At 33.2% G+C, this 60948-nt stretch overlaps 8 protein-coding genes, 1 long non-coding RNA gene, 5 other non-coding genes and 1 pseudogene across 18 annotated transcripts; 3 read left to right on the top strand and 12 right to left on the bottom strand.

The window, feature by feature from the left end:
* Positions 1-258: 258 nt before the first annotated feature.
* LOC100794121 (IAA-amino acid hydrolase ILR1-like 4) lies at positions 259-4232 on the bottom strand. The gene is made up of 5 exons (XM_003543564.5): positions 3751-4232; positions 3160-3285; positions 2140-2454; positions 1403-1531; positions 259-871 (listed from the first exon to the last, which is right to left on the bottom strand). The coding sequence occupies exons 1-5, from the start codon at positions 4105-4107 to the stop codon at positions 464-466; spliced, it is 1335 nt and encodes a 444-aa protein (XP_003543612.1). The 5' UTR covers positions 4108-4232; the 3' UTR covers positions 259-463.
* A 3094-nt stretch (positions 4233-7326) lies between these two features.
* LOC100306436 (jacalin-related lectin 19) lies at positions 7327-11611 on the top strand. Of its 3 annotated transcripts, XM_041008556.1 has the most exons (5): positions 8159-8267; positions 9092-9265; positions 9378-10391; positions 10609-10818; positions 10898-11611. In XM_041008556.1, exons 3-5 carry the CDS (start codon positions 10389-10391, stop codon positions 11228-11230), a joined length of 546 nt encoding a protein of 181 aa, XP_040864490.1. In that variant the 5' UTR covers positions 8159-8267; positions 9092-9265; positions 9378-10388; the 3' UTR covers positions 11231-11611. The 3 variants fall into 3 exon arrangements, 2 of the variants coding, with proteins under 2 accessions (XP_040864490.1, XP_006595102.1); XM_006595039.4 differs by lacking the exon at positions 8159-8267 and having other exon boundaries at positions 8994-9265; XR_005888035.1 differs by lacking the exons at positions 10609-10818; positions 10898-11611 and having other exon boundaries at positions 7327-8623; positions 9378-10015.
* A 5298-nt stretch (positions 11612-16909) lies between these two features.
* LOC100792384 (ESCRT-related protein CHMP1B) lies at positions 16910-17904 on the bottom strand. The gene has a single exon (XM_003543561.5). It carries the CDS (start codon positions 17761-17763, stop codon positions 17152-17154), a length of 612 nt encoding a protein of 203 aa, XP_003543609.1. The 5' UTR covers positions 17764-17904; the 3' UTR covers positions 16910-17151.
* An 826-nt stretch (positions 17905-18730) lies between these two features.
* Positions 18731-22248, bottom strand: LOC100499963 (60S ribosomal protein L28-2). Its single transcript, XM_003543563.5, has 3 exons — positions 21983-22248; positions 21712-21875; positions 18731-19032 (listed from the first exon to the last, which is right to left on the bottom strand). The coding sequence occupies exons 1-3, from the start codon at positions 22128-22130 to the stop codon at positions 18892-18894; spliced, it is 453 nt and encodes a 150-aa protein (XP_003543611.1). The 5' UTR covers positions 22131-22248; the 3' UTR covers positions 18731-18891.
* LOC112998938 (small nucleolar RNA R24) lies at positions 19470-19560 on the bottom strand. The gene has a single exon (XR_003264117.1). It is a non-coding gene; the product is annotated as a small nucleolar RNA R24 (small nucleolar RNA).
* On the bottom strand, positions 20185-20275 carry LOC112998940 (small nucleolar RNA R24). Its single transcript, XR_003264119.1, has one exon. It is a non-coding gene; the product is annotated as a small nucleolar RNA R24 (small nucleolar RNA).
* Positions 20475-20565, bottom strand: LOC112998939 (small nucleolar RNA R24). Its single transcript, XR_003264118.1, has one exon. It is a non-coding gene; the product is annotated as a small nucleolar RNA R24 (small nucleolar RNA).
* LOC112998936 (small nucleolar RNA R24) lies at positions 20747-20837 on the bottom strand. Its single transcript, XR_003264115.1, has one exon. It is a non-coding gene; the product is annotated as a small nucleolar RNA R24 (small nucleolar RNA).
* On the bottom strand, positions 21004-21094 carry LOC112998937 (small nucleolar RNA R24). The gene has a single exon (XR_003264116.1). It is a non-coding gene; the product is annotated as a small nucleolar RNA R24 (small nucleolar RNA).
* Positions 22249-25905: 3657 nt separating the features above from the next.
* LOC778096 (dof zinc finger protein DOF3.1) lies at positions 25906-27510 on the bottom strand. The gene has a single exon (XM_003543559.5). The coding sequence runs from the start codon at positions 26933-26935 to the stop codon at positions 26297-26299; it is 639 nt and encodes a 212-aa protein (XP_003543607.1). The 5' UTR covers positions 26936-27510; the 3' UTR covers positions 25906-26296.
* Positions 27511-30282: 2772 nt separating this feature from the next.
* On the bottom strand, positions 30283-33668 carry LOC100791332 (uncharacterized). Of its 2 annotated transcripts, none has more exons than XM_041008568.1 (3): positions 33635-33668; positions 31695-31883; positions 30283-30616 (listed from the first exon to the last, which is right to left on the bottom strand). In XM_041008568.1, exons 2-3 carry the CDS (start codon positions 31874-31876, stop codon positions 30430-30432), a joined length of 369 nt encoding a protein of 122 aa, XP_040864502.1. In that variant the 5' UTR covers positions 31877-31883; positions 33635-33668; the 3' UTR covers positions 30283-30429. The 2 variants fall into 2 exon arrangements, with proteins under 2 accessions (XP_040864502.1, XP_003543606.1); XM_003543558.5 differs by lacking the exon at positions 33635-33668 and adding an exon at positions 32485-32624.
* An 88-nt stretch (positions 33669-33756) lies between these two features.
* Positions 33757-42139, bottom strand: LOC100790801 (serine/threonine protein phosphatase 2A 55 kDa regulatory subunit B beta isoform). Of its 2 annotated transcripts, none has more exons than XM_006595038.4 (14): positions 41617-42139; positions 40746-40849; positions 40538-40636; positions 40333-40452; positions 39235-39441; positions 37902-37993; positions 37520-37638; positions 36340-36463; positions 35960-36083; positions 35053-35121; positions 34864-34955; positions 34700-34777; positions 34544-34614; positions 33757-34438 (listed from the first exon to the last, which is right to left on the bottom strand). In XM_006595038.4, the coding sequence occupies exons 1-14, from the start codon at positions 41726-41728 to the stop codon at positions 34302-34304; spliced, it is 1548 nt and encodes a 515-aa protein (XP_006595101.1). In that variant the 5' UTR covers positions 41729-42139; the 3' UTR covers positions 33757-34301. The 2 variants fall into 2 exon arrangements, with proteins under 2 accessions (XP_006595101.1, XP_003543605.1); XM_003543557.5 differs by having other exon boundaries at positions 39238-39441.
* A 4437-nt stretch (positions 42140-46576) lies between these two features.
* On the bottom strand, positions 46577-47992 carry LOC121173358 (uncharacterized). The gene is made up of 3 exons (XR_005888057.1): positions 47843-47992; positions 47617-47764; positions 46577-47196 (listed from the first exon to the last, which is right to left on the bottom strand). It is a non-coding gene; the product is annotated as an uncharacterized lncRNA (long non-coding RNA).
* Positions 47993-51187: 3195 nt separating this feature from the next.
* On the top strand, positions 51188-53096 carry LOC100776404 (inorganic pyrophosphatase 2-like; annotated as a pseudogene).
* Positions 53097-54491: 1395 nt separating this feature from the next.
* Positions 54492-56885, top strand: LOC100789743 (inorganic pyrophosphatase 2-like). The gene is made up of 4 exons (NM_001255903.3): positions 54492-54679; positions 54784-54905; positions 55331-55532; positions 56304-56885. Exons 1-4 carry the CDS (start codon positions 54542-54544, stop codon positions 56673-56675), a joined length of 834 nt encoding a protein of 277 aa, NP_001242832.2. The 5' UTR covers positions 54492-54541; the 3' UTR covers positions 56676-56885.
* The last annotated feature ends 4063 nt before the right edge of the window (positions 56886-60948 follow it).

Here is a 60948-nt window from a genome sequence, read left to right as displayed (position 1 = left end):
AGCTAAGTCGCCGTTTTCAGAAACTGCCTTGCTCACGTGTCTAGGACATTGAACATAAACCACATTTTATTCGACTAGCAGGCAAATTTAGGCATAGCTGAACAGGTGTTTCAATGTTTTGGGATTCCCATCATCAGACTATCCCCCACAGTTCTTGCAAAGGAATCATCTCATTGTACTGTGTCTTTCTGTTCTATTTCAACTTAGAGTAGAATTCTATAATAGTTGAGTGACTTTGAAATTGTAGAAAATACTATCAAAATAAAAAGTTGTCTGTTCTTTCCCATTTGATTTGTACCCTAGATAAACAGGGTTAATGATTATAATGTGGAAGCACTATGGATTTATTTTAATTTGAATGCAATACATTTAGCACTAAGGATGTAACCAACCAATGCCTCACTACGTCGTGATTGCACCTACAAATAACCCAACAAGGGCTTTCAACAATCTGCGTTGTAAACTATAATTCATCGTGATGTTTCCCCTCCACTACTGGTATGTCCTGATTTAATTTGAGAAGATAGCTGCTAGCTAATGATGCATGAAGTGCAGCTCCATAAGGAAGTGCGTCCTCATTGATTTTGAAATATGGAGAGTGTGGAGATTCAAGATGTTCAATAGAGACATTCTCCATTCCAAGGAGGAAGAAGTATCCCGGAAAAACCTCTTGATAGAATGCAAAGTCCTCAGATCCCATCAATGGTTGCATGTCCTTAACATTATTGACGCCAAGCAAACTCCCAGCAACACTTTTAAAGTACTCATGCAAGTCACCATTGTTTACTGTAGGAGGGAAGAAAGGTTTCTCGTCGTCAAGAAAGTTGACCGTTGCATTGCATCTCTGCACTGCAGCTTGCCCAGTGATAACCTACATAAATGAATCAGCCTTAGCCCCTAATAGGATTGCAGTGAAAACTACAACAAGAGTACAATCATTTCTTGGTTGCAACACAAACCAAATAAGTTTGACAACAAAAGAAAAAAAGTCTGCAAGATTTTGACCCTATTTACCTGGCAGTAATTTATGAATCGTTTTATTCAGACAGTAATTTATTAATCTGCTTGCACAGTAGCAATTTAAAAAAAATAAAAAACACCCCACAAGAATTTAGGTCCCTGAATTTCAGTAATCCATTATTTGAATCCTCTAGTGCAACTTTTTCACCATACAAGTACACATTAAGAGAGATAAACGCAAAGACTTTGCAAACTGCCCAACAAATTTTGTTATATGCGGAATCTCTACCATGATCCATGCATCTATTTTGGGGTTTGTCAATTAACAGTTTGCACAGCAACAAATAAGAATAAAACACATTGTTGCAACAAATAAATAATTGTGAGTTAACAAAGAAAAAAAAATGGTTTTCAAGTGTATAAATGAATCCTCACAACAGACCTGTTCAATCCTCTGTCTCAGTTGCATGAAGCTTTCTTTTGAAAAAGCTCGGAAGGTGCCACCAATTGCAACAGAGTCTGGAATAACATTGAAAGCACCACCTCCCTGAAATTTTCCTACAGTGACGACCTGTGGGGATATTCTTTATGTTAGGAAGACAACCAAGATTATCTCCTTAAAAAATGAATTATTTATGGAAACAAGGCTTTATCATATTCAATAATCATTTAAAGAGATAATACTGTAGTATGTTTAACCAATCTACATGGTAGGCAAGGCAGTGTGCGTTGAACTAATTATTGTATAAGTTGTGAGAATCTCTATTCTCTGATAACATATCAATGTCCAAGACCCACAAGCATACAAAGAAGCTTTTAATGACTCATAATGATAAAAAAGTGTAAGGTCTCAAATTAAGTAAAGTCAAAAAGGTGGGAGTGGCACTGATACTTCCAAACCATGTGTAGATAACAAAAAAGAGTGAGTCGAAGAAAGCAAGAGAAACTAAGAATTGCTAATGATAGTGGTTTGATAGCTAACACTCAGCTTAACTTTCCTGCTTCCATTAGTTGTTTTTTATGCCCACTGAGCATATACAAGACAGGCTGGCCACTCTGGTAGTCATGGATTCAAAGTATGGTACAAACTGAATGGTCTTGGACCGTAAGGCAAGGATAAACCAAGAATAGATGAGTATCTAAGGCAGAAAGGGAAAGATTGAAATGAAATAAGTTTACCTGGGAGTCCAGAGGATCGGCCTCGCGAGAAACAATATGCTGTAAACTAACAATCACATTGGAAGCTGCCAATATTGGGTCTATAGAGTGCTGAGGGATAGCAGCATGGCCTCCCCTGCCATTTATTGTTGCTTCAAAGAAGCCGCTTCCTGCAAATATGGGACCCGACCTAGAGGCCACTTCACCTATAGGATAGGTAGGTGCAATATGCAATCCGAATATGGCAGAGATGTTTTCCAAGACTCCAGCATCTAAAATTTTCTTAGCCCCTCCACCTCCTTCTTCTGCTGGTTGAAAAACAAGAACAACAGTTCCCTATAGAGATAAATTAAGGAATGATATAAAGGATCCATAAGAGGACTAAAACAATAGGAAAACACAATTTAAAAAAAAGTAGTAAGCTGAAGTAACTGTCTTGCAATAGTAGATGATATAGTGGCCAACTATTTTCCTTTTCCAGTCTTCTTCTAGATTATGTTTTCGTTACAATTACACACAGATGCATTATGTTTTTAAGACTAAATTTGTAAGCCGGATGATAGGATGATTGAAAGTTTGTAACACACAAAGTTGGCCTAATGAGCAGTCATAACCGGTAGCAGTTTGCCAATGTCTGAATCAGAAGTCATGTTTGACTTTGACATGATTACAATAAAAATGAAAAGGCAGAAAAATTTTTAACAGCAAAACTACATAACCATCAGAAGAGTCACAACCTTGGATGGAAAAGTAAGGAATCTCAACTGCTAAACAAAAAAACCAACTGCCGGTATTACAATTTACAAGTGCATGCAAGACCAATTATAAATTTGTTAAAATTTATCTATTCTGTTGATTTTCTCATTAAAGGCTGAAATGTCTCACTTTTCTCCTTAAGGGAAACTAATCATTTTAGAGGAGTCAAATCTCATAGTATTGTCGAGATGGCAAAATGAAAGCAGTATAACATTTTTTTTTAAAAAAACAAAAAAGTAAAACAACAAGTTTTATATGTATAAACTATGAAGCAAAGGACCATACTCGTATCTCATTTTCATGCTCTTTGAGGATCTTTGCAGCACCAAGAAGCATGGCAACATGAGCATCATGACCGCATGCATGCATCTTTCCAGGTACTTTACTCTTGTGCTCCCACTCCACCATTTCCTAAGGTTAAAGAAGCAAAATAAATCAACAAAATATAGCCGAAACAGTGTAGCTCTTAGAAATATAACCCATAAACTGGAAAAGGGTAGGAGGGCTAATAATGAAAATTTGATTAGAGGCAAAGCATTAGTTTTTAATCAAACTCAAATGGATGGATTTCATAACAATAATAAGTTTTTTGGTATAGACTACAGGTATCCTCCATGGAAGGAAATCATGTTCGAGTTGTGCAGAATCACTGCATGCACATGTAGGAAAGTTCTTCCTTCAAGTATTTATCACAGTCAAGGGACTCGAATCCGAGACCTACTAATAATTAAGTTAGAACAACTTCAAATCAGTTGATCCAGCACTCGGATAACGATAAATAATAATAATAATTGAAAAGCTAGAACCCTGACACAATTACAAGCACATGGTAACAGTAAATGGAAAGAAAGAAGAATATATAGAAATCATATAGACCTGCATAGGAAGAGCATCCATGTCAGCTCTTAATGCAACAAAAGGAGGAAGTCCAGTCCCTATGAAGCCAACAACACCCGTGACTGCAACTGGGTGTTTATATGAGATGCCCAGTTTATCCAATTCAGCTCTAATCAGCTTACTGGTCTCAAATTCCTCATAACCCAGTTCTGGATTCTCATGAATCTTCCTCCTGATACCAACCATCCAATCAAAAACCCGAGGATCCTTGGCTAAATCAAGGAACTTGGTGGTGGCGATTGCATTTGAGCTGGAGGAGGAATCTGAGAAGATGGGTGTTGCAGCAAGGAAATGAAAAAAGACAAACAAGTTGACCCATTTCAAGAAAAAACCCATGGCTGCTTTCAACTTTGAGGTGGGTCTGGGAAAGAACAGTGAACAACACAAGATGAACAAACAAAATTACACAACTCACCAAACTTTGCAGTAGGAGTAGTGTTGTTGTTCTTATTCTACAACATATATTATATTATAATATATATTATTAAGTATGATAACATTTTAGCCATTTTTATAGAATTTTGTTAGGAAATTTTTTTAAAAGTACTTTGTTTTTTTCAGGATCGACTTTACTTTATATGTACTGCGACTTTGTCAGTGTAAATGTAATAAAGATTTAGTAGTATTTAATTATTTAGAATTTATCCTTTCTTTATATTTATTTTTTTGTAAAGCACCTTTTTTTGTTAAAGAATTTTTCTTTATATTATGTAGTAGTATCAATGAATAAAATGATATAATAAAAAAATAAAATCATACGGACAATTTAAATTTTCTCTTGTTACACGTGATATTTATTCATTTTTCCTCTAAAAAATCCTTAATTTTTAGAATATGTTATATTGGATATGAAAGTCTTTAAACTCACATAAGATTTAAACATTTAACAAAACCTATATCGGAAAAAATATTCAGGTTGAAGGGATACCTAATACATTTAAATCAAGTATCTCCTTCGGTCATGTATTCATCTAAATCATTTTTTTTATCATGTATCTACATATTTCGTACCATACGTCTCGATCTTTAACATATGTGGATGACATGTATCATTCGACCTGTGATTAGAAGTGTTTAAGCATGATTAAAAAATGTATTATTCACCTGATAATCAAGATATACAAGTCCATAGACCCTAAGTCCAGTAAGGTCAGTATAAAAAAGGTGAACTTTTCATGTAAGAGGACTAATTCATGTTAAAACATTCACAGATATCACTAACAACTTTAAGTCAAATCCTGACTTGAGCTTGGAGTGTCTTTTGCAGGAATCTCCCCTATTTTCAAATGCACGCATCAAAGGATTTGACAAGGAATCACGTTAGAAGATCCTTCAACATAAAGATAAATGTCCGATTCATTTGTAACAAAAACATTTTGACACTAAAAAGGACCCTTTACCATAGTAGGAAAACTTTGTGGGCAAAAGAGTAAATATTTGATCCATTTACGACACGATTAGAACCTATGCATCTGATGTGCATGCATATCACAATTCATGAAAAATAATTCCAAAATGAATGCGGGAAAATTTTGTATTCCCACGTTGGGATGAACAAAACAACTAAAATCAATCAACAAATAGTAACTGAGAAATACAAGTCATGCGGTAGTCACATTGCATAACAAGGAAGAGAATCAAAAAATAAATGAGACTGAGAATCAGCAATGACCAAGGTGTGTAGCTGTTAAAAGTCTTCAACCAGTCCATAGGCACACTTGATCTTCTTCTAATGGCACCGAGGCACTTATTAAAGTAAATATGGACTCTTTCGGCTACCAAATAACATCACAATTAACAATCCTAAATGTGGGAACAATAACCTTAATGATAAACTGAAACAGAGGCCGCACAATAAATAGACACATGTATGAGGAACAATTAACGAACTCGATCCGGCTCATGAACTCAATCTCATGTCTTCTTTTGTGAGGTTTTGGATTCGCAAATTTAGGAGAATCAAAACATATTAATATCAAGAACTTATTCACTTTCTAAAGTATTGCAAAAAAAAATTAAAAGTTGCAATCTATAATAATATTAAAATTTCATATATATCTTGTAATGTAAATTAAAATCTTTAACTTGGATGGTAAAACTTTTTTGACTGCAGATAGTAAAAGTTTTACTCTCATGTTCTCTTAATTAGATAATTATAACACTCTTTCTTCTAATTTTGGGAGGTGTGTGCTTTGCATATTATCCTCATAATTAGCCAAGAAAATATATTTCTTTTAATCATCTCAAATTATTCTTCTTTTATTTTATTTTTATATTTGATTTTCAATTGTGTATTCATTACAATTAAAAATATTCTTGTATAAAAACTAAATTCATTTATTATAAAGTCAAAAACTAATTTATATTTTAAAAGTATGTATTTATTACAATTTGTAGTAATAATATAATTTTTAAATTTAAACATTTATTTATCATAAATTATAATTATATATAAATAAATACTTATCTTGTATAATTTATAAACTAAAATATTAGTAACATTTAATTTATGCAAGTACAAAAATTTTAAAAAAATTCTAACTTGATATCTAAAATCAAACCGACCTAATTTAAATTGGCTTGGTTTAGTTCAGTTTATACTAATCGAATTTTTCAAATAAAATTAATCTATTAAAATTTGATGGGTTTAATTTTTTTTATATCTTAAATTCCAGTCAAAACAACCCTTTATATTTTATAAATATTTTTTCTGTAATTATTTCAATAAATTACTATGTATACTATGGACGGTATGGTATGGTTGTGTAGAAAACAATTTAGGAGTACTACTACATTCTTTTACCTCGAAAATAAACAAATTAAAATGTATGGACGGTACGATATGGTTTTCTAAAAAGCAATTTAGAAAATGATAAACATGTCGATTTGAAAGGGCGGCCAATGACGTCCAATCGGGTGGTCTAAGTCACAGCACTTGACTATTTTAATTTATTCACTTTTTTTTTTTCAGTGGTAAAGAAATCGATGTTATTTTCAGAATTATGTTAATTGAGATAGGTTCAATTGTCATTATGCATAGTTCAACAATATATATATATATATATATATATATATATATATATATATATATATATCATTACGCATCACACACTCCATAAAGTGTGTTTTTTAATAATTTTTTTATCATAAATATATTATATGAATAAATTTAAGAGAAAAAAGTTATTCATTACAATATAAAATAATTTTATTTTACTATTTAATTATAAATTAACATATATGATAAATACTTTTAAAAAAATAGATTCTGTTATCGAAAAAGTTATCAACAATAAATTTTTGTACACTATCGTTCAAAAGGAAAGTTGTATTGAACTACTTCATAATTCTCACAAATATGTTAATTAATATGATACGCAAGAGTTCAAAAGTTGATTGGATGACAAACAAACTCTAAATTTAATTAGCATATTTAAAATTCCTTCAACTTTTCTTTTAAACCTTGCTTCGGCCCATGTATGGGCCCATTAAGTAGCCCAATACAGAGCGCACTATGTTTTGCTGCTGCTGCTACTACGATTTCCTTAAAACCCCTTCGTTCGTTCTTTCTTTCTCTGTGACACCTCCGTTTTGAAAAATGAAAACCCTGCGATCACGTAATCTCTGCCATGGTCATGTTTAACGTTTCGCTTCGTTACCCGCAATCAAACTAATTTTCTCTGTTTAACGTTCCGCTTCGTTACCCTATGCCTATGCGTATGCCTAATAGCCTTCTTTCTTTCCCCATTTCCTAAATTTCATTTCATCTAATTCCTTCAATCCGGCACCTTTTTGTTTTATATATTGAATTCATTTTCATCTCATGGAATTTTTTATGTTAACCCTTATTCTTTAACTTTCTTTTTCTTAGAGTGTCTTGAGACGCGTTGATTTTTTGCCATCTCTTGTTCTTATGTGTCTTAAGTAGTGACTTGTTAGTGATTATCGTCTTAATCTCAATGAATTGCCTTTTCGTGTTTCTAGCTAGTCAAACAAAATGAACGTTAAATCGGTCATAATCTGTATTTTTTGGTATGAAAAGTATGAAGCTTGTTGGAAAAAGAAAACGAAAAAGAAAAAGATTCAGATCAAATGGACCCAATTGTTGATGAATCCATGGATCGTATTTCGCTGTTTCCTGATCACGTCATCCATCACATTCTATCTCACCTTCGTGAACATTGCAATCCGAACCAGTGTTTTGTCCAAGAGATGGAGAGAATTGTGGCATTCTTTTTCTGTTTTGATTTTCGATGAAAGAAAGTTTGCTGCAAAAATTGGACCTGAAGATAGCAGTAATAAGGAGATGATGTTTAGAAATTATGTATCTAATTCTCTACTTATCCGCAATGCAAAAAAAATGCAAATACGGAAATCGGTGTTGCACATGACCTCCTTTGACTTATTAGAAGATACCCCATGTCTGGAACTTTGGCTAACTATTGCTTTCTACAGAAACATCAAAGAACTAGATCTCCATGTTGGCATCAAGAATGGTGAGTGCTATACTTTACCACAAACTGTCTTGTCTTCCAAAACATTGACTGGCATAAGGTTAAGTGGTTGCAAACTGGGAACTTGCAATAATATAATGCTCCCTTATCTTCAGAAGCTTTATCTGCGCAAAATTCCCTTGGTTGAGAACTTTATTCAAAATCTTATTTCCAGATGTCATTCAATTGAGGATTTAAGAATCATAAAGTGCTCCGGTTTGAAGCATTTGCATGTTTCAAATCTCATTCGACTCAAAAGGGCAGAAATCCACTACTGCTATCAATTGAAGAAGGTTGAGATCAGTGCTCCAAATCTTGACACATTTTGGTATTGTGGCAAGAAAACAAGTCCCTGCAAGGTTAGTTTGGAGGGGTGCACGTCTCTGAAAAGGTTGACACTGGAGCATACCCAAGTGACTTGTGATTTTTGTGAAAATCAGTTCTCCAATTTTCCCTTACTTGAAAAAGTGGGTTTAAGTATGTCCAACAATAAGAGTAGAATCATTATTATTTCAAATCCTCATCTTGAGAAGTTCACTTTAAAAGGATGCAAGAAATTGAGTGTTTTTTAGTAGAGGCTCCTAATCACATAGCAATTATCTAATTTTTCTCTCTTTTATTGTTTCTTTTGTGTTAAAACATTAGGAATTTAACTTCTTTTGAGTTTTTGTTCAATAGATGCTAAAGTTAACTAATTTACAATGTTTTGGAGTGTATTTTTTTATAGAATTACACAGTAGGAGGCCTGGAATAGGCATTTTAATTACTACTTGGACGAATTGGTGTACTTGCCAATCGAGCTAACACTTGTGTCTTTTGTGTGCAAGGGTGAGACTATGCCCTGGGTTGAGATTCACCCTTTCCGATCGCCAAGCTTTCTTTTGTACCTAAATCTGAACATACAGTTGTTGGACATGGCGACAAGATTTGGATTAGGATGACACCATTCATTCAAAAGTTCAATCATCAAGGATTTTAAATTGGTTCTCTATTCTAATAAGGTACTTTTCTTTTAACATTCTAGTCATATTTGGTTGTCTTCTTTGATGGATTTCCATTTCTAAAGCACTCTGTAGCCTCATTTATTTTTCATTACCCGGTTGCTTGATCCAGAATATTGTTATTCATGAAGATTTGAACAATGTCACATTGCCTCAAGTGCCTGACCTCGGCCGTGAAATTATCAATTCATCAGCATGTATTGATGATGCTCTGAATAGTTTGTTATGGAAATTGCACCCAGTGACTCTATCTATAATTTCTCCCACCGAAAGTAAATTCCCAGAGATATGTTTGTTTGTTTGTTTTCTGTTTCCAATTCATACATACATTCATGTTGAATTTAAATATGTCATCAATGATGAAGCAAGATATTATCAACTGGAAAAATGACAATTGCAGCTAGTGTATGAAATGATAAAGAACAAAGGCGAGGACCCAATCTGTTGCATATATAGTTCTTCCAAAAATAAATGTTGGCGGCACTTTCTGAAGGATGTCAAGTTTGAAGACCTAAATGATGTGAAGTTTGAAGACATTGAAGTAAGTGAAGACCAAAGGACTTCTACGTGGTATAATTGGTTGAAGAGTGAGTATACAACATTGGAGTGTCAAATTACTAATCTTAGATTGTGCTGGAATTCTCATCAACATGAAATGGAGACATGAAGACTTATTTACAAATGATTGACAGAAAATTGTTTAAAGAAAGTTGTACTGTGGAATTTATTCGTTTTCTTTTTCCCCCTTTTGATTACTGTTATATCAAATTATGGTTCAGTGGATACTTTGTTTATAGGAACACAATATATTTTTAACTTGATCGAATATAACCCGTGAGAATCTGTCATGCTCACAATGGTGGCCAGCTAATATATTGCAAATTATAATCGGAAATGAGCGATTTGATATGTGTAGTTCTGATTCGTCTAGTATAATTCCTTAATATGCTTATTGAAAAGCAAAAGTGATATTCTTCTAAAATTGTTCAATTGTCACTAATTTGTTGCTTATATAAACATCATTTTGCATTCCAATCAGTAGCTGCGCTATCATAACGTATTGATGTTTCTTCCAATATCTTGTACACGCCCCCTTTGGTAGTTGCCCTTTGGAAGTTGCCTTATGGTAAAGAACACAATGAATCCCTGTCGTTTATAATTTTATAATATTTTTTGTTCTTTAATATTGGGCTGTAGAACTAGTCGTCCTGTCCAAATACATGATGTAGAAAATCGCCTGTTTAGCATATGCTGTTGTTAAATTTCCATCGTTGTGTAGGTATGCTTATGTTCTATATATGTTTCTTCATAGTTAAACCAATAGGGTAATAGATTTTTTGTAGGAAGGAAAAAGTAGGAAGAAGAATGTAATAGTGGGACCATGGGGAGGCAACGGTGGAAATAGCTGGGATGATGGAATCTTCACAGGGGTGAGAGAAATCAAACTTGTTTATGGCCATTGCATAGACTCAATTCAGGTGGTTTATGATAGGAATGGCAAGCCTTTCACAGCTGAAAAACATGGAGGAGTTGGAGGTAACAAAACAGCTGAGGTAAACTTCTCTTTGCTTCACCATTTCATCAAATTCCAAACAAATATAAAAAAGTGTTCGGTTTTTTCATGTATCCTAGATTAAGCTGCAATTCCCAGATGAGTTCTTGGTCAGTGTGAGCGGCCACTACTGTCCAGTTGTTCGCGGAGGCACCCCCGTGATTCGGTCATTGACATTCAAGAGCAACCACAGAACCTTTGGACCATATGGAGTTGAAGAAGGGACTCTATTCACTTTTTCGATAGATGGAGGCTGTGTTGTGGGTTTTAAGGGGCGAGGTGATTGGTATTTGGATGCAATTGCTTTCACTTTGTGTAATACACGATCAAAGTCGCTGTTTCAGAAAGTGCAGAGGAGCTTGCTGTGGTTAACAACCACTGCTCCAAAATCTACATCCTCCAAGGATGGCTAGAAGACCAACGAAATTGAGAGTTCTCTATGTATAATGTACTGAGAGTGTAGATTTCTGATACAGTTGTGCTTCTTCTGATCTTTCATTTCTGTTTACTAGCTTTATAAGGAAATGCATAGTTTTTGAGTGTGAACAATATTTTTATAATTGTAATGAGGAATTGTCTTCTTAGCAAACAAGCCATAAAAAATGTTATTGACTGTATATATACCAGGAGGTGGGTCTCATTTTCCTTCGGCAAATAAGGGAAGTGGAGACAGATTCCCCCACTTTGTCGCCCCTAATGTTTAATGTGCCGAGTAGTATACCATGTTTTCAGTTCAATCTTTTCCTACTGCAAACATGCTGTAAAAGGAAAAGAAGAAATTTTCAGCTTGTTCATCATGTTTGGGATGCATACACATTTGTGCAAATCTCTGTTTTCTTCCCCACTTTTGCATATCACTTGTATATATTGTTCTGATTTGTGTCTCCTTACTTAGCCCGTTGTGTATTGTTCTGATATGTATCTCAACTCTCACCGTGAAAAGAAGGGTGTTTAACCAGACAATTAAAAAAATGATAGTTATAAGGGTTTATGGCAGGTCTTCCTCTTTGGTTTGGTGTTTATATAAAACATTCAGTCCACATATTCCACCATATTTCTAGGATTTTCAATTCATCTGTTTCGATGTGCCTCTAATTTGCAGAACATGCAATGCTATCTAATATCCATAGTGAATCATCAAAGGGTTGTCCAAAAAAATATTTCCTAATTCCCTTTTTTTTTCGGATTCGAAACCAAACTTTGAGATGATGTGGGGTGTGTATCATATGAACAAGCATAGTATCACTATAACTAGAGCTCATTTCTATTCTATTTGGATGGTTTGAAAGCTCAAATTCTTTGCATGATTGCTGAGAGGATCATTCGTATTTCTAAAACTCTTCTCTTAACCATCTTGTGAAAACCCCAATCCTTTATTCCAAGACGGAGTCACAAGACAAATATAAGAGCATTTTACTAGTGTATTAAGTATTGATACACGAATGAAAGGCCATACATAAAACGCTCAAAAATATGTTGTTACTTTTTAGCAGAATTTATATGAAAAAGGTGGATCACGAGGGCGTAAGCCCCGTTCTGTTAGTCAGGAAAGACCATGTGAATGACTGTGACATTGGCCAATGTCTTCGGCGGGACTCGCAAAGGCTCCACACGTGTCTCAGCCCCTCGCTTCAAAGGAAACGAGACAAGTCCCAGCTCGAAGTTACCCGTTTCCGAGTCTGCATCTCTGCAGTCGTGGCCCGGGGACTTTCCTGAGTCTAGCAAATTGCGTAGACCCACTCACATCGCCTCATGATCCACTGTTATTTTTCAGTTGAACTACAACCCTTATAAACTCTTTCAAAACATCTCTATTTAGCGATGTGGGACTTATTCTCAACACATGATACAATTTTTAGCTGTCGCGAGATAAGTTAAAATCAAATTAGCCAATGTTAGCCTTGCACTCAACCGTTTAGCATGTTTGGATTAGATTTTCATAATTAATTCTAAAACCATGTTGAAAGTCAAAGCAATAAACAGTTGTTTCCACCTCAATTTTTCATCGTGGTTTGGGCCCTATAATCATTTTTAGTGGCTATCCAAACTTGCACTCAGACTACAAAATCAAATTAACAATACTACTAATTAGCATCCAAATCAACAGAGACAAAATGACCTTCCTATTGATTGATACAATACAATGCTCTGCCAATTCAGATTAGTTAAAAACTTAAAATGCATTTACTTTTTTGTTTAAAAAATTATGTTGACTTAATTTTTATTTGTTTAATTGTAGAATCATGAGCTGAAATAATATGTAAATTGTTTAATTAATCATGAGCTGAAACTGAAATTTTATTTGCCTAGTGCCAGTACTTCTGAAAATTGACGACAGTATACTGTTTGTATTTGTAGTGTCGTAAACTATGAAATAAAATATGCTTAACCTATTGGAGGTTGCTTTAACTGAACTTGCATAACTTATTTAACAATATATTTTTTGCAGTTTAGACTAATTATGAGTATAAGAAAACAAATGTTTCCAAAGAGTTGAATGTACATCGATTATGGATGTGAAATGTAGAGCCGGAACCTGGAAGTTTCTCATGGTATCAAGAAGGATGTTTAATCAGACAATAAAAAAGAATGTAATGCCCCAACTTCTAACAAGTTCCATGGAATTTGTTCCGCTAAACGACTAAAAGGTGTAATTATTTTTTTCTAAATTATTAAATAGGAGTAAATTTTAAATTAATATCCAAAAAAAAAAGTCTTTGCATACCATATGACTTATGAATACAAAATTGTAAATTTATATTACTTTTATTTATTTTTTATTTTCTAAATTTACGACTTCTATTTTTTTTTAGAAATTATAAATTATTTTGTGACTTTTAAATTCATAATAATTTTTTTAAAATTAATTATTAATGAAATTAGTTTGTTTTCATTTTTATTTTTATTTAATATTTTTTATATTATTTTATTTAATAATTTTATATTTTTTTTTAATTTTAAGGATTATTATTTATTTTATAAATTGGAAAATAATGTAAAAGATTTAAATTTAAATAAAAATATTAAAATATACAACGCATATTTGTTTTAAAATATTGTTTTTTTTATTAATATTAAAAAGTCATACACATATATATTATTATTTAAATTTAATTCTTTTACATTATTTTTTTAATTTTAAAAATAAATAATAATCTTTAACATTAGTAAAAAAATAAAAAAATATTTAAAAAATAATATAAAATATATAAAATAAAATGATATACAAAAATATAGAAAATATTAAATAAAAAATAATATAAAAAATATATAAAATATTAAGTAAAACAATATACAAAAATATAAAAAATATTGAATAAAAATAAAAGTGAAAACAAACTAAGTTTATTAATAATTAATTTAAAAAATTATTTATGACTTCTAAAACAAAAATTAAAATATTTACGACTTCAAATTCATATTTAAAAAAATAGAAATCGTAAACTTTTTTACGATATTAGTAGAAAAGAAAAGAAAAACTAAAAGTTGTAAAAAAATTATGACTATGTACTCAAAGTCGTAAGATACATACGACTTTTTCCTTTTTGGATGTTAATTTAAATTTTGTTCTCATTTGGTAATTTTAAAAGAAAAATACACCATTTTTGTCGTTTGGCCAATTCGTTCTGGCTAGCGATTTAAACTGATGATGCATTTTGTGTTTAGAGTAAGAAGTCTGTCATGGTTTGATGACTTGCTAATAAAAAGAGGATCTCATGTCTCAGCTTATATTTATCTAATTATTGAATTCAATCTTTTTGCCATTCAAGTCTAATATTTAGTATCTGTTATGGAAATTGTGCTTTAGCAAATAGAAGCATCGTTGGGGGAGACAAATACTAATAGCATTGTCTTAACGATCAATTGATATTGTCATATATCTACGCTTTTTTTTTGTTAAAAAATAACGTGTCCCTTCTTTTCGTTAATGGTAAGCATGTGGTACATTCGTTTTGTATGAATTTTGTAGGTCTTTGTTGACAATCAAGATTTTCGGAAGGGACCACTGAAGCGAGATTTATAGCTTTTCACGAAATTGAAACAATGTAGTAGTCTTTAATATGATTTCTCTTTTGTGGCTTTGTAATTGATTCGTAATGCAGTGAAAACTTCCATTTGCAATTATAAAAGAAACAACTTGAAGCAATTTTTACATTGGATTAAAATATTCATATTAAATTTTACTTGTACTTGTTTTTAGAATATAATTATTGAAACATAAGTCATTTTACTTGGAAAATAATTTTAATCATCAATTTCATTGAGCACTAATTATTTATCTTGCTCGCATTTTATATTTCAACATTGCACTTCCGACTTATACAAATGCTTTGCCAATACAACTCTTACGCACGACAAAGTAAAGGAGTCAGTTGAAACAAAGCTTAAAATTAATCAAGACAAAGGGTGAATTGGAGTTCATTGCAGCGTAAAAGTATTTGTTTTGCCCAGCAAAACAATTCCGCTTCAAAGAAAACTATACACGTCTGAACACTCTAGCTGCATTCTTGATTTTTTCCTTTTTTATTATATATATTTTCTGTTTTGCGCTAGTCTTGATTTTCACAAGAAACATTGATAACCACAGGAGACTAAGGAACGTGAAAATCTACAAATTGCTCAAACGGTGGAAAGTTCTGAACAAAAAATGTACCCATCATTTTTTATCCTGAAAAACTGTTGGCTTACTCCTGCAACTCCTAGATCAGATAATTCAGATAATTGTATTTTGCGAGGGTAAACGTAGTTATAAACAGAAGCTGTGCTTCCCAAAATATCTTTCCTACAATAAGATTGATATGGCATATGGATCTATACTGTGTAAGAAGGTAAGTTTATTGATAAATGAATTTATGGTTTCTAAATAGATCTAGCAGGCTCCAGAGTAATTTGAAAATAAATGGAAGGGGACAACAGAAGCTCAAAAAGTCCCAAGGTTGTGAAAACTGACTCCAAAATCATGGGAACACCACATCACTGATGCTACCAACAAAGGCTGCCCTGTGTGTCTCAACTGTTTTCAGGAGATTCATTTAGTTACAAATCGATTTAAATTTATAGTCATACAATTGTTTAAGTAAGGACTCAGTTTCAAATAGCATTAAGAATGAATGTGGTCATGAGCAGCATAGGTATATTCATAGCTCTCATATAGTACCCAAAAAAAATTTCCAGGTCCTGGTTCATTTCTGCAGTTATTGGTGCGCACCTTCTTTAGCTATTCTTCAAACTGGTCTCCACCTGTCAAGATGTTATCTTTCTGAATGTGGATGTAGATGAGGTTAAAGTAATTTATGTGTATAACCTATGGTGGGGAAGGACTTCATTTTTGGTTTGGTGTTCACATTAAACTATCTAGTCCATATACCACCACCTCTCCAAGATTCTCAAATTCATTCATTTCTAACTCGGTGCCTCTAATTTGCAACATATGAAATGCTATCTAATGTCCATAGGTAAAGGGTTCAAAAAATATTTCCTAATTATTTATTTTCAGATTCCAAATCAAATTGAGGTCATGTAGGCAGTGTTTATATCAACATGCATAATATCAACAGAGTTAATTTCTAATATATTTGAATGGTTTAAAAATACAAATTATATGCATGATTATTGAGTACCACTTGTAATTCACTCAAGTCTTAACCAACTTTTGTTCTACATTTTATGTTCTATCTAAGAAGCTGCCCCCAAGTTGGAAACTAAAGGGTCTCATAGCCAGAGGGAAAGCAGGAAAAATATTAAGTGCAACTTGGGAAGGGCTAGTTGATAAAAAAAAAATTAAAAAAAACTTCACCAGCTACCAGTGCTTACTTAAAGAAAGTATCCTTCCTTTACTTTCTTCAAAGGACTCTGAAATCTGAAAATGGCTTAGAAATGTCTCTGGTTCTGCCCCATCTTTTATGCCAAGAAGCCCACATGACATCCTCTATCATTCTTCTGAGGAGAAACCAAACCTCACAAGACATTTTCAATCAACCATTCAGAGATTAACCATGTGTAAAATACTGAAATGCATTTTTCTTATGCACCACAGCCTCTAACACGCGCGGGATGCAAGCCAAACCCCAATCCATTGTTCCAAAACATAGTGAAAAGACAAATATAAGCATTCAATTAATGTATTAAGTATTCACACAATGACACTAACACTAACACGAAGAGAAGGCCATAAACCCCTAAAAGGGGAGAGCCCATATAACAAGTGCCAACTGAATTCAGTTAAATATACACAATATATATATATATATATATATATATATATAATATTCCACTGCATCAGCGACGAGAATCGAGAAACAACGATAATGATGATAGTATTATTACTGATAAATTAACCTCGGGCCTTGAGTTCAGCAAGGCGGCGAGACAAGTCATCCTCGTCGACCTTGTCGGCTTCCTTGGCCGGAACGGCGTGAGCGGCGGGCTGGGGGAGGCCGACGGAGACCTCGAGGCCGTAGTCGTCGGCGACCTGCTGCATGAGGCTGTTGACCTCTCCTTCGGGAGTGGAGAGGGAGGTGGATCCCGCCATGGCGCTCTCCATGAACTCGGCCTGGACCTCCATGTTCACGAACTGCTTCTCGAACGAGTCCATGGTCTCCGACATCTTCTGGAGGTTCCCCGTGGCCAGCGACGACTCCAGCGATTTGACGATGTTGCCCATCGACTTGCTGATCGTCGTCATCTTCGCCTGCGTGTCGAGGCGGGCCACGACGGCGTCCAGGCGCGAGGCAAGCCGGAGGTAGTTCATCTGCTCCGTGCGCTTACGGATCGCGTTCTCCGCGTAGATCCGCGCTCCGTCCATGTTGCCTTTCTCGATCGCCTTCTTCACCTTCAGCTTCTCCGATTTCTCCTCCTTCTCGCACTTACGCGATTGCCGCTGCAGCGATTTCGACGTGAACTTCAATTCCATGATCTGGTTCATCAGCTTCTCCGTGTTCCCCATCTTTGCTTAGGGTTTTTCGTTGAGACCTTTCTTACGTTCCCTTATTTTTATTCATTGATTGGGTTGGGCTGCTTCCACGAACCATCCAACTACTTTCTCTCTCCGCGCTTTGTTCTCACATGGCCCAGACTCCGTGACTCCTAATTAACATGTTTTCATAAATAAGCTAAATAAATATCTTAAAATTCTATTATTAATTTAATTTATATTCAAATAAACCGTTGATCAATCTAAACGAAATTACAATCTCAATCATTCATTTTCTAATTAATAACTATCATTGTTTTTCATCTTTTAAACAATTTCCTCATTTAAGGGGATCCAAATAATTGTTTTTAGATTATATTTGATAAAATTAAAAATGATAAAAACTAATTAAAGTAACTGAAAAATATAAAATAATTAAAAAATAATAAAATTATGACAAATTAAGGGTTAAAAAATGTATTAGGAATAAAAATAAATAAAAAATGTAACTAGACAACTTAATGTTAAATATGTCATGCATTAGTATTATTCATCGGTGGTTGACTAATAAATATATAGACTTCATACTTTGCTATAATTTTAAAATAATATTTGATTAAGGAAGAAACATTTTCCAACATCAATAGTTCAATAATAAGTCAACTCATAACTCATTTGCAGCCGGAAAAAAAACTAAATTCTTTTCTCTTTTTAATCTTCAAGGCAGTTTTTTAAGGAGCACTATCGTACACAGCATTCATCTGTTACTGCTCTAACTATGGCGCCCTCATGGCTTATGAGACCCAGGGAAATATAGTTATAATTGTTCAAAATTGCTTTAAAAATGTTTAGAGCCCGGGCTTGTTCGACCCTTCTCTGTTCAAGGAATAAAAAAATTGTGCAGTTAACGAGATTCCGCCTTTCTTTTCAGATGATATATGTTAATATGAACTTCCGTCCTTCTTAAATCATCTCTTGAAAAAAAAAACCAAACCAGTTGTTGAAAGCTATAACATAGTAGTTCCGGTTGTTGTATATTGAAAACACAATAAATTGCCTCTCCAAACAAAACTAGAAAATCTAGAATTGAGTTCTGGAACACAAACTACAAAATGGGGAAAGGATGGAAGAAATTTAGAATGCAATTTAACTCTTCTAAATTCACTTCCTGCTGGGGACCTTCACAGCCTGTCTGTTCCTCTTCTTCACACCAGACTTAGCTACTCTGAGGCTCCTATTGACAGCGCTCAATCTTGCCAGAGCTGCCCTTTTGAGATCAGGCCTGTAGTAGTTATCTGCTACCTGCAACACAAATCACAAGGGTAGGAGGAAAAGGCACTAAATTAGCAACATGGATTTTAAGAATTAATAGACAGTAGTACAGGATACAAAGCAGCAAGCATTCAACGAGTAGAGAAAGATCCAGTAACAAGCTAGCAAAATTATGAAATAAAATAGAAGAATACAAAACTATCGTTAAAAGAAACTTAGAAATTGCATGAGCAAAAGCAAATTATGTTTATTCACAGCAAAAAAATTATAAGAACAAGTAAAATGTTTGTGGCAGCCAAACAAATAATTTCATATTAACACCAAATTCAGACTGAAAAGAAGGTATTGATTGCCATGGAATTGGAAGGGAACTACATAAAATTATAATTTGTATGGCAGGCTTTAGGAGATAATAGTTAATTAGCAAAGGAAAGAGAGGGCACAATCTTTCTGTTAACAAAATGATTAAAACTCAGAAGCCAAGCGTAACAAGTAAATTTCATTGAAGGAACCCAACTAGAGATTTCTTCTTACATGTTAGAGGCTCATCACCGCTGGGTAAAACTCACTTCTACCAGAGGTTCACAAAAAGGTATCCATTTGAGAACTTGATGAACAAAAACCACATTTCCAACAGTCATATTTCTCAACAAGCCAATCCATTCATTTAATTTTAAAAGAATATGAGGAAATGTACAACATGTCACAGAAATTCCACTTATGTTGTACAAATGCCTAAGGATCTTCAGCATGTTAAGTAAGCAACAAATATAAATTACACCAACTACTAAAAACTAGAGAGACAAGAAGATATGTTTAACTACTAAAAATAACTCGTACAAAACAAGGTTCGATGCATCAAATTATTTTAAATTCAAGTGCAATATAAATTTTTCCCATCCACTTGGGGGCAGTTTCTGGGGGGGAAAGGAAGTTAAACCCAAAAAGCATTATTGTCAAAAGATGAGAAGCTGATGCTGAGTTTCAAAGCATATTTAGCTACTGGAATTGACAGCAAATATAAATGCAGCTAGCCTGCTACCAAGGAAAACAAATTATTGTCACATAAGAATAGAAATAGCTTTCGGAAATTACACATCTTTTATTCCATCCCATTGACAAATAACAGGGAAGTCCCCCTACAAAAAGGAAAAGAATTCATGACACAACTTCAGAATTTTAAGAGCTCAGAAGCCAAGCGTAACAAGCAAATTTCATTAAAGAAACCCAACTGGGGATTTCTCCTTACATGTTAGAGGCTCATCACCGCTATTGGAAACTTGTTTGTGTTGGCAGAGGTTCAAAATTGTTTCCATTTAAAACTTGATGTACCAGACCGCATTTCCAACAGTCATATTTATCAACAAACCAACTCAACATTTAAAATTAAAAAACATGCGAGAAAATGTGCAAAAACATGCGAGAAAATGTGCAAAAAGGAAAAGAATTCATGACACAACTTCAGAATTTTAAGAGCTCAGAAGCCAAGCGTAACAAGCAAATTTCATTAAAGAAACCCAACTGGGGATTTCTCCTTACATGTTAGAGGCTCATCACCGCTATTGGAAACTTGTTTGTGTTGGCAGAGGTTCAAAATTGTTTCCATCTAAAACTTGATGTACCAGACCGCATTTCCAACAGTCATATTTATCAACAAACCAACTCAACATTTAAAATTAAAAAACATGCGAGAAAATGTGCAAAAACATGTCAGAATTTCATGACACACAATTTCAGAATTTTAAAAGCTCAGAAGCCAAGCGTAACAAGCAAATTTCAATGAAGAAATCCAACTAAGGATTTCTTCTTACATGTTAGAGGCTCATCACCGCTGGTGGAAACTTGTTCATGTTTGCAGAGGTTCAAAAATGATTTCCATTTAAAACTTGATGTACCAGACTGCATATTTCCAACAGTCATTTTTATCAACAAACATACTCATTCATTAAAAATTTTAAAAAAAAAAACATGTCAGAATTTCATGACAACTTCAGAATTTTAAAAGCTCAGAAGCCAAGCGTAACAAGCAAATTTCATTGAAGAGATCCAACTAAGAACTTCTTCTTACATGTTAAAGGCTCATCACTGCTGTTGGAAATTTGTTCATGTTGGCAGTGGTTCAAAATGGTTTCCATTTAAAACTTGATGAACCAGACCCTATTTCCAACAGTTACATTTATCAACAAACCAACTCTACATTGGACAAAATGTGCAAAAATACATCACAGAATTTCTCCATATGATGCACAAAAATGCATTCAAGTGCAATATGTTTATTTTGATAAGCACTAAAGTGCAGCATGTTAAGCTAGACCTATCAGCCCAAAACAAAAAATAAAACAACCACCAAAAGCATACAGGACAGCTTTAAAAGCTAACAATCACTTGTTCATAACAAAGTTTGATGCACAAATTCTTTTTCAATTGAACTGCCTAACACAAATTTTCACACCCGTGAAAACAACACCAAAATATCTACTTTAGGAAGTTGATGGGGAAAAATAAAATTAGTTAACCCAGCACACACTGCTAAATGTGAAAAAAGACAGAACAATTTTTAAACATTTTTTCAGGAACAAAAAGCAGAACCGAAAAACATATTTAGGTACTGGATTTAACAGCAACTATAAATGTAGCTACCAAAAGAAAACAAATATTGTCCAATAGAAATAGAATCATATTTTAGGAATAATAGAGCATCAAGATTACCTGATTTTGCACAGCCTTTGCCATCCTACGGAACTCCTTTTTCATGACAGATTTGTGAAGCAAAGCAGCAGGCTTGTTTTGCTTCTTTGTCTTGGTTGTTGCGAGCAACACGGACTGGTCTTTACCAGCAGGTTGAACAGTGACAGTTTTCTGGTTCGCCAAACCTATCAATACCATACGCCCCACAAGCATAAAATGAGCTTTATTCACATACGATTAATCACACATTTGAGAATAAGTCTCACTTGGTTAAAGATACGATGATTATTACCGGAGTACTTGAAAGTGTTGAGGTTGTAGAGATTGTTGGGCTCTCTGCTGAACTGCACGCTCTGAGTGCCCCTTCCGAACTCTTTCACCAAAAAGGAGTTGTTCTTCTTCACGATCTCCCAGATGAGCTGTCCTGGTACGGTCGACATCTTCTCTTCTACTACTTTTCCCTCACCGGAGACGCCACGCAGAAATGTAGATTGAGATCAATATGCCACAATATATATGTATATGGAAAACCCTAATTGCTTTGGAATAGACCTGGCCCGGTTACCTGTTCTTACTGGGCTTGCAGCCCATCTAATAAACATTAACGGAAGGCAATTACTATTTACACTCTTCTTTATACTAATGCACTTCACTTCTCATCTTTTATCTCCAAATTACCCTGCTAAATCATGCATGCCTATGTTTGAATTTGTTGAATTTGACAGAAAGCCCAGGTTCCGATGTTGCTACCACAATGGGTTCATCAGTGATAGTTTTTCGGCCACAACAGCTTGTCGAAGGGGAGTGTGTTGTTCTAGATGAGTTACACGAAAGAGGAGGGTGAGAATGCTTTTTCTGGAAAATAATTAATTGGGGAGAAAGAGACAAGGGGAGTGCATTTTGTAGGGTAGTTTGGGTAAAAAAACAGAAACAAGGGAAGTCTACTAGTATAAAAGCATCGTGTAAATAGCAAGTGCTTAAATGAACTAAAGGGCTTAAAGCTCAAAAGTGAAAAGACACACACAAAAGATCCCACTGTTGAAGACAAAAATAAATCCCACAGTTAAACTGAAAATAATGAGAAAAAATTCATTCGTTTGGAAAAATTAATTGAAAAAACCAAGAAATGTGATAAAATAAATAGTTTTTTTTTTATGTTTATACCTGTGTCAGCTTGTCATTTTAGTTCCTATATCTAAATTTTTTAGGTCTTAATTCTTATATGAGCAAGTTGTTTTTTATATTTTAGTCTTTATGTCTCTATTTTATGATGATTTTTCAATATCAGAAAACTAACAACATGGATTGATGTATAAAAATAAATTGTATGGAAACTAATATGTAGAGTTTTTAGATAGAGACTAAAACCAAAAAGTTCCCTAGTTACTTGAACATTTTAATAAATTCCCTCTTCATGAGCATTTGGAATTGCTTATTAAAATATATTGGAGAAAATAAAGATGTCAAATTAGCAGTTGATGGTCTTGAAGACTTTTGTTCTATTGCCATGTAACATGAAAAATTCCAATTTGAATCTTATGAGTTATATTAATGTTTAACTATGTTTTTAATTTTTGTAAATATGACTATTTTATTTAAACGTATGTTACGTTATTAGTACATAAAGATTAATAAAAAAAAAATGTTTTTAAAATTTAATAAATGTTGCGGAGATATCGGTGTAATGTCGCCCACTATAGATTTTTTAAATTGTTTGAGTCAACAAGAAACTAATTTTATGCTTCGTCTTCAATGTTCTCCACGACGATAACTAGAAAGTATAGTTTTTCAATACTAACAAATTTTTCTTTAAAAACAATAATTTTCTTTTATAAACTTTGAACCCAGCAACAGTTATATTTGGAAATAGATGTAGGTGTATGTTTAGACTTTCAACTTCATCAATCTTTCTTTGTTTTCCTTTCTAAAACTCGTCATCATTTTATGCGTAATTAATGCTTTGACTTTTACAAGCTCGACGACGAGGGTGGAGGGATGAAATTTTGAAATATAACAATGTACTGAATTTTCATAAAATATAGAAGGATGCAAACAATGACCATTATAAGTTTTATTCAATATTCAGGCATCTCATACTTTTTACACTTACTATACCTAATTTTTCACTTACTCGTCATCTTAAAGCTGGATAAAAAAAATGACGAAGGCAATGAATCAATGAGAATGAAAAGAATAAGAGCTCTCACATAGTGAGGAGAAATATATTTTCATTGTATTGAATTGAACGAATGATACAAGAGAAAGAGAGCTTGTCATGTATTCATAGTTGCATAATATGCATGAGTTTGAAAGCTACGAGAGACATATTTGTATCGGATTAAAAACGTGTATCGATAATCAGCTACACTAGGAACATTTACAATGAAAATTGTTTAATGGGTTACTTATAAAAAAAATTAATGTGTCACATGTGATTTTGAGTTATTTAAAATTTGGGAAAATTACTTATATAAATAACTATTGTTTAGTTGCTTGATTTTGTATTCAATATGGGAGTGAGAGAGAAATATTTTTTGAGTTAAATAATTTGTTAATAGAAATTTTTATGGGAAAAAAAATTAATTGAATTGTTTAACATTGAAGTGACATAAATTAAATTACTTATAAAAAGACAATTGAAGATGTTCTGAGTGGATGACCATTGTATGCAGCCGAGATGAATGTCTTCTTGATTATTATGTTTTTTTTTTTACAAAATGCATTATTAAAAAACAAACTTCTTCAAAACAAATTGGAGTAATTATTCTCAGTATAATAGGCACAAAAACGAAAGGTAACAAATCTATTTTTTTTTTCCCTTACAAAAGCAACAAAAAGGATGGAACTTAAGCCTTCATGGATCTATTTCAACTTCACCATTAGGCAAAAACTAACGAGTTTAAAAAATCTGTAATTAGCTAAAAGTGAGTTTGACATCTAAAACTCGAGATGAGAGAAGTCATAATGGTATAGGCATAACATCCATCCCCACCTCACGAACCAAAGTTATCCAAAAGTTGACATCGACTACATTAATTAATTAGATGAATGAAATAAATACGAATATTTTCTTTCTTCTTTTGGTATAAAAGATGCATATACTCTTTTCCTTGATCATTTTGGATGGCAAATAACTAGTCAGCTGTCCACAGTGAAGACTAAAATCACAAAGCAGTTTCCTTGAATGCAGATTTGTAATTCACCAATACTTTGCTTCTTCTCATTCGACGATAGCTTGGCTAACAATCACAAATCTCCTCAGCTGCAATTAATATACGTTCATTTGATTCAAGATATAGACTTGTTTCTAAAAGTTAATCAAACCCCTCTCGAGTCTTGAGTAATGCAACTCACAACAGGAAACCATAAATTACAAGTAGCTTGAAAATATAACGCGGGGGGAAATGAGTATCAGAACTTAAATTCAATTATATGCAGATTCATAAGTACTTCGAATAATATTCTCTAATTAGAATTGAAATTTCACATACATTAAGTTAAGGAAATACAACCCTAAATCACTAATTCTCATTGAAGATCAACACCGAAAGCAATTAAGAACTTGCATCCAAATCTTTACTTTTTCAAACTGACCCAGCAACCCAACTTATGTATTTTGCGTAAATGATTGAAACTTGGAGAGCAGAGTGGTCCGGTATTAAACACAGCATCAGCAAGGAATGTGGTCCACAAGGGCTCACTTAAGAGTTAATTTAAGATGATCACATATCAAGTAGACAGACACAATTTGATCGATCAATAAGACAACTAGTTCAAAATGAAATTAGTTATGGGGAATTCGAAGCTAGCTAGAATTTAATGCTTTCTTTTAAGAGATATTAGTAAGGCTGATTCTCAAAATATTCCATATCAAGAATGAACACAAACAAACCCAACATTTTCTGGTAGAAATCCACTGAAAGAAACTAAATATTCTAGAATGAGGATGATCATGGAAAAACAATGGCCAAGTTGGAAACTTAAGAATAAAATATAACAAACATGCACTATCGATTTTCTCCTTTCAACCTTGTCGACCCTCCATTGAAAAGGTATATTAAAAAGTATACAATTTTTTTGTATAGTGCAGTTCTGGACTCCAACCAAATTCAACGAAACCTCCCTCCACCCACTACCAGAAGTATTTAATTAAGCAACTTGTCAAGTAGGGCACTATCATACATACATACAAATTGCATATAACAAAATTGCGCGTGTAAAATACTCGTATATAGATAGATTAAATAAATTAGAATCTCCAAGCCATGGCAACACTTCCTGTACGTGATGAGACTGAAAACAATCTCACTACAATAACATTCATATCTCCCCATACCCTGTCCTAAAAAATGACTTGCTTTCCATTTCTCTTGCATCATTGATATATGTGAAGAACACCAACCACAAAACATAAAAATAAAAATCCAAAAGAAAAGAAACTTAATTTACCTAGTGATCCTATTGCAGTGGCCTTCTGGTTTGTAATCCTCCATAATAGCACGACATATATGCTTAAACTTAAGCCAGTAATATAATTATATATATAACTATTTTCACAACATGTCTAAATATACAGATCAGGGTAATCATATTCATTAATTTGTCATTACTGATAGCTTGACCCAGGAGTGAAAATAGCAAGGTTAGACCAGCCATTAGTACCATTACAACAGCCTGAATCACCATTTTGCAAACTCAGAAAACTCTCAGCATTCCCATTGCTTTGCATCTCCAACCCGGGATTCTGACCCGAACCCGGAACCGCCACTGGAGTACCCGAACTAACATTCTCCCCAAACTCTTCCATTTGCACACTTTTGAGATTAGACCCACTTGAATTCAGACCCTCCAAGAGGTTCCCTAGGCCCAAATGGCCACTCGATGCCAAAAGGGAACGGAAAGACCCACCACCACCAACCGGGTTGGGGTCAGTTCGGGTCGGGTCGATTTCTGGAGCGGGTGCAGAAGAAACTGGGGGTGATGGAGAAGCGTGTTTGGTGTTGTTGTTGGATGAAGATGATCGCTTTGTGTTCTTTCTGCTTCCACCACCAACGGGGATGTTTCTCAAGGCGCCACCTTTGGTCCAATACCTTCTGCAGTTCTTGCAAAAATGGCGTGGCTGCGAGAGGTTGTAGTTGTTGTAGTAGCAGAACTTGGTGTTGGTGGAGTCACAGCGCGGGCATTTAAGTTGTTCCTGTTCGGGAAAGTGGGGTTTCATGGGTTGGAACAACGTTGGATCCTGCATTCTCCTATTCCTAAAAGGGTCTTCAGTTTTCAAACACTTTTTTTTTTTTTTTTTCAAGATCTCAGAACAAGTGAGGAGGGAAATGGAAAGAAGACAAAATAAGAAAAGGAAGGATATAGAACCGACCAAAATACTAATAAATGAAGCCCTTTTTGGGAGTAGAACTAGCTAACTAATTCCAGAAAGTTGTTGTTGTGTGTTTGAAGAAAAAGCTCAAAGAGAGACAGAAAGTTGTCACATGGGGTGTGATGGATAAGTGTGAGATTGAAGTTGGGAAGTTGCCTTGTCGACGGAGGAATTAAAAGAGGCACGGATTTAACCGGACTCAGGAGATAGCAAACAAGATTCGAGAAAATAGGGTAAAGGGATATTTTTTTTATTTGTTGGAGAGTGAATCTGGAAAAATGTTGATGGAGATGATCAAACTGAGTTTGTCCGCGTGAGCGTGACGAGTGATAACTCTACCACACTCCGCAGCCTTCAAATAGAGAGAAAAAATCCCCCCCCTCTCTGCTCCAAGTTTTGGCTTCAATCTTGATCTATATTCCCATTACTACCCACTTAACCAAAGTTAAATGACTATTTTTTCAATTCAGTACAATTGCATATCTAAAACATTTGAATTTTAAAAAATAATCATAAACTAGTCAATTTACACACTCAATAATTAAACAATTAATTGTGTTAATCTAAGGACAAAGCTATTTTATTAATTTCAAACAAAAACATAAAGTGAAAACACTTGTTTTAGGTGTAAAATACGTATCATCCATAATAAATAATTCTTGGGAAAGTTTCAAATTACTAATTGTGAATAACTAATGTTGCTTTGTTGGTCAAGAAGTCCAAAACCAACGGAAAACAATAAATAATTTAGTTAATTTGGTTCAACATCCGGTACCAAAACTGTACAAAAAAAGTAATGATAATTAAATAGAAGTACAACAATGATGTAATAAAAAAATTGGTAGAGAGACAAATAAGAATATTGAGGGAGGGAATTAAGCGTACGAACATATATTCCCGTGGTTATAAACAATTCAGTAACAAATCAACACGTTTACTGGCGAGTAAACTAGACTAGTCTTCTTTTTTCCTTTATAACATTTACAAATTACGATATTAGAATGTCTCTGTTAACTTAATTAGCACATCATCCTAAGAAAGACAAGTAATGACCTCATTAGTATTTTATTTTATTTTTCCTGACTTGACCGACATGTCCAAGCCTAATAATGAGTTGTGTGAGCCGCAGCTTAACTTGGGGAGCCAAGGCAGCCGAAGGTGTTTGAGCCGCCGGGAATTCTGGCCCAGTGATCCATGACAGGCTTGCGCGTGAACAAAGCAAGTGCCACCCCATCATCATTTTTATTTCATCAGCAGATCAGGGCCGTTGAATCACAGCCAAGCCAATCAGGGACGTTAGATGAGGATGCGAACGGTTGCGTTGAGTTACCGCCACCCCCAACACAGCCACAGCCAATGCCACCCGCGACACGTGGCACAACCCCATGAGTGGCATACGCACTACTAAGGCCAGGAAATGCTAAAGCAACACGCGGGTGAGATGGGTCCCACGGGTTTGCCTTTTTATTGGCTGTTTCGAGTCTTGATAGTCGACTGGTGTGGCTGTGATGTGGAAATGGTAAGGGAGCATGTGTAACCAAGGCCCTGATGGATTATAATTCAAGAGAGCCACCGTCCTCCTGCACATACATGAGTCATTAGGTGGCCCCACGTACGACTACTTGATGACACGTGTGCGCTGATAATGAATTATTCTGAGTATACATTGGTGGGATGTTGCATGAGAAGAGTGTCATGGGGAATGGGACCCCAAAATTACCAATTTGGCTTCTCTTCTATCTTTTTTTTATGCTGTTTCTGTACTGTCTCTTTAAAACGATCTCGTTTTGAAAAGTTGTGACTAAATCGTTTTGAAAAGCACAAAAAAAAAAAAAATAAAGACATCATAAAAATCAAATCTAAAAATTACAAAGAGAAGGAAGTGTGTCTATGTGCCCTTAACTCAAACTCAATTTCAACAGCCAGCGTGCGTGTGCATGTGTGTATCACCACCGTCGAGTCATGTCGGTGTCTCTTCCCCGTGCAACACGCCACCCATGCATGGCTTCGCCTACCGCGATACTATATACCTACAAATACATTTCCTATATCTTTCATTTCAAACTCTACAAATATCATTCCTCCAATGAGACACATATAATAATAATAATATGCATCAAAAGAAATCTGACTCAACGCAACTTGACTGGTTGCCATCCACCCGTGAGTCACATGACTAGTGCTTGAATTTACACGCATCCTGTTAGTAAATGACCTTCCTACTTCAACTAAGATGAAAATAATCTTACTTCTTTCTTCTTCTTTTTTTAACCAAAAAAGGAATATATGTTTTGCAAAAATGTAAAAGATGTGATGTGATATATGCCAAAGAAAAATAAATAAACTCACAATATTTGGATTGACACAAGAGTTTGTCCATTATTTTTATGCTGGAAATTAGTTGTTCCCCTGGCCATGCAGCTAAAGACATGCAACTATGTTAGCCGCTAAACCCAAAATATTGCTAACCATATTGCATATAGACATATGTGTGTTTGGGAACCAGTTTGCAATATTATTGCATGGAAATTCCCACTTTTCAACGTACAAAAATAAAAAAAGTAAGAATTTGTAACTTTTTCATTCAACCCAAACATTTAGAGTTTCTCAAGGGCAAATCAAACACACTATATATAGGTTAAGGTTTCTATCAGTCACATGAAACCACACATATTTGATATTTCACATGTATATATGATCATACACGTGTGACTGAGATTGTGTGTTCGAGATTAAAACTCGTGCATAGTAAAAATTGTTTCGTAGATGGAATATAATATAAGATCTCAATATCCATTGATACTGACCTACGGAGCACATATTCTTTTTAACTTAAAGAAGGGAAGCAACTATTTAGAACGAGAATACGGTTCTTCCCAAGATTCTTCGTTAGGGTACTAGTGCATTACCGCAACCACATAGTACACATTCCTTAGTCCATTTAGCTAACACGGAAAGTGAAGATACCCCCAAATACGCCTTAATGAACACGAAACCAAAAGAACATCAACATTCTAATGTGTAACGAGCTCAGCTCAGTAATCAGTATGGTTAATTCCAATTGAATTGTAAAATCATCTTTACCTTGAAGCTTCTTCAAATATTCTATGATCAGTACACACATACCCGACAAGCAAAGGAGTTTGCTTATAATTTAAATAATTAAGCATTGAAGCAACATGAATCTCCACCAATTTTCACAAATTATTATGCTCGCCATATTGACTGGACTTGTCATTTTCATACATAAAAATATCAGAATCAAAACATAATGTGTAAAACTGGACCAAAGGCCTTATGTTCCAAACTATACCAATTTCAATCATAAAAAGCTAATAGTTGTATGGTCTAAAATAGAGCAGTTCCACTTAAACATAGTAGCCCGTGAATGTAAATCCCCTGCCTACAATCTCACCTCCCCAAAACCATGCAAAACACTCCAGTCCAAACAACGCAGCAAAACCAACTTTCTCCATGTTTAGGTCCTGCCTGTTCTTCACAAGGTTCTTTGCATGATCTAATTCCTTCCAGAATGAATTGTAACGATGAGGAATACTGCAGAAAGTAAGCAACAAGTTCAATACCTGAAAGAACATACTACTACCAGCTGTGATTGTTGTTCAATCCCACCTAGAACACGCCCCAAAAATTTAAAATTGGTGTGTGGATTTTTCATATTGAGTAAATTGTATGGGTCCAATGTTGGACAAAATGGCGAAACACCAAAAACACATTACAACTGATGTTTGCACTTTGGCAAGTTAAGCAAGGCAAGAGTAAAAAAATATGTTTGTGAAGGATTTATAAGAGCTAATTACACAAGCAATTGCCATTTCAAAGCAGAGTGCAGTAGTGATATTTGACAATTCTAAAATTTGAAAAAACAATTATGTCAAGCCTAAAGGTGAATTGCAGACGCATCTTAGTTTTGATTAATATATAGATTGCCATAGATGCATCTATGACTACCATTGTAGCAAATTCAAGTTCATCTATTAAAGGATTGTGAAATGGCTTATAAGCTTCATAACTTTTATTACATTATGAAAATTGGTCGGATGATTCATAGTTTTTTAAAGTCCATGTTTTCATATCGTCCACTAGAACTTTTACACTGGCATCCATTGTTTATAATGCATAATCTTTGGTTCATGGTAATAGTTATGGATCTCAACAAGTTTTTGCTTATTTACGCCTCAGAAATCAACATGATACATGTATAATCCAACTTCCGGAAAGGTAGCTCCTGTTGGCTTTACATTGTTCGAGAAATTCTGTTTGTCAAAAACATGCACAGCATGCTGCTAATGGATTAACTTTAGAGAAAATGAATGTGATTTCATTTGATTAATATTTAGTGAGGGAAATAAAATTATCAAATTGAAGGTTACTTCCCATTTTTATTCATATTTCTGAAAAGTGAGAACAGTTGGATTTAGATGAAACATTTTTATCTAAGTAAGCAAATAGAATATAAATTTAGGTGACTCAAGGTGACCAATTCTAAAATGAGACAAAATTGCAATGTTCACAACAAAATGAAATAGAAGACATACAGCTCTAATTGTTCTTTGTATACAGAGCAGTAAAGAGAATTTTTGAAAGTGAAGAAATAAGGACTAAAAGAGCGAACCTGGCGAGGCGAGTATAAAACAACTGTTTGGCCAATGATTGACACTTCTCAATGGTGGGTGGATCCTGGATATAGTGTTTATTCTGATCCAACAATAGCCTGTAGTATGAAGCTCCATGGTTTTTCGCTGCTTGTGATGCTTGGTTCACCTTTGATTGTAACTGGGGAATCTTTGATGCCATGGATTTCCTACACAAAGTATCAAGGTGTTGGCAAAGGTGGAACATATATTGAAATCTCATAATTAAATCCTCATAAAATATTCAATTGTGAAGAACATAAAAGAAAATAAATTCAGTATACTCTTCAAGCAGTTAGGAGGAGGATATATACAACTATACCATAAAAGTTACCATGTGCAAAGCCAACAAATTTAAATCTAGATTTTAAATTAGATCATTCATAGTCAAGCGTACAGATTTGATTTGATTTTTGTTTAAAAAAAAAAAAACTGAATTAAACAGGATTGTCTATAGTTATAAAGACAAACACGAGTTATGTATCCTTGAAACATCGTAGGAATAAGTAGCCATGTTGCACCCACCTACATCGTAGAAATCCAAGGTTGTGAAATTGGAAAACATGAACCACTCATAATTTCACAATGGTTAAAGACACAATGACCAATGTGTGGTGTGTAACGTAAAATTACAAAGACATTTATCGATCTTCATGTAAACACAAAGGTAGAATTTTTAGATAAAACCAGCGAATCACGGGAGGCGCTGACAGAAAGAATGAAAACAAACAACATTGCTAGCATTGGAACATTGGATTTGGTTTTGAGTACCAGAAAGGGTAGTTAGTTGAGAATTGATATGAAGAAAAAGCAGAATCGAGCCTCCACTCTGCGCTGGAATTGGATTACCGTTTCCGCCCGCTGTGTCGCCTTGTACTCCTCTACACTTTAATTGCTTCACTCTGCTACTTCTAAATGTGCTTGCTTACGTGTTATACAGAAAAATAGAAACAAATGTTCTTATATTTTAATATTAATAGTAATACATAGATATGAAACCAGACTTTTTTGGATTCGGAAATATGAAACGAGACTAATCACTTAAATGTAATAACAACCAGGTAAGGTCTCCCACAGTGAAAATTCCAAGCTTGAGTTTTTGACATTATAAGGAATTTAATTTTCATGCACTGTTAGTGTAATATCAATCAATAAGAAATTATTTTAAGAAAACTGCTATTTGTTACAAAATGATATTTGCACAAACTATACGAATATACATGTGTGCATTGTTTTAAGAGAAACAAGGTGTGCTGAATTGGTTTTGATGGAAAACATGGCAGAGTAAAAGATAAAAAATTGACCAATCACAACCACCTTCTCTATTCATGCAATTAATTTTCTTGCAATTTAGCGTTTTCCTTATTTTTAATATAACTTTTTAAGTAATTATTATAAAAATTAATCAAATTACGATTTAATTAGATGACATTGTAAAAAAAATTATATTATGCATTTAATTAAATTCTATGTAAAGTTAGTCTAGAGTCATTATTTACTTCTACTCAGATGAATATGAATAAAAATGACCAAATAATTGTTTTTTTTATAGAGTTTTAAAACAGAATTTGACTTTCAAATCGTTTAAAAGTATTGTGATGTCATTTCTGGATGACAATTAGAACAACGACATAAATAACAACGACAACGGCATTCATTTTTTCAAACATGCCTTAGACTTTCATTGTCAATATTTGCCACACTCCATAAAGTTTAACTTATAAAGTATTTTAATTCAATTTTATAATATAGTTTTACTTTATCAATTTACACATCTCTCACACGTCTTGCATTCGTAGAACTAAATCCCCCTTTGATGCATACATTCCACACATGCATATTAAATACTCAGATTCGAACGTGAATGTTATTTAAACTTCAAATGCATACTAACGAGAACCAGCAAAAAATGGGGGCTTACCCTCCAGGCTTAATCGTTCCAGAGATAATGCTGTTTATCCTACATTGCAGACTAAAAATTATTATCTCTTAACAAAAAATTAACAGGTACTACAGCAAAATTAGACTTTGAAACATGTCAAATTAAATTCCAACACAAAATTAATCAATAAAAAAATGATGCACTGCAGGTTTCAACTGCTCCATCCCACAGATATATCTGAGCAAAAAAAAGAGAGAGAAAAACTACATTTTTTAATCTGAATCCTAGTGGCAGATATTGAACATCCTTTAGTATCTGTTGTAGGAGAGCTACAATCACATTTTCTTCTTCACTTGCAAGCCAAACACAATTTGAAACATTGATTGCACCTTCTCTTTCAGAAGAAGATACAGAAATAGAGGGAAAGAATATTAGGATTGAAAGGAGAAGAGGAAAAAAAAAAAGGAGAGAGATGCTGCCTTTCCAGTAACAAAATAAGGTCTCCTGCCTATCCAGTAATTTGAAAACAGCCACTTCTGGATCCTTTCTCTAAAAGCTCTCTGAAGGGCACTTGTAGTGTGAGAGTTAATAGTGTATATGTAGCCTCTCCAACCCAGTGTAGTTGGTAAGATGGGAAAAGAAGCAGCCTTCTCCACAGCAATATGATATGACCATGCAGATACATGTTGTCTTCAATCATCTCTCTTTACGCATAGTACATGTACAAGCTATTTGCAGCAGCACAAGCAATTGAATTCTCACTTGGATGCCATGCTAAGTGCAGCAACTTTGTTGTGAAATCAAAAGAATTCCCATTAGCATCCACTCCAGGGGTTTCTGCTCCTGTTCAAGAATATCAAATATTGAGACTCTTGACAATATTATAGTAACAAACCAAAAAATATTTATGGAATCATCAAACAAGGGAAAATGAAAAAGAAAACTGACCCCGTCTTACAACACGTGTTATACTATTTCCCAGTGATCTCGAAGGCCTTGAAGGGGTTGGAACTAGCCGTCTGAGGGAATGCAAAAGTTAATCTAAATGCTACTGCAATGCCTAACTAAAGGCTATACTTGATGTCAGAGCTACCATAAAATTACCTCATTGGATTTTTACTGGCTTCTAGAGTTGTAGCCTCAGCACTTCCAGGAGCACAACCAAACACACGAAATAGATTGCTGTCAAAAAGTGAAACAAAATCGTAAGATGCAGGATAAACAATTCCAACGACAACTGAACCACGGATTAAGTTTGTATCAGAGACCTGTAAGAACCAGTTGCTAAGCGCAATCCATCACCACTTAGACAACATTCGAACTTATCAAAGATTGAGTCATTTTCATATAAATCGCAAAGCTGGCATGTTCAAACATAAAATATAACCAGTTATAACTCGACAAAGCAGTAGAATGAAATTCATAATTCATCACTTATCTAAACACAGGAATCTAACCTTGGGTCTTAAATACTCATGAACCTGGAAAGTTGCAACGGGGCCTGAATCCATATTAATGTCCCACAACTGACAAAACAAGTCATTAGTGAAATGAGATGAAGCTTTAAGAATTTATAACATACAAGAAGAAATCCCCCAAACAAAGTCAGAAATGAAAGGTGTCGGTATGTTTATCTACACGACATTTGAATTCGAAAGGAAAAGAGACCTAAATCAATAATTAGTATTCCATATAAACTAGAATTAAAGGTTCATATCCATCTCAATTTCCCACCCATTTGAATTGTTTTTTCCCTGCCCATTTCCCCCACCCATATGAATGAATTTTTCCTGCCCATTTACATGGTCTTTTCTGTCCATTTTGTGTCATCATTCACACGAAGTTTCTGTTTTGATGACGACTCTGTATGCATATGAAATGTAGGTAGTTGAATTGGGGTTATATGCAGTATTTAGTCAATGTTATTTATGAAGAATTTTTTGTGAATTGGGGTTATATGCAGTATTTAGTCAACGTTATTTATGAAGAATTTTTTGTGAATATTATTTCTTCGAGTGTTCAGTTTATTTGTATGATAGATTAATTTTTGTACGTGGATTTGGTGCAAATTTTAACTAAAGAAATAAGTTGAGATTAATTTTTTGTCAAAATCATGCTAAAAAAAGCTTCCTAAATAGTGTTTCTTTAAATATTTATTTCAGGCATATTTAATAAATTGCTTGCTAATTGAAAAATATTAATAGTTAAAAAATACATTTCCAAAATATTCACCCTTTTTAGCACAAATTAACTATTGAGATGCTGTTTTAAAAAATAAAAGTTAAGGGTCCTAATTCCAAGAGTCCAAAATATTGTGAAAGCTTTAACAGAAAGCATAGATTTTGAAATTAGAAAATTTCAAACCTTTAAAGTCATGTAATCACGACTAAGTATGTATCTACCATCCTTCCCAAATTTTATGTCCGAGATAGAAGCAATAATCTCCGTGAAAAATGATCTGGACCCTGGAGCTTCCTGTTCCTCAAATCTGCATCAAATGCCAAGGGTATTGTTTATTAGAGTCTACCAGGTATTAAAAAAAATACATAAATTCATACATATAACAGGCTTCAGAAAAATTCTGCTTCAAAGTCCAGACCAATAATGAGAAACAGATGAGCTATCCAGAAATTCTGTCAACTGTTTCAACATTTGTTAAAATCTGAAGACTGAAAGCCTTATGGGAGGAATGGGATACTTATTCGTCAGGAACGAATAAGATAACCACAAAAGAATGTACTTACAGTTTGGCATGAGAATCACATAATGCTGATTGCCGCAAGTCAACAAGACGGATTGAACCCTTTGAACTGCTATATGCCAATGTATTACAATGTGTAGGGTGAAATTCTGCTGATGTTATAACCTCTGCAATAATAATATTTAGGGTCAAGATTCAACCAATACTTTTAAAATGGAACTGAGTGGGCAAAACAAAAAAGGAAGCAGATTATTCTTCCTTCACTTTGCCCTAAAACCCATGAAAGCCCAAATACTATGTTCACTGCACCAAAACAGCCATCAATACAACCTTAAAACCCCAGTCTATCACTTGCCTCTCACTATGAAACACCCTACCAACCTTCAACCCCACCTGTTTTAACCCTTGATTCATCCTACAAAACCAGAATTCTGATATGTTAAATTCTAATGCTTACACTATCCTACATCAAACAAATTGAGACTGGAAAGATTTACACAGGCAAATGGTGCTCAAGGGATGAATTGGCCTGAGTTTGACTTCGGCAATTTTTTTTATCATGTTTCCCAACCCTAGAGCTCCTCAAGATTGAGTCTAGGTTAGTCTGGACCAGCCACAATGGCCAAAAAGCTTATTAGACAATACGTAATCTGAACAGCAAGCCTAGAGAGAAAAAAGGAGATTGGACTGGTTGCATAAAATTGTGTCTCATGAAAGTTACACACTGTTCAACAACAAACCACTCTATGAAAGGAAAATATATTATCAAAGGATAAAAATTATAGCACTACAAACATGGTTTGATACACCATATAATATTTATCTATCTTGTCAACGGTTGAAGGCTAAATAATTAAATTTAAAAGACAATTTGCGATACTTTCAACCACCATAAAGTGACAATTGTTTTCTGACACTGAAAAATTTAGAATGGTTATTGTGAAACATTTAAGATGAACCCAGGTCCAACCCAACTTGAATGGCTTAAGCCTGGTAGAGAAATTTGAGCCCAGAACTGGCCCAATTTTTAAGATGAGCCAACATGCTAGGTTGGATTAATGAACAGGGTGGGTAAGGCCATGGCCCATGAGCACCCACTGTCAGTCAACTAAAACTTATACATTGCAATTATTTCTTAAACCATATAAATTAATTAATTTTAGTGTTTTACCAAGTTACCAATAATGTTAACAATAAAGGATAATTTTTTTTATCAAGCTTACCTGTCAGATCCTCCATATTTGCAGGCTTTACATCAACAATATTAAAACTTTGATTGCTAATTTCCAGGTTCCAAAGATTTATTCGCAGATCATCGGCTGATATGAAAGTTTCGCCATCGCTGGAAGATATGAGCAACATAACACCATCCAAATTTGATCAGTATCTATAAAACCATGAAATTAAAAAAAAAATGTGCACAAAATCATGTAGACATAAAGCAATACCCCAGAAAGAAAATAACTAGCCATCCTTTTTAGAAACATCACAATAAGAGAAATAAAAATAATATATGCAAGATTGACACTGAATACCCAGAGGGTTCTCAATTCAACCAAAATTTGCTAGACTATGGCAAAGTACAAAATAAGAAAACTAAAATACCTGTTATTTGAAATAGAATTGATGTGATAATCATGAGCATGCGCATACACTCTACGGCATCGGGCAACTAAGCTGGTTTCATGGCTACTTACCTACATATTTTAAAACACAGGTTAGTACTACAAATTCTCAAAAAAGCAATTGTCAAAGTTTGAAAAAGAAAGAACTTCAACCACTTCCAATTCTTTCTTCTCTTCTAGACTACCAACATCAGAGAACATAATAATATAAAAACTAGTTAAAAATAAAAAAATCAAAATAATCAAAACACAAAATTAAACTCCACTATTCTCTGTTCGCTTCTTTCACTACTTCCCTTTTCTTTATGAAGAGGACTATACAGGACGGCTAAAATTTCTACCCATATGAATATACTGAAATACTCCTATCAAATGCATTTAAGCAAACTCAAACTCGGAGTTATAAGGTTGGTTTGGTGGTTGAAGCCTTAAAGGGAGAAGGGGGGAGGGAGAGGTCATGGGTTTCAATCCCTCCTACTAACATTCTAACAAAACTAACAATTAACATTAGCCGTTAAAAAAAAAAAAAAGCACACTCAAACTCAGCAAGCTATGAGTTTTGGGTCTGTATGATTCTTTGGAGCAACTTTTTTTTAGCTCCCCTTCTCCTTAAAAGGAGAAGCTGGACCAAACACATTTTCTGAAAAGCTCATAAAAATTAAGCAGCTTAACTTTAGTAAAAGAAAAGGGAGAACAGATGGCTTTTTAAAAAGTTAAGTGAAGAAGCTTTTAGGGGGGAAAAAAACTGGCTTCTCTCATTTTCTTTTCTCTGTCCCCGCTCCCCTCTCTCACTCCTAGTTCACTTGTCTGTCTCCCCACTCTCTCTTAGGTCATCTCTTTTAATTTAAAAGATGAAAACTGTCAAACAGCTTCTACTTTACTTTAAAAGCTCTTATGTCAAGCTTTAACTTTAAAGTAGTTTTTAAGCAAAATATAAAGAAAAAAACTGAACCAAACATAGCCTTTAACAAAATTCATTTATTTAAATAGAGAAATTTTAAGTTGTTATACCCTAAATTAGATTGAGAAAACTTCACTAGAATCATGAAATCAACCACTATAAATATGTTTGTTGTACCAAGCATTTTGAGTTCAACATATTTCTGCCAGGCAGTTTTAACTTCAAAGCAACAAGAAACAACATAACTGTATTCAATTTTGAAAAAGAATAAGTAAGCAATGCAGAGCTTTGACCCTTGCATGTTTATCTAATAATTTCTCAATTGTTTATAGTAAAAGTCATATCATAGAATATTTAATCCTTCATGAATAGAAACAGTAAAAGAATTGCAAGTGGAAGGGTTGGATACAACTACCATGGGTAATCTTAGTGATGGTATGCCTCCTGGTGGAAATGAAAAGTCATTGCTTATATAATTGTATCTATCTGGAGATCCTCCATTTGCAAGATATGGCCTAGAACTACTTGAATTGCTTGAACTAGCAATAGATCCATTCCCCATTGATTTTGAAGGGTCAACATTCATCTCAGAAATTTTCTTGACCTTCTTTTCTTGAACCTGTGCAATTCTCAGATGAGGAAAAATACGAATGAATGACCTAGGGGATGATGGATAAATCAGATTATTCATCTGAACACACAAGCTAAACACACAAGTCAACAACAGAAGTCAAGGAATCATATAAGTTTAACACTTAGGCTTAAAGTCAACTCAGAGTACACAAAAAAGAAAAGGTGAACGACACTGTAACAGGACAGAGGTAGACCAAAGCCAAGACCTGTGTGAGATGAAAAGGACTTGGGTGACAACTGAGTTGAGCCATAAATGACACACAGAAAAGAGCAATGAGTTACAGGGCTTGGGCAGAAATATGCAGCAAGCAGTAGGCCAATGGGATGGTGCCAAAACAGAGAAATCTTGTGGGTGCGAAGGTGCTTGAATGAAAGAGTATTCAAACAAGGGTTTTTAAATTCTTTGCTATAAGGAAAAAAAGGGAGAAGCCATGAAATAACCCCCAAAATGAGGTTAATGGGGAACGGAGACACTTTTAAGCCCCTACTCAAAGTTGCAGCCACAAATCACCATGATTTCTCTAACAGTAGAGGGTGAGAGCTGCAAGTAAAAATAGTACTCAACAAGAAGATTTCTACAGTGGCCAAAGACTGACACCATGACAGACTGATAGTGGCATTATAGCATGCAATTAATAAATACAATTCAAAATATAATTGGTAACTTAGAAGGCAAAACCTTGCCAACAGAATCCAATTAGATAAAAGATATACGGGCTCAAGCATTAATACATCTCTGTAACCAGAAAACTGACAAAACATGTGCAACAAGTGATCAAACTTAGTTCCTCAGAAGTGCAACCTTGTGCACAATTTATCAATGAATTGATAAATGACAGCACTAAAAGCATGCTAAAGGTGATCATTCATTTCATACCTTCCAAAATTTGATTGTTTTATCATTTGTAGAAAGAAGGAAGAGGGCACCATTAGCTATTTGGCACCATCTGATTTTGTTGATTTTCTCTTCAATTTCCAAACTCTTAAGATAGTCAAACTGAAACAATGATCATACATTATAAATATTGACTCTTCTGACCCATAGGATGTTGGTGCAACATTACTGACCAAATGATGATTACCTCTGGTTCGTGACTCTGAAACTCTGTTTTGTAACGGAACTCAGGATGCCTACCAATAGAATAGTCCACCCTCTCCAAATCCCTACTTGATCCACCATGCTGCATGTTTCAGCAAACATACATGTTACAAAATTAAGTGCATAACAAGGAATCTGTTTGTTTGTTTTTTTGACACAAAAACACTTGCATAAGCAAAAATCAGTCTTACATCTTTTGTATCTGTTCTCTCAAAGAGAACCACTCGACCACCCCGATCACCAGTAGCAAGATGATCACCGGACTTGTCAAATTCAATAGCTGAAATTATGTCCACTGTAGAAAGACAATAAGGTCAATAATCAGGAAACTTTCACATTATCCTGAACCAAAATCTAATTCAGATATAAAAGCACCAACCAAATCCCTCTTTCGCAACCATTAGGACACACACTCAGTCAGTCCCAATCTTCCCTCCCCTTGAAAGCACCTAATTCCATATCTAAATAGTTTTCTTCATATAACACTACATATCTGACCAACACTTTTCGATATTTCCATTTTCTTTTCACTTTTGTTTGGAAAGAAAACGAGGTTTCCTGCCTGACACAGACAGAATTGCCATACACACACCCATTCTTAAACTATCAGCTAAACATTTAACTTAAGAGACCCCAACCCAGCAAACACTGCCAAAACCAAATTGTCTTTTTACATTGTCAAAGACACATGTTAAGACCAGACCCCAACAGTCAATCTTGAACGCCACTAACCAAACTACACCACACCAAGATCTAAGCCATCATCCTCAAATAAGTTCACACACATTGATTGACAAACTAAAGCAACCAATCATCAACAGCAGAAGTGGCTGTAGCACAAACAACACCAAAACCAAACAAGACCCACAATCAGACAAGGGTTAAAACACTAACCCAAAAGCCAAAAACAAGCATTACTCGACAAAACAAACAAGGGAGCAACGAAACGCGATCCGAAACGGATCGAATCAAACCCTAATCCCAAACCAGAAATTGGATCCGACAGAGACACGAAAAGCATGGCCTCTTTTCCCACGCACGCATACGAGGTAGGGCAATTACCTTCCTGAACCTCTTCCCCTGCCGTGCGTTCTCCGAAGACCTGCGAAAATTTCCACTCCAGAGGGTGCGGCGGACCCGCCGGAGCTGCCACGACCTCATCGCCACCGTTCATTTGTCACGAAATCAACGGCCACCGAACACGCAACTGAATCGGCCAATCCTATGAGTGCATCAAAGATCGCTTTCTGGGTTTTCACAAGATCATAGGTTCACAAAGACCCGTCTAAAAAAGAAATAAAATTTCTTTTTCTCTTCTCTTTGGGTTCCCAGTTGAACCATTGCAACACATAAAAGACCAAAATTTCTCTCTCTCCTACACCCTTTCTCTTTCTAAGTTATTCTCTCACTACGAGGAGAAAAATGGAATTTTCTGTATTAAAAAATTACTCAGCAAACGGTTCTTTGGAGATGAAAAGGAAAAACAAAAAAACATAATCACACGTACACACTTGTGTTTAGTTCTCTCTCGACAATAGGTTCTGTTTGTTTTTTAACTTACCTAAATAAAACATATAAATTATAATTTTCCTCGTCTGTGATACCCTTATTTGTTGTTACTCAACGAAGTGTTGTACGTAGTTTGATTGGACTGTGATAGTCGAGTAGTGCATACTGTGTGGCCGGACTGTGATGGCTGCGTGGTACAGTCAGGTGAGGTTAAGAATAATTTTTTAAGATGATTGAAGTTGATTAGTTAATTAAGGATTTGTTTGGATTGTTCAATTAAAAAATGTCGTTCTATGAAATGACTTGAATGTCCTTAATTTTATTTTTATTTTTATTTTTTGTACTTGTTTTTATCGGGGAAACAAGACCATATTTATAAGAAGGAAGAGGATTTTTAGGAAATATTTTAATGAATGAAAAAAAATGGTTACAAAAAAAAAGAGAGAGAAAAAAATTTGGGTCTTGGACAATAAGATCGCTTTGCATGTGACAATGGTGAGAAAACACATGCAATGCAAGCAGTGCTGTTACTGGTTTGTGATGACTTGTGCTTGCACAAGTTTCCATTCCAAACTTCTGTATGACCAATAACTTGATTTTGACATGGAAATCATGAGATGGGCGTTTACTCATTCAGGCACACGACACTTTTTTTCTCAAGTATTTGGACTTTTCGTCTCTTATGATGTTAGTGTTGTTACTTTTATGTGTAATAAGGTATTTATATTCATATTTCAGCACTCATTTTAAAATAGGCACGTATTTCTATTTTACTTTTTAATCTAAAGTTCAAATTATTTTGTCAATATTTGAAATTTTCTGCCAAAGAAAACCTTTGAAGTTTTATCATTTACTTAAACTTAGTTAGGAAGACAACATTAATTAACGAGAGTTTTTTTTAAAAAAACTAAATAATAAATATTATCAATAACTAAGTGGAATATTTCAAGTGTAGGAACTTCATGTGGAATAATTCAAGTGTAAGAATGACAAAGCTATTTCTAAAAGTAAATCCCTAGGCCGTTGTCCAGTAGATTTCTCATGTTTTTTTCTTCTTAGGGGGGTAAAAAATATAAAGGATTATTTACGATGGACAATGACAAATTCCTAAAGGATTGCTATTTACTGCGTGAGGTCGTCTTCACGATGATTGAAGTTCAACCTTGAAATTGACAGGGCACCATCATGCAGGGGAAGAAGACGTCATTTGGGTGCGTGTGTTTCATAACACGATTGCTATTGATCGAGGAAAAACAGAGAAAATGAGGCTAGCCTTGGAACAAATCGTGCATAGGTTAGGTGCAACCCCGGTGCAAGGATAACCAATAAGTAAACAAAAAAAATTATATTTAATTAGTAAATATCTTATGCACTAAACGGAATCTTTTTTAAGGAAAAAAAGAGTTAAAAACAAGCATTCTAACACTCGTATAAACATATTTTTATCATTAATTAAAATTTACTTAAAATCATAAAACTGTGTAATTTTCTCTATGTAATGAGTTTCAATCATAATTCTATAGTTTCAAGTATATTTTAACCAATAGTAAAGAATACGTTTAAATAAATGAGTATGTTAAAACTTAAAAGAAATGGTTAAGAAAAGTTTGTCATTGTTTGGATAACTGATTACCCTTCTGTCTTTGTGCATTGTATTGCTTTCAATTTTTATTATACTGATACTGATAACCATAGTTACATTTTTTTTTATCTTAGGTAATATATAAATTAGTGAGTCAAAAATAAAAAAGTTTTAAATATATTAAATGATTTTTAGGTAAATAAATTGAATTCTTTTTTTATATTTTAAACCTCTTAACTTATCCATACACCTGATAACATATAATAGAAAAATCGTTATAATTATAATATTGTGTGACTGTACTGTACTACTAAGTATGCAGCTTTATTAGTATTGTTTTTTTATCAGTGATTGCAATATTTTTGTTGTCATTTGGAGTTTATTTTACTTTGTTTTAACGTTTAGGACTTGTTTAGTATATTTGCTCGAAATCTCTGCTACTGGTGACTTATAGTTACGGCTTTTTGTATTTTGGCATATAAGGTAGTACAGTTAGAGAGAGTTACATACACTGAAGCATTGGGTCACTCACCTAGCTGTATATTCACCGAGTTAGTACTGTATTGCCCCTGTGGAAGAGTTAGAGAGAGTTACATATATTGAAGTAGTTTGTGTTTGAATAAAGTTCAGTTCAATTGAACATGAATGACCATAGGAACATATATTTCCGTTGGAAGTTCATTGGAAAGTGAGAAATGGGAATGGAGGCTCAGACTCTTGGTATCAGAGTCGATGGTTCGATTTGGTGATCGTCTCAAGTTAGTAAGATGGCAGCGTAGCGTATCCTGTAGATGGAGCGATGATACAAGTATCGCAGGTGGTCAGAATGACTATACTCATGGATGATAAAGACTTCCACTCGAGGAAAAGACTCACACTTGAGGTGAAGTTCCACATCGGATAGAAATAGGAAAGTTGAGCACCATATAAGATGAGAAGAAGACTCATAAACCTGAGCTTTAAGGTTTTGGGTTAGAGTGTGGTGTTAGGTTTCCTTATGTGGTGACCTGTGGTCCTTAACTAGGATTGTTTTGTTTGACCACGACCAGTGATGTTTTTAAACCGACATCAATTAATGTTATTTTTCGGTTAACATCAAATAGGATTTTTTTTTGTCAAAGTATGTCAGCTGATGTCAGCCGGGACTATTTTTTGGTTTAACGTTTGTTGAGTCTATTTTTCAGCCGATGTTGGTTAGATTTTTTTACCAACATCAACTAAAGTTTGTTTGGCCGACACTGGCTAGGATCTTTTCAAACAACATTGATCAAGACTATTTTTAGCCAACGTCAGCCTGAAAAATCCTAGCAGGCGTTGACAAAAAAATCTACCAAATATTGGCTAAAAAATAGCTTGGTCAATGCCGACCAATAAAACCTACCCGATGTCGGACGAAAAATATCATTGATCAATGTTGACCAAAAAATCCTTAGTCGAAGTTGGCTAAAAAATAGCTCTGGCCAATGTTGGACAAAAAATCCTACCCAACATCGACTATAAAATAGTCTTGGCTGATGTTGGCTAAAAAATAGTTCTGACTAATGTCGACCGAAAAAACTCTAGTGGATGTCGACTATAAGAACCTAGTCGATGTCAACTAAAAATAATCATACTCGATGTCGGTCAAAAATACCTAACTGGTGTTAGCAGAAAAAACCTTAACCAACATCAATAAAAAAAAAACTTAGCTAATGTGGTTAAGAAATAGCTCTGGCTGATATCAGCCAGAAAACCCTAGTCGATGTCAGGAAAAAAAATTCTAACCGACGTTGGCTAAGAAAATCTAGTTGACATCAGCCAAAACACCCTAGTTAACATCGGCTAAAAAATAACCCTAGCCGATATTGGTTAAAAAATAGCTTTGGCTGATGTTGGCTGGAAAAACCTAGTTGACATCAGCTGAAAAACCCTAGTAGGTGTCTACTCAAAAGTTAGCCATGACCAATTTCAGTAAAAAAAATCTAGGCAACGTTGGCTAAAAAAATCATTGGTCAACATCAATTAAAAAAACCTGGATGACAATAGCAAAAAAAATCCTTAGTAGACATCAGCAAAAAATTCTCATTACTGACGTTAGTGAGAAAATAACCCTAACCAACATCATCTAAAAAAAATCTTAGTTGATATTAATAAAAAATAGCTTTGGTTGACATCATACAAAAAAAATTCTGGTCGAAAAAACCTCGGCCAACGTCAGTGAAAAACAACTTATGTCGATGTCAGCCATAAAAACTTTAGTCATCCGTAGTTGCGAATGTTGAGCGAGAAAGAGTCGCGAGCAAGAATGTGAGTTAGATTGAGCATATTTGAAAACAGAATTTCAAATTTTATATTTTTTGAGAGAATTTGAAATCCCACTGTTTTAGTCAATCAAAATGATTCATATAAATTCCAAAAATTAAATCTCCTTTTAAATATTATATCCAAACAAATTATTTTATCATGAATCATTTTAAATTTCTTTAAAAAATAAATTCCCTTACTGAATTGTTCCATCTAAACACATTATTAGAGTTTTAATCTCAAATTGGTGCTGTTCAATTACCTTCTGCTCTAATCTTGCTTAAAGTCGGCTATATCGACTTCTTTCATGCCAATTTGTTACATTTACATGTTAGTGTGATATTGCATCATTCTTGTTATTCAGTTTCACAACTGTACTGCTTTTACACTTAATTACAAGATTTACAAGATTGTTGCATGTACCTCAAAGTGCATTGCTACAGATGATTCTATTTTACCTGTACTTTTCTGTCCCATTAATTGTGTTGTTGATAATAAACGAGTAAATTAAGGCATAACAGGCTAGGCTATTTGTCTGATAAAGTTCTCAGTTTGTTGAGCAATAAATTGTCCCTTTCTCCCTCTGGTGCATGTCTATCTACTTCTTGTTCAATTTGTTCTAGGCTTATGCTAAATATACCTCCCATTTATACTTTTACACCCCCTTCCACTTATTGAAAAATAATAAGATATAGGAGGTGCCCAAGTAAAGACAGAGGTGTGCTTATCAAGAGCCTTTGTTCTTTGGTTAAAATGATAAAGGTCGGAACCAGCCGGACAGTAGAAGCTTATGTTTTAGGTCTACTAACAAAAAATATTTACTATTAATATTTATAAAGGAAAAAAGCCTCATAATAAAAAAAATTATATATTTATAAAAAAAAGTAAAAAAACTCTTCTAAAATTTTCTTTAGGACTCGCTTATCATTTGACCAGTCCTAAGAATACTATGTTTTTCTTCCAATTCACACTATGCAGGTGATTTTTCTTTTTGACTTAATTGACAGTGATATAGGGGTCCTTATCACCATTAGACACATCATGGTAAGCAATATATTTTAACCTTGATGGATGATCACTCTTGATCCACTTAGACTTATTTGATGACTGAAAAATTGGAAGGTCCTGATTGTATCATACAATTGTTTACAATGATCAAACTCAGTTTAGAAAGGTGATCAAACAACAACTAAAGTCTGATAATACCAAGGATTTGGCTTTAATTAGTTTCCTTCAATAATCCATCAGTTGTCCTTGTGTCCAACAACCTGAGCAAGATTCTTTCAATAGCAACATTAATTAAACGTTTTAAGCTATATGTATAAAATATAAAATGTACCACACACTGACACACATGTATCTCATAACAAATGCAAAACTACATATTTAAAAGATCTGAACCCTTACAATCGTACCAAGTTTCAACACAGGTTAGTACATAAACAGGATGAGGTGAAAAGTTCATTTTACTGGGAAAAGATACAATAAAAAATTATTTACGGTTTATATGATCTTTCTATTACTTCTTTTGTCAATAAATAAATTTAAAATTTCACATTTCCCGTTTATGTAACCATTAATTAATTAGTTAGTTGATTGTCCACCCAGGGATAATTTTACTATTGAATTTTGAGTTGATAGCTAAAAAAAAAAAGAAGGAAGCTGATCAACTGCATGAAGCACTCAACCTGTATTTCTGCGCATCAAATACCCTGCCCTTTTTCTGTGTTATATTATGTTTTTCTTGTAAATACAATTTGAGTGCTTAACTTCTGCCTAAGATCTTTGTTCTGCTCATATCTGCTGGCAGTAGTACTAATTGCTCAATGTTGGGGCCTGCATTGAACGCCAAATTAGGGTCTATGTTGTGCAAGAAAATAGTATAAAATATCAAATAAAAAGACGAACACTAACTCTCAATATGCACTAGAATGGTCCATTTCTTAAATGGACGTGGGCTAATCCACAGGAAAAATAATGTGGCAATGCACAGAATTTTCTTTAGTCTTGTCTAACTTTGCCCTGTTGTTAAATTAGCAGCGTTTGGCGAATAAATAGACCCAACCTTTCTTAATATGTGTACATTTAATCCTATCTCTGTATATCTATTTATAATTGCGCTGGCACTAAATTGAGGACCTCAAATTCTCTGTTTCCAAAATATAAATCAAATCAATAAGCATAAGAGATAATATAAACAAGATGCTTCGAGTTGATAGATGGGTTTTATCTGATGCACATGTGAACGAAAAATGGAGATATTCCTCTTGTCAAATTTTTAAGCTTATCTCAATTGAACGAATATATTACGTGTGTGTATGTAAAGGCTTATGGCAAAGAATAAATAGCCACGCTGCGATTTTATTTATTACTAAATTGCACCCCACTTCAACTAACTAAATCCACGTCATTTCATACCGAAAGAGAAAACGCCAAAACAGATACTGAGCGAAAGGAGGAGGCATGATTTGTGTAGTGTCGATTATTCTTTTTAAAGTGGCGTTTGACATACAAGATGATGATGATGCTTAATTTCTTAAGTAATTAACTTTTCTATTCAATGTAGTCACTCACCTCCAACATCTTCTCCTTCTCTTTAATTCTATTTTTTTTACTCTTGTTATGTTAAATTCCTTAAGGTTAAAGATATCAACTCTACGAGAATCCTTTGTAATCGAACGAACCTTTTTCTATTCAATACAAGTTTTATTCATGATATTGAGTGATATTATATGTTCTTAATACTCCTTATTGATTGGTTATTAGTTGAATGATTTCAAGTTGTGTTTATAATTAGAAATCTTTGAAAATGTAATTGAGCTTGAGCTAGATTGCTTAATACTGAGATGAGTCTAGAAATATATAGAACTTCTTGATGTATGTGCTATTGTGGATTTCTAATTTTAATGTTTAAATCAATCATCTTGACTCTAAGAGATTAAAGCATTGGGGTTAATTCAAAGGGTTGAACTTTAATCAAAGAAATTAGACATATAACCAAATTTATTAAATTTAAATTTCAACATTTGTGAATGAACTTGTGTTGGATTAGGTAAATTTATAGAAATAAGCCATGAAGGAATTTTTCTTTTTATTACAAGAGGTATGAGGAAAAAAAGAGAGAAAAAAGTGAAAAACACGAGTTACGTGGAAAAGCTGAACCCATGTCATCAACTAACAACAGGTGATTCATATCTCTATGGGCCTCATCTAGTTAAACAAAAAAATGCTACCGTTTTGGCATTTGTCCGCCTTTCTCCACATGTGATACAATTGCAATATCAATACTATAAAGATGAGAGTGCTGCTAGGTGCACCAAGTATTATTGTTGGTGCATCGAGCACTAACCACGAAAAGATAGAAATACCCTTTACGAATCAAGTTGATTCATAAGTTAATTTTTAAGACTTATGGATCAACTTGATCCGTAAGTCTTTTACGGATCAAGTTGATCCATAAGTTGATTTTTAAGACTTACGAATCAAGTTGATCTGTAAGTCTTTTACGGATCAAGTTGATCCGTAAGGAGAGAAATTAACAGGACAGTTTTGTCATTTTCAAAAAATGCTGGGTGCATCAACAATAATATTTGGTGCACCTAGCAACACTCTAAAGATGATAGATAGGTGAAGGCCTTGTGTGTTTTTGAGTCTGAATAGAACAACACATGTTTAAATCTCATATCCCAGCACACCTTAAAGACTATGAAAAAGAACAATTTATTTTATTTTATTTGGACCTTATCGTTTTTTATTTTCGGAGATAGTTTAAATTTTTTTTTATCAATTTAAAATGTAAAATGTAAAATTTATCTCATTAACTTCATCCCATCTACATAAAAATTATGAGAACCAATTAATGTTCATAAAAAAATGACATAATGATAAAAAAATTATATGAAAAATAAATATCATGAATAGTTATAAAACTGAAAATCTAATCATATTTTTTTAAAATTGTTCATTAGGCTTATTTTTTAACTGATTTTTACATTTATGTCTCTTTTGATTTTGAATATCAGTTGATTTTCATGATTTTTGTGTAAGTAAATCTAATAGAATAAATTTTATGTCATGAATCAATAAATAAAAAGTTCAAAATTGTGTTGGAAAATTAAAAATGTTAAATATTTTTTTTATTGATAGGAATTGAACATGATATTAAGAATTTATTACACTCTCAATTAAATAAGTTAAACCCTTTGTCATTAAAAATATTAACTATTTCAAAAAGACAAACATCTCATTGGTTAAATAAATAAGAATACCATTTTAAAACTTTAAAAAAATAGGAATTAATTTATAACCAAAATAAGTTAAGCGGCAATTCTTATATTTTATCCTTAAAATTGTAGAGATCAAGAAAAAATACGACTTATCAACAAAGAGGGTAGAATTCCTATAAGTCGTCTTACTTAAATTTGATTGTTGGATTTTATAACAAAAGATAAATTTAACCAATATATTCGAGAGATAATTAATAAAGTGTTATTTTAGTAAAGATTTGTGAGTGCTTTATTATATTCGACATTAATGTAAGAAATTGAAATATTGATTAAAATAATTTTTAAAAATTATTGATGGAATAATAATTAAAAAAAATTAAATCAATATGACATAGAAATTTATAAGACAGAAGAACTGTCTAGGGTCAAGACTCAAGAGTGAAGCATGGAATTCATAATATAAAGATAAACAAATTAATTAACTATGAGCTATCTGTAGCTTGATAGATTGGTGCCTTTATTATTTACAAAAGAACAAAGAAGGAGAAGAATACAAAGCAGAATCTAAATTGAGGTGAGATTTCCATCAGTTGGGTTGGGAGTAACGTGATGATCGATATCCAATCTACACAAAATAATAAACCAAAACAACAACATAACAAAAAGAAAGCCATACAAGAAATATTCTTTTGCCAGCAATGGATTTCATACGTGGGCGACTGCATCATTTACTTCCCCGCCAATATTCCCTTTAATTTGATTTCACATTAGCCCCCGATTGTATGACCAACAAAATGTTCCTCCCATCCAACTGCTCTAATGGAATTTTATTTCCATTAGGAATAACAATAAAATATTCTATGGAATCTAAACCTTTTGGGTTTGTTAGCCTTCACGATCGATCACTTCAATTTTCTCTCTGGAAATTGAATACAAAGAAAGACTCGATTTTAAGAGCAGTAGGAGACACCCAATAGGAGTCTGATTCTTGGAACATTGTCATTTTATCTTGTACATTCGCTTTGTAACTACAATGGCTGGAATTGTGGTGATTTTTTACTTCGACAAGACCATTGTCGACTGTGACAGTGATAATTGGGTTGTTGACGAGTTGGGTTTCAATGAATTGTTCAATCGGCTCCTTCCCACGATGCCTTGGAACACTCTCATGGTAAGCTTTTGATTTGCTCCAAATATATGTTTCTCATTGTGAGTAGTTCTATGCTCTATTTTATTTTTCTTTTCAAGAAAACATATTTAAAAAAATGTCATGCCACACCCATAATCTCTAACACAATTTTTTTTGTTAGTTGAAATTTATTAAATAGAACAAAGTCTGTGAGTCTCATGTTATTAAATGATTTTTTTTCATAATGTTGAAATTTTCAATAAGTTGTAACTAACAATAAAGATGATATTTTTTTTGTTTGACAAAAAACAATAAAGACAATATTAAAAAGAGTGTTACTAGCCATTCTCAAACATTTTTTAGTTTCTTATTATTTGCATTTCGGATTGGTTTTGGCTTTAATAGGATAAGATGATGATGGAGCTTCATTCCCATGAAAAAATCATTGAGGGCATTGTCCAAGTTCTTCAGAGGATTCCTATACACCCCAGAATAACCGGTGCCATTAAAGCAGCACATGTTTTAGGGTATGCTATGTTTCTCTTTCCTTAATTTCTTTTTTCTTCGGTTTTCCTATAGTTTTTTTTTTCACTTTTAAAAAAATTGGAGAGGAAGAAATACATGGTATCATTTTGTGATTTTCAGGTGTGATTTAAGGATTGTAAGCGATGCAAATATGTTCTTCATCAAGACAATTTTAAAGCACTTAAAAATAAGGGAATGCTTCTCAGAGATCAACACCAACCCAGATTAATGAAGAGGGAAGGCTACGAATTTTGCCTTACCATGGCTTCAACAAGTCTCCCCATGGATGCACTTTGTGTCCTCCAAACATGTGCAAGGTCTATATTTCACAAATCCTTTACTTATAAAATATTAAAAACTATCACTTAGATTAGATTCGTGCAATATTTTGTTCCAAACTTCACACTAGACAACACTCAAGAACATGGGTGCTCACTGGAGTCAATGAGTTCATTCGTAAGTTCTAACATGAACGGTTGACCATACACCAAATTAAGTCAATCTGAATTGTCAAAACCAATCAAACTTTCTCACCTTATTTAGGCCTTTGATTGGTGCCCTCAAGATCTCACATTAACTTTTAAACAGTAGAAATTATATAATAATTTTGACCGATGTTGAGGATCAAATTTGTGTATCAACCAGCAAAAAAATTGAAACTTGATAAGTTAACCAATTAAACTAAAATTATTCAATAAAATTAATTATTTAAACAATATAAAAGAAAAAATAATGATAAAATAGCGAAAATAGAACATGATCAAAATGCTTTAAACTACTTAAATAAATTCTTGACCAAAATATAATTATACAAATTTTTAACTTGGTCAAAGAAATTAAAAACTAACTTGAATTTTTTGCCATATACACTTATCATTGTCTATGGATTAAAGATTGCTACAGTGACTGAGATTAACATTCTTAATTTTTCCCTTACAGAGTCTAATCATAGAGAAAATCCAAGAGTCAATATCTTGAGGAGATCATAACAAGAGGGTCATCTATCTTGGAGATGGTAGTGGGGACTATTGCCCAAGCTTGAGGCTAAAAGACAAAGACTTTGTGATGCCAAGAAAGAATTATCCTGTATGAGAGTTAATATGCAAAGACCCTTTGCTCACTAAAGCTGAAATTCATGAATGGAGCCATGGAGAAGAGCGGGAACAAATTTCCCTGCAGCTAATCAACAAAATTTCTTTGGGAGAAAGTGTTCAGAACAACATTTCTGCTGATTGCAAGTTGGCAGACTATACGAGCCTTTTCCTCATGTTCTACCAGTTCACCAGTAAGACCCGTTTAATACTACTATCTTTGGAAATCTCTCATCTACCTCAAAGCAAGCTAGTTTTTTTATTACTTGTTGTGATTCTGGGTTAACTTTTCCTAAAGTTTCCAATATTGGAATTGATCTTCTAAGATGAGCGTGCAAAAATCAGTTCGCTACAATATTATTCCTTTACCTTTTATGCCTATGAATTACAGTACTTATTTTGTGGGTTTATTGAAATCTTAAATTTGGACAACATTTGTTAAATCTTATGATCAACAGGTTAGAGTTTGTGTCCAGCCGAGTCATTGGGTTGGGTTGGATCTTAAATACCTCTTTGAATTTTGAATGATACATGTGATCTAATTTTTTTTTATTAACCATTAAAAAATAATAAAATAATAAAATATTTTAGAAAAAAACAATGAAATAACAATCATACATCATACAATGTGAGAATTGAAAAACAAATGTTTTACATTATTATTATTATTATTAGACACACAGGTGATGTCTCACCTCTGCATTTCTATTATATTGTCGTGTTTTATTAAGCTAATTAACTTAATATGTTTATACAATTTTAATGAAAAAAATATTAATATTAATTATATTATTTACTTCATGTAAAGTAAAAAGACAATTATGACCTTTTTTTTAGTTCCTATTTATTATCACATATTTAAAATATTCCTAGAAAAAACTAATATATATATATATATATATATATATATATATATATATATATATATTAAATTATAAAAATAAAATTTAAGAAAAATGCATATATTTAAGTGATCTAATTATTTTATCTAAATAAATTAAATAATTAAAACATGTTCAGTTTTAATAGCTTATATTAATGTAAAACTATGAGTACTTAAATATGAATTAATCTTTAATAATATTTTAAAAAAATATTATTAAAATTGAATATGTTTTATTTATTTAATTTGTTTAAGCAATGTCGATTTAGTAAAAAAAATATGTTGTGAAATTAGTTTCACAATGTCAAAATGAAAAAAAAGATAAATAAAATTTAACGAAGGTGATAAATCAATTTGAGAGAAATCAATTTCTCATGTAAAATGATTTATATCATTTATATTAATATTGAGTATTTAAATATATGTATTTTTTTATAAATACTATTCAAGATAAATTATATTATTTATTAAATAGTAATTTGTATAATTTGTGTAAATGATTTTTTTTAATTTTTTAATTATATTATTTAGGTAATTTTTTTATTATTGGGATGAAAAATTCGTACTTGGTATGTTATAGGCCTTAAAATATAATCCTAATTCAATATAACCCGTAAGATTCCTTGGAATCCAAATATTCCATCTATCATGCTTAGGTGCAAGCCTGCATTCTTAGCCTATAAATACACCTGTCTATTAGTCTTATGATCACATTCACATACATTAACTCATTTAGGCATATTCACAAGATTAGTTCTAATGGCTGGGATTGTGGTGATTTTTGACTTCGACTCGACAATCATCGAGTGTGATAGTGATAATTGGGTTCTTGACGAGTTTGGTTTAACAGAAAAGTTCTATCAGCTTCTTCCTAACATGCTTTGGAACCCTCTGATGGTTTTTCTCCAATTCATATATTCCTTTTCTTGCTTAAGCTTATTTCTAGCTAATTTCCTGATAGGGATAGGGAAATAATTTTTGTTTGTTCTAAAATTTTACAGGATAAGATGATGAATGAACTTCATTCACAAGGAAAAACCATTGAAGACATTGTACAAGTTCTGAACAGGACTCCAATGCATCCTCGCATTGTCCCAGCCATTAAGGCAGCATATTCCCTTGGGTATATAACTCTTTTTCTTTCTCTTCTCACTCACCCTATATTGCATGTACCACATGCCTAATTGCCTAGTAGGAAATTAAATTAAGAAAGGTGAATAATTAAGTATGTATTTAGGCGTGTGTTTGATAAAGAAAAATTAGTAATAAAACTTATTATAAAATTTGAAATCTGAAACAAAAGTTTCTAAAATTGTTTTGACTCAAAATCAATTCTTTAACACAAGACTAAACAAGTGAGTATTTATTTAAAATTATGTTAACTAACATTGTAACATGATTTTGGATGTCGATCTGGACATGAAAGCAGACATGTAAAAGTATAATTAATGGTGGATTTGCTATATATGAAATTTCATTCACTCCCATGAAAGCAAACATGTGATAAAATGGTTAACATGTGGCATCTTTGTACTTATATATATTCAGGTGTGAGCTGAAGATTGTGAGCGACGCAAATATTTTCTTCATTGAAACAATTTTGAAGCATCATGGGGTGTGGAATTGTTTCTCGGAGGTCACTGCAAACCCCAGTTATGTTAACGAAGAAGGGAGGCTCAGAATTTCCCCCTACCATGATTATCTAAAATGTTCTCATGGATGCAATCTCTGTCCACCAAACATGTGCAAGGCAACTGCACTAATTAACTCCCACTATCTCTTTAATTATTTATGACCCAATAATTCTTTCGCACATTTATTCTATCTATATACTTAATCACTTTTATGAACTATATTTAATTTATTTACTGTTTCCATATCAAATAATAATAATTCCAATCTAAAATAATCTAGTGATTATTTTGTTAGATATTTAAAATAAATAGAAACTAAATTTATGTTTTTTTACAATAATAAAAAATAAAATTTTCAAAAAATAATTCTTTGAAAAACTATTCAAATTAAATAACTCCTGGTTTAAATTAAAATTTATATTTTTTCAGGTTCTAATTATTTAAAAAAACTGAAACAAATGTATAAAAAACTAAAAAGTAATTATTTTTTAAAATTAATTCTTTTACGAAAAAAGTTGTAATAAATTGGCCCTAATTTGTTAATGAGCAGGAGCCTGTCATTGGAGGAATTATAGCTCTGGTCAAATTTTCTTTTGACGATATTCAATTATTGCACACTATCTTTATAATTGACCACATACATGTCAGGCTCCACTTTTCTGGTGTATGTCATTATGCCATAATCCAAGGGATCCCAACAACATAAAGGCAAAAAATTATGTTTCATGAACCATATATACATAGAGACTAGAGTAGTGTCTATAATAATAACTTTTCACCAAAAACTACTAATTAATTAAATTTTATTAATATTACTAGCAAAGGTTCTATATATTTTTTGAAACTAGCTAGTCTCTTCCATTGACACTTTTCCTAATGACATATAGGGAATGATCACAGAGAGAATCCAAAATTCGGTTGATGCTGCAGGAAAGAAGTTCATCTATCTTGGAGATGGAAGTGGAGACTTTTGCCCAAGTTTGAAGCTCAAAGATAGGGATTATTTGATGCCAAGAAAGAATTTCCCATTGTGTGATTTAGTATCTGAGAACTCTAAGCACATAAAGGCAGAGGTGCATGCTTGGAGGGATGGGGAAGAGCTTTATGATGTTCTGCTCCATTTTATCGACAAAGCTATTGGTGAAGGAAACAAGAATATCATTAGTTCTACTCCAATAGTATCAGTTGATTGCAAGTTGGGGTCAATTTCAATTGAGGCTCATAAACCTTTACCTAAAGCAATCCCAGTTCCTCAATAAAACTAAAATTGCAGAGGATGAAGGATCGATCGATTTCAAAGTGATTACATTTCTTGTGGCTTGTCTTCTATGTATTGCTACTTTGTTTTTGCTGTTGTTGCTTTTGCAGAAAGTGTATGAGTATGAGGCTTTGGCCTGGTTATTATTATTGATAGTAATAATAAAAATATAATGAATAAAAGAGAAGCTAAAAGCCTTCACTGTTGGGACTCAACTAATCAATCTTGTTATAATTTTGTTACTTATATATATATATATAAAATCTATGTTAATGTTTAGAATCTTGATTTTTTTTATGCATTTCAAGATTCCTGTTATTCATTTATTTAGTTGGAATTTAATATTAAATGTTGTAATATTAACAAGTTTTGAAGAAGATATAAAATTAACTTAATAATAAAAAAAAGAAAAATCATAGATTCAAATTCTTTCAATAACAAAAATTAACAAGTCAATAATAACTGACATTTGCGACTAAAAAAGTTGAAAAGTTTAGAGAAGCAAGTTGGACAAATAAAGGGGAATGGTGAAATCCGCCCCCAGGCCCCCCACCCGTTGCATGGCCACAAAAAAATATATAGAATCCATACTTTTTCAATTTCTCTAGATTTGAGACAAGCAAACATGCTTTTTTGGCAGTCAAGTTTGTGGTCAATGTTTAACTAAAAAATCAAACCTTCAACGTCACCGTGCTTTTCCAATATTATACTTAATAATTAATTTGTCATCTTCTTCTATGCTTTCCCAGAAAAATATTGAAATTGGTCGAGTAGTTAGTTGTTAATTTAAAGTAGAAATGCAATTGAATCAGGAAAAGCTATGTGCCTCCATGCAAATTAAATGCATCACTTAATTTGCTTACTGTGGCATGCACTAAACCTCCTTTTTCCTAAATGCAAGGCGTTGTTGGATCTCACCACCCCAGCTACGAAAAGAGAAAGCAAGAAAGTGCTGCATTATTAATTGCATTTCCTTGTTTTTGGAAATAACAATTTTCTTAATTTTTTTTATAAAAGTAGCTACTGACATGATTTTTAATATATATCTTTATTATTATCAACAAATCGTTGACCTAATGGTCATAACTCAATTTTTTTAAGTAAAATTTTGGATTCATTTAAATCTTATGGATAAAAAAATATATAATTAAAAGAAAAAATTCTACTAAAGGTAATCAATTAGACTCTTTGGCAGAGATTAATCATCTCTAAAACTACTGGATACTCCACAGCGTTATCATGATGATAAAAAAATGTATTCTTTATTATTAAATCAATTCTTGAGACATTAAAAGGTTAATAAATCATCCAACTCGCTATTTGTTTAATGCAATCTACGTAAAATTTACTTATTAATAAAAAATATATTGTTAATATTTTTCTATCTGTTTTAAAAAGCTGCAAGAAAATAATTTCCTCGCAATGCTTCTCCTTTTATCCTCCTTGTCTTTCATAATTGCTATTTAGTCTTTATTTTAATGAAATTAAATACTCCCCCGACCTAAATATAAAAAAATTTAACTACTACATACATGAATTAAAGAATTCGGTTAATAATATTTAATTCAAAAAATCTTTCTCAACTATAATATTTAACTACTAGATAAAAGTTAATTATGATTTACTTATATTTAAGTCTAAAATTATTTTTTTTATTTATATTTAGGTCCGAAGGGAGTATGTGTTTATTATAACTCTGAATATATTTTTTTGTCAATTTTTTTTCCAAAAAATTAATAAAAATATTCTCATGAAAATGATATGGACCTATTTTATAAGTGAGTTCTGTCCAAGACAATATTCCTTCATAGCGCAAGTGGTGCAGGAGAAAAAAGTGCGTGAAATCTTTTTTATTTTCTTATTCTAGAAGCACGCTAGTTAATATAGTTTTTATGGGTTGTAGTGTTGTAATAACAATATAAATTATCGAATCTCTTGCAAGGGACTTATAAATGTTTGGTGTGGAGGCAAAATAAGGGACAAAATTGCCTTAATCATCCTGTTCTCTCCATTTGTTGTCTAGAGAATTTTGCTTTAATTTTCTCTCCTTTAAAGTTTAAACTAAACAATCACTTAGACTGAAGAACTATACTGAACGTCTGAACCATATGAACTTAGTTGTCCATTATTTCAGAACAAAAGCAACACTAATTTGAAGATGACCAGAGAATTTAATGAATGGAATTATGGAATGTACCTTTCTAATCAGTATTTGCCGATTAGTGCAGATTACCACATAAGTTGGCCGCATAAATAATTTCTAAATTGAATATGTGTTCACTGTTCACCTGCTTAATTATCAATTAAGACAAGCCACCCCATCAGCAACATAATTTCTTACAAGTACTGGAAGTTCTATTTCATAAAGCCATTTGACAAGTTAATTCAATCCTATTTATGGGTCATTGTACAATGTACAGTATCCAATGTATGAACTGTATGCTCTTTGCGTTGAATTTTTTGTTCTAAACTTTACGTCTCACATTTTTTGTTTTGCAAGTGTAATAGATTTCACTTTGTTCCCCCTAACTTCTACATTCTTAAAAGAGACTCACTAACTTGAAACCTTTTTCACCTCACATTTTCAATTCTCTCCCTCCCTCTTTCCTATCTGAGTTCCTCTATTCACATAAAAGAATCTTGTTAGTTCTGTTGTTTTTACAATAGTTAGGAAGAAGTGTGTTAAATCTTGAAATGTATGCATCACATGGATAAGTCCTTGAAGAGAAATAGACAATATAAAGTCACAGATAGTGTCATTTCATTCATGAACAATCCAGGGTTCGAGATCGGGTCATATTTGTGATTTTAGCCTACTAGCTACAACAATAGTATTTCAATGTTGAGAACTAAAACCAATATGCTGCATGAAGAAATCCACCAAACTGTGTTTAAGATTTTCTTAAGAAGCAAAAAACTGTTGATAAATCCAAACTACTCTTCAGATACTTTAAACCAACTATAACTAACATATGCAAAGCCAGTAAGTACGCAACAGGTTGACACAATTGTAGAAACATATCCCTTTGTTTAGCTACCTCTTGGGAGAATTTTTCTGATCAAACTAATGAATAGAGGTGCAGAGAAAAAGTAATATATTGACAAAGTCTATTATACTATTTTGAGTGCAAGTTGAAGTCAAAGTTTGAACAAATTGACTGGAAACTAAAGATGATACATATTCTTTAGTATTGAATGATACAGTTTATAGATATAATATAAACCACAATTGGAAGAAAATAAACCAATTGTTACACGGAAGACACGAAAAGTATTGAATGATACAGTTTATAGATATAATATAATGTCACCCACATACTGAAGCATAAACGACAGAATGAAGTTCAACATAGGTGCAGTGCAGCTTACTCATAGTGCTTTGGAGAACAAGGCATATTTGAAGGTTGTCATGGTCTAAGAGGCTCTTTTGGGTCATTTTTTCCGGTCCAAGAAGTCTTTTTTTTATTCATTGCACGTGCAATAATATTTTGCTAAAATTTGGGTCATTCAAATAAAGGAAATAAACAAGAGGTCCAAACGGTTTCTAAATTCTAAATGAAGTTGGGTTGGTCTCGTTCGATTCCAAATGGTGTTAGTCCTCTTATTGATATACTGAAATTGAAAGCCTAGTAATTTTTTCATTTTAGAAATCCCATGGAGGGGGATGCCACAGATGTGGTGCTTATTTAATTTGTTCTAATAATAAGGGAAATGTATTTAGATATTAGAGGACACTCTAGCTACCAAATAGACCTAACTTAGTTGGCTAAATAGGATGTGTGAATGAGTGTTATAAACTTTTTGACATCATCTACATTCTTGCACATAATAAATGCAGTCTAGCTCCTTGTAAATTGGTTAGTTGGGTGGATTAAGATGGCTCCTTAAAAGAAAGTAGCATTCGCATGGTTTTTTTAATCTAATGACCCATAAAGGAAGGTGACCAATAACAGGCATACTTTTTCACTTTAATTGCTCCCGGAGGCTATCCTTTAGTAAGGCTTTAACCAACATCGAGAAAGTACGAAATCTAATTTACGTTAAGGCTGAATTAAGTAATTTATTAAAAGTTAAAACTGCAAAACATGAATAGTAGCTTTTATGGGGAGGCCAAACAATCATGCGACACGAATGAATGCAGCCAAGATTTAGTGCAAAAGTAAAAAAGAACAATCAGCTTGGTTAAAGGGACATGCATTAGTCAACATATTCCATGTGTTTGTTCAGAACAATATTTTTTTGTCCTAGTACCATAGTCTGCACCAAAGAAATTC

The sequence above is a fragment of the Glycine max genome, chromosome 13 (assembly GCF_000004515.6).
Source record: "Glycine max cultivar Williams 82 chromosome 13, Glycine_max_v4.0, whole genome shotgun sequence".
Lineage (NCBI taxonomy): Eukaryota > Viridiplantae > Streptophyta > Magnoliopsida > Fabales > Fabaceae > Glycine > Glycine max.
The sequence above is the reverse complement of the archived record's forward strand: the minus strand, read 5'-3'. Positions and strand labels throughout refer to the sequence as shown.

What these genes read in the sequence shown, in the direction of transcription:
- LOC100794121 (XM_003543564.5), bottom strand. Translation starts at nt 4,107, where the DNA reads ATGGGTTTTTTCTTGAAATGGGTCAACTTGTTTGTCTTTTTTCATTTC. An exon ending in CCGATCCTCTGGACTCCCAG is followed by an intron (nt 1,532 to 2,139) that starts GTAAACTTATTT and finishes ATATCCCCACAG; the next exon opens with GTCGTCACTGTAGGAAAATT. An exon ending in TGAGACAGAGGATTGAACAG is followed by an intron (nt 872 to 1,402) that starts GTCTGTTGTGAG and finishes TCATTTATGTAG; the next exon opens with GTTATCACTGGGCAAGCTGC.
- LOC100306436 (XM_041008556.1), top strand. An exon ending in GAGGTAACAAAACAGCTGAG is followed by an intron (nt 10,819 to 10,897) that starts GTAAACTTCTCT and finishes CATGTATCCTAG; the next exon opens with ATTAAGCTGCAATTCCCAGA.
- LOC100792384 (XM_003543561.5), bottom strand. Translation starts at nt 17,763, where the DNA reads ATGGGGAACACGGAGAAGCTGATGAACCAGATCATGGAATTGAAGTTC.
- LOC100499963 (XM_003543563.5), bottom strand. Translation starts at nt 22,130, where the DNA reads ATGTCGACCGTACCAGGACAGCTCATCTGGGAGATCGTGAAGAAGAAC. An exon ending in CAACACTTTCAAGTACTCCG is followed by an intron (nt 21,876 to 21,982) that starts GTAATAATCATC and finishes TGGTATTGATAG; the next exon opens with GTTTGGCGAACCAGAAAACT. An exon ending in CAAAGGCTGTGCAAAATCAG is followed by an intron (nt 19,033 to 21,711) that starts GTAATCTTGATG and finishes TTTGTGTTGCAG; the next exon opens with GTAGCAGATAACTACTACAG.
- LOC778096 (XM_003543559.5), bottom strand. Translation starts at nt 26,935, where the DNA reads ATGCAGGATCCAACGTTGTTCCAACCCATGAAACCCCACTTTCCCGAA.
- LOC100791332 (XM_041008568.1), bottom strand. Translation starts at nt 31,876, where the DNA reads ATGGCATCAAAGATTCCCCAGTTACAATCAAAGGTGAACCAAGCATCA. An exon ending in TTTTATACTCGCCTCGCCAG is followed by an intron (nt 30,617 to 31,694) that starts GTTCGCTCTTTT and finishes TACTTTCTGCAG; the next exon opens with TATTCCTCATCGTTACAATT.
- LOC100790801 (XM_006595038.4), bottom strand. Translation starts at nt 41,728, where the DNA reads ATGAACGGTGGCGATGAGGTCGTGGCAGCTCCGGCGGGTCCGCCGCAC. An exon ending in TGTGATTCTCATGCCAAACT is followed by an intron (nt 36,084 to 36,339) that starts GTAAGTACATTC and finishes CATTTGATGCAG; the next exon opens with ATTTGAGGAACAGGAAGCTC. An exon ending in AACACGTGTTGTAAGACGGG is followed by an intron (nt 34,439 to 34,543) that starts GTCAGTTTTCTT and finishes ATTCTTGAACAG; the next exon opens with GAGCAGAAACCCCTGGAGTG.
- LOC100789743 (NM_001255903.3), top strand. Translation starts at nt 54,542, where the DNA reads ATGGCTGGGATTGTGGTGATTTTTGACTTCGACTCGACAATCATCGAG. An exon ending in AAGGCAGCATATTCCCTTGG is followed by an intron (nt 54,906 to 55,330) that starts GTATATAACTCT and finishes ATATATATTCAG; the next exon opens with GTGTGAGCTGAAGATTGTGA. An exon ending in GTCCACCAAACATGTGCAAG is followed by an intron (nt 55,533 to 56,303) that starts GCAACTGCACTA and finishes AATGACATATAG; the next exon opens with GGAATGATCACAGAGAGAAT.